General features: G+C 34.6%; 1 protein-coding gene across 1 annotated transcript; it reads left to right on the top strand.

The window, feature by feature from the left end:
• Positions 1-1,292: 1,292 nt before the first annotated feature.
• On the top strand, positions 1,293-36,986 carry LOC149775577 (uncharacterized). Its single transcript, XM_089943804.1, has 7 exons — positions 1,293-1,421; positions 4,211-4,724; positions 8,697-8,837; positions 16,147-16,386; positions 25,033-25,345; positions 29,140-29,196; positions 32,598-36,986. The coding sequence occupies exons 2-7, from the start codon at positions 4,224-4,226 to the stop codon at positions 36,356-36,358; spliced, it is 5,013 nt and encodes a 1,670-aa protein (XP_089799930.1). The 5' UTR covers positions 1,293-1,421; positions 4,211-4,223; the 3' UTR covers positions 36,359-36,986.
• The last annotated feature ends 23,962 nt before the right edge of the window (positions 36,987-60,948 follow it).

Below are 60,948 nucleotides of genomic sequence, written 5' to 3'. Positions count from 1 at the left end.
TAGGAATCAGTTTCAGTGACAAATATTGTGTCTTTCTTCAGGTTAAGCTTTTGATATTTTGATGTACTCTTAAACTTAGGGAATGGAGTCATCTGATGTGAAGATGATTTTGGACAGAAAAGTAATTATAATTTGCCATTCAAATATATACATAAAATATATTTATTTGGAAAGCAGCTGGCAGAAATCTGTCACTGATTGTAACAAACTAGTAATTACATTACAGCACCCTAGTAGTATAGAACTCATACACCCTCCGGTTTGTTTTTATCCCTTTACTGATTTTGTAAACAAATGGCTAGGATAAAACAAAAATGCACAAAATGAACTCATTTCATCGATCATTTCTAATTTTCTAACCAGATGTCTCCAGGGGGTCCCAAACACTGTCAACTTGTTGATGTTTCGAATCTAATGGGAGTTTGTTTTTTAATAACAGTAGTGTATCATGATTCAAACAGAAGCTGTCACTACAGGACAATAGTATATTAAGATTCAAACTGAAACTGTCAGTACAGTACAATAGTGTATCATGATTTAAACTGACACTGTCAGTACAGGACAATAGTGTATCATGATTCAAACTGAAACTGTCAGTACAGGACAATAGTAGAAATTCCACTGTCCAGCTCATTTCAGGTTAACCAGATATTCAAACCCATTAATGTTTTCATGAGTTACTTGATCACATTATATAATGTTTATTGCAGTACAATAAGTGTTCAAGGAAAATATTGTGAACTGCATATGACAATGTTAAGGTGGCAAAACTTGCTGCAAATAAGATTATCTAATGTGTTTTTATCGCTACTAGTGTATTGTACAGTTGCTTTAATATGTTACATGTTCCCCTAATTTGGAATGTAGACACAGTATGTCCTTTCCTTTGGGATCTTAGGTGCAGCAGTACATCAAATATGGCTACAGTTACAAAAAGTAAAAAATATCTAAGCTTTTTTTTTAAATCAATGTTTAACAAGATTTGATGATCTTGAACAGAAAGCTATGTTACTGATCAGATATGAATGAAGAAAAACCACAGGAATCTCAAAACAGCAATTTTCATAACCTATGCAATCACCTGCATTTTTTTCTGTCATTTTTCCATTAGTAGCTGCAAATGCATAGCAAGAAATTCTGCCCCCAACCCCTCTTACTTTATTCAGGAACCTTTCCAAATAAATTTGTTTGATGGGAATTTTGGGCCCCCAGCAGTTGCGGGGATTGCTTAGGTGGTTGGCATTGGTTGTTGCATTTACACTCTTACATTTAAGTTCTTAATTTTGAATCTTTTTGCAGGGTGGAAATGAAGCAAAATGATCAACATATTTGACCCATCCACACATCTTAGAAATCAATTGGAGCTCTGTGCATGCTGGCCTGTCGATGACAATTTAAGATTTTGACAGTAGCCACGTCAGGTAATAAATTGTAAGGGCAATTTGCATAAGTTGATTCAATGTTTACATGTACTGGTAATAAATAATATATATAGGCTGGTGGTAATATCAGGAAGGAGCCTCAAAATTACTCCAGAGGATAACTCTTGTTAGAAACAGTTACTTCCCTTTATTAAGTTTTATAGATAACTGATACACTACTGAATGTTAAAGAACCAAAATCAGAACTGTGTTAGCTTAGTATTAATGATGTTTTATTTTTTATCCTTTTAATTGTTTGCCAGATAGGATGTGTCAGTCTCCGGTAATTATCAGATAAACAATAGATGATAAATACCACTTTGGGGTACTGAAGTTTTGGTACATCAATTATGCTGTTTTTAATCATTAGAGAGGAGTGACTTTTATTGCCAAACACACCTGTCCAACAAATCTCACAAGTTATATCATTAATAATTGTCACTCAGTCACCTTAACATTAGCAACATGCATCAAAATAATCTTTCACAGGCAGATTTTTTCAAGTTGGCAAGTTTTGCATTTTTTTCGGAGGGCACAAACTGCCAATGGCTATGTTAGAACATAAACACCCGCAAACCATGCACACTTCCAGCTATTACTTTAAAATGTAATTGGTAAGATATCTTATCTTACGTGTTTAGGCTCGAATAAACAGTAACACAAGAAAGAGTGAAAACAACAAACTTTGAAAAATTTAACATAAATTATTTCCCTGCAAAAATACTGTTTAAAAAAATAATAAGAATGTACGGTTTTAAGAATCAAATAAAAAAAAATAACCCAAGAATAATTCATAAATACATTTTAGAAGTCCTAATATTGAAATGTTCTAATGAAATCAAGCTCTAGTCCCAACAAAGGATCCAAGATGGAAGGCGATGACATATGCTGTATCCTGTATTGTGTTGTGGTCATCAGTTCCTTGTAAAAACTCAAGAAGTAACACTCTGGTGTTGGAAATCTGAATAAAAATTTTAAGAAATGTCTTTGTTCAAGAATTCTATGAGCACAAAAATATTTCCAGAGAAACAAATTAATCTTTTAGAATCCAAATAATTTGAATAAACATTACAATTTTAATTCCCAAAATTACACAACAAAGAAATACCTTTATGTCCCAGTGTTTAGAAGCCCAACTGAGATTATTTCTCTAAACAATGGTTTAAAGCTTGAATATTGTGCAAAACAGATGCCCTGATAAGGGTCACATGATCATATTTACATTACGTACTCTCAGCATGGCCCTGACAAGAACAAATCATTTTGCTCAAAGAATAAAATAAAAAAAGTTGTTTACTTCAGTAAAGCTAGTTACAATCCTAGGGTCACTTATTCAATACAGCGTCAATCTCACTGTTGCTAATTTTGAATTTAGGTCAGGAACTAGGTCAGCTTTATGTGTTTACAAAAATGAATAGTTAAGGTCAAACTATTTTCTGGAAAAGTATCGAGTTCCTGGTAAATGAAACTACATTATTTTGACATATAATGAAATTAAAAAATAAAAAGATTTTTAAAACTTGTAAACAATTAAATCAGATATAAATTAAATCAAATATGCATAACAGATAAAACATAAATAATTATTACATATTTATAAAAGCTTGCTTTAAATAATAATTATAAAGAGTGGGGCTTTAGGGCAGCCTGACTTGACAATTTAACTTGCCCTTGGGAGACAGAAGCATATAACAAATTATGAAAATGCAATATCACAACTTAAGAAGACAAATAAGATAAAGTATGTGATGTTTTAAGAAAATCATCCTATTTCTTTTCTTTAAATAAATAAACTTTTATTTCTCTTTTATCTTTGTTTGCATCTTAAAGTCATATGCAGATAATTAAAGCTGTTAAAGGATATGTGTAAATAGTACATTTAGTTAGATATATAGACCTGAAAATGGAAGGGTTACAATGAAGATATAGCTAGAAGAGCACGAACAGACATGTAATGTATGGATAAATTGACAGAAATGGTTTTGGAATATGCTCAATTTTAAGAGAGAGAGAGAAATGTTCAGATAAAAGACCTTGAAGTGAACATTAAAGAACCAAGCACAGAACTGTGTTAACTTAGTTTTATCATATTTTAACATATAACATTTTTCAAAATCTATTTTTCAACTTAAAATGTTCCCTTGTAGGTGTAAGTATGCATCTAGTAAGAAGACAAGGTAAAACAGTCCCCAACTGAAATATTCCTATTATAGTGAAATCACTTTTTCTTTTTCTGGGGAGTGTAGTGTTTTTGCACACATCTGATTCTGCTTCCACATGTCACCCTGAAGTTAATGACATGCACCAAAATAATCTTTGACAAGATGTACATTAATTGATAAACATTCCTGTATTGTGGGGATATGCATATTTATGACTATATCAGTTTTATATATCCAATTTTTTCCTTTCACAGATTGTATTTAACATGAGTATGACCATATATTTGCTTAATAGTTTTTTGTCAGTTACTTCCGTTGAATTTATTACAATGAGTCTGATTGTAAACTGTTTGTAAAGATGTATTGTCCTAAGTCTGTCCCTCCTATATTCATTCTTCATCCTGACAGCATCTCCCTTATTACATGGTCTTTATACACATCTTAGAATGCACTAGTTACTCTGATACCTTAAACAAACGAGCGGGGCCATCATTAATATGTCAGGCTTAAATTAATGGGCTTGAGAGAGCATGCCCCATTAGAGCTGAATCCTTGGAAAAGTATTTCAGACAGAATGCAAGGTCCTTCTCAGACATAGCTTATATGATTTTCTTACTGTTTTTTCAGGAACTGTCAAACCATGAGTACCCTAAGCAGATTCAGTGATGGACAGTACAAGAACTGGCTCAAATGTAGCCACTCCTTGATTATCATGAAGGAAACCTTGCATGGCTACATAGATAATGAGATTCGGAATCTGCATGGTGACATCACATTAAAAGTCTCCAGCATCCCATGTGGTTCATTTACTGGAAAACAATGTGGCTCTTGCTCATCGAAAGATATAAAACTAAAGCATGGAAATTGGTGCATAAACTGCAAGAACAGTATATGTGACAAATGGCTTCATGAGATTCTTGCTGTCCATGACGATCCGCATAACCCCAGCATAAACTGGAAAAATGCTGACATAAGCATGTGGCCTACTGACTGCTATCAGGTTGCCAAAATATTCATGCCAAAAGGCCAAGACAAAACAGTAAAGATGCCTGATGACCTTGATGCTCCTGCCATTTTGTCACTTTTAAAATATTGCAGTTGGTTTAGAAAAGATCTCCCCAATGCACAGATACTGTCTGATGTAAGTAACGGTCAACTTTGAACTGTATTTTAATGATACACAAAGTCAACAAAATAGCCTCTGAATGGCGGGGTCATAGGTATAACTTTTCTATAAATTTTCTTGTAAACATTCTGTACTTGTGTAAAAATGAAGACTTTATATTTTTAGCTCACATGGCCCCAAGTCTTATAACTTTTATTTTCATTACGCTTTTTTGAGACCAGATTTGTTGCATTGGTCATCTTGGAACAAGGATGTATTGCACACCTAATCTGAGTTATTTACAGTCGTGCATCCATAATGTGTCATTGGTCATGCATCCTTCATGTATCATTTTTCATGCATCCATAATATATCATACACACCCATCATGTGTCTTATCATGCATCCATCATGTGTCATATGTCATGCATCCATCATGTGTCATATGTCATGCATCCATCATGTGTCATGTCATTCATCCATCATGTGTTATTTGTCATGCATCCATCATGTGTCATATGTCATGCATCCATCATGTGTCATGTCATGGATCAATGATGTGTTATATGTCATGCATCCATCATGTTTCATGTCATGGATCCATCATGTGTCATATGTCATGCATCCATCATGAGTCATTTGTCATGTAGCCAGCATGTGTCATTTGTCATGCAGCCATCATATGTCAATTGGCATGCATCCATCTGGTGTCATTTGTCATGCATCCATCATGTGTCATATGTCATGCATCCATCATGTATCATATGTCATGCATACTCCATGTATAATTTGTCATGCATCCATCATGTGTCATTTGTCATTCATCTGTTATAAGTTATTTGTCATGCATCCATCATGTCATTTGTCATGCATCCATTACAAGTCGTTTGTCATGCTCCATCAACATTTCACTTTTTTCTTCCAGTTATTACATAGTTGTCTGAAAGGCCTATTGTAATTTACACAAATGATGCAAATCCATCACAGAACTAGCTGCTTTTACTCAAAAAGATAAAGTTTTAAATAACTTCTTTTCAAACACTGCTTTTTAGAAATCGAGCAAATTTGACATAAAGCAATTTAATATCCATACCCACCAAGTTTATATGACAGATGGTGATCCGTCATCAGATATGGTGTTTGACTATTAAACATTGAAAAAATAAACTTTCAACAACATTTTCAAAAACCACACAACAGACTTTGACTAAATTTTGCAGAATGTATGCTGGCATTAAGCCCTTTCATTAAACATTTAATGCTTATCTGCCATTCTTTATAACAGAATAAAAACAACCTTAAAATAAACTTGTTATTAATATTTGACCAGATTTGACATTAAACATTATGGCATAAAAAGCCTTTAAGTTTTGTACAGATGGTGCTAATCAGTTGTCAGATGTGAATGGAGATACAAATGGGACAGAAAAATCCTGTAAGGAACTCATTTTTATAACAAATGAACAGAATTCTAAACATTTTGACAGCAGGTATTCTACCAACCAATAAGTCTTGGGCTACTGACTATTAGGTAGATAACAGCCAGGTAAGTGAGCTCATTTCCATTTGGACTTGGTTTGTTGGGTTTTTTTTAAAGCTCAACTGGTTGTATCATGAAATGAGCGTATGACATAACCTTATATTAGTGGAGGGTTTGAAGATGATGCAGGTGTCATTGGTGTCCATTTTGACCCTCATTAGAGACTGGCTGGTTTTGTTGTTCAGACTTCTCAGCTCTTGTTGAATTTTTCTCAGAATTGAAATTGATCTTTATACATCTGCACTGCAATGACAGAGTGTCAGACATGTATTGGCCACACTAGTTAGAATGTCTTGCTGTTTCCATGAAGGTAAATGACAGTTTCTCATGTAGATATAGTTTTAGAATATATGACAAGTATAAAATGCTCCCCCTTGCTTCACAGTCAAATTCCATCAACCAGTAGCATGCTTCCATGCTATTTTAGCTGTTTCTTCAACATGCATCTCTTTGATTAACCTAACTTAAGGTGAACTAGTTTGTTCCACTTCGTCCAATTAACCCACAGAAATGAGCCCAATGGGCTCTACCACAGCAGTGCAGAAAGAACTTGTAACACAAAATCACCCTGGCTATTGTCAGAGAATTTTTCCGTGGAGTACTTGTGTCTGTACCTTTTAATTATCTCATTGACAATTAACTGTATGTCTTCCTCATGGTGATGGTTTTCCATGAATATTATAAAGCATGACTGATCACTATTTATAATGGCTACAGGTGATGGACATATACTGTACACTTTCTCTCTCATTCATATAAAATGTAATGGAAATATGATTTTGTGAGGGGGTGGGTGGGGCCTAGTTTTTACAGGCATGATGCTGGCAGGTCATCATTTGTAACTTTATTCAAATTATTCCAGTCCTCAATCAAATATGGTGATTGGCTCCTAAATATTGAAAGAAGAAACTTTCAACAACTTTTTCAAAACCCAATCAACAAAATTTGACTAAATTTTGATGGAATAGTGCTCTTTCATTAAACAGTTGATGTTTATCTGCCTTTTTTTAACCATTGTTAGTAAACAAGCAAAATAAAAACAAGCTTGAAATAAACTTCTCAATAATATTTAACCAATTTTGACGTGAAAAATCATTCATAAAAGCCTCTCAGTTTTGTACATTGATGCTAATCTTTTGTCAGACGTGTAAAAAAAACACAAAAATGGAAAAAAATAAATCTGTGAAGAACTGTTTTTATAATCAATGAACAGAATTTTTTAAAATTTTGACAGCAGCTTTCCTACCAACCAATAATTCTTGGACTGCTGCTCTTGTATTTGGCTGTTAGGTAGATATCAACCCAACTGGACATTTTTCTTATAGCTCACCTGGCTGTAAAATAACCTTGAATTAGCGGACGGTTGAAGGTCATGCAGGTGTCATTGGTCTCCATTTTGACACTCATTAGAGACTTAATTGTTCTCTTGTTCAGACTTCCCCAGATCTTGTTGAATTTTTCTCAGCATTGAAAATGATCTATATACATCTGCATTGTGGTGATAGAGTGACAGACATATATTGGCCACACTAATTAGAATGTCTTGGTGTTTCCATTATAGTAAATGACAGTTTTTGTGATATGGTTTTAGTATATATGCCAAGAATAAAATGCTCCCCATTGCTGCTGAGCTTCACCTTGTCAAATCCCAGCAACCAGGAGCACACTTCCACACTATTTTAGTTACCAAACTAATAATGTTTTGCATTTTATATATTATGTATAAAATCCAACTTCAAAAATAGCATTGCTGCTAATCACAATCTAGCTAATACTCCTTAAACCAGATGACTTGAACATTCACATTCAAGGCATTGAAGCTGAACGTTTGTTTCTTCAGCACTTATCTCATTGATTTACCTAACTGCAAGTGAATTGGGTTGTTTTCCACTAGTACTACGCATGACTGATCAGTATTTATAATGGCTACAGGTAATGGGCATATACTGTAATGTCAGCAAAGGTTTTTCTCTCTTACTCTTCCTTGAGTCTAGGATTTGGCCAATGTGGGTATGTGAGAAAGCTTGCCAGTAGCTTCTCATGGGTCGTCGGTTCTTCCCGGGGGTTTTCCGGGTTCTTCTTCCACCATTAGTACTGGCCGCCATGCATAGCCTATCGTGTGCTGAAAAATGGTGTTAAACCCTACAACAACAAACAGCAACTCTTTCTCTCTTTTTCATAAGATGTAATGAACTTGATTTTTTATGAACATGGCAGTGTTAGGGGTACGGTTCTGTCATCAAATACAGTTGCAGTAACTAAAAAAGAAACTTCTAAACAATATTTACCTCAAAAAGCCGAGCCCTGAACACAGTTTGAGCAGATTTAATGGAAAACATTCAGGCATTTAACATAATCCAGATAGGAGCACCAGTTTACTAAAATATTGCCAGTTGTGTCAATAAAGTAACAATTACTGCACAGAAGCATCAGTATGATTTTAATTTTTATTTAATTTTTTGTTTCAGTTGATTGATATTAGAAATAAGATTTTGCATTCTGGTGACCTGAGAGTTGCAGACAGTGATAAAGACAGTTGGATTGATTTGATGATTCAGCTGCTGAGTGACCTGAACATACAGGGTGATGCCCAATCAAAAATACAGATGGTAATTTTAACATTTGTTTTACATTCATTAGAATAATCTGAACATGAACGCAAATCTTCCTAGAATACAGAATGGTGGTCATTTTATGACCCTGTATGTAGGATTCAGTTCCAGTCAAATTACCTCCCTTGAAAATGGGTGTCGTCTAGATGAGCCTGTCTTCAGATTATAATTGACAAGTGTAATATTTTTACCACATAATATAGCTTGCAGATATCACTGTTGTGCACATAGATAAATTTATTAAACAATTTATAGACCCTATGGTACAGGTCATCTAAATTTTTTAAGGAATGAATTTCTTCCATACATTTGTCCTGAGAAAATGGCATTGAAAGGGAGGGGCATACATTTCAAGACAAATAGCTTTGAAAACTTAATAATGTCTTATGAAACCATTTATTTATAGCATTAATACATAACCTGCTCTCCAGTCCAGACTAAATATTCCTTCTTCCAGTTATTTGGGTAGCCAGAATTGAAAGGAATATGGTCTCAGTCTGATTCCTTAGTAAGCCAACATGCAGAATTGCCTAGGACCTATGAAGAATGAATAGCTGCAGTGCAGCAAGTCTGTACATATGTTTATGCCTTTGTACGTGTCGATGCCGTGAGCTAAAAACCAGAAGGAAAGACAAGAGTAATACTATATTTTCTTACTGCATTTTTGGCTGGATCTAAAAAAATTATAAAAAATAGTACCAGAAATAATATCCCTTTCATACTTTATCGTCATGTTGGAAGTTTAATATTTTTTTTTTGTTTTTTTTTTGTTTTGTTGTCTTGAAAAATCTTTTTGTCATTTCTCCAGCCTTTTTCTATTTTGTGATTGTCTCCCTTGTCCTTGTTTGATTTCAGTACTATCTTTGTTCCTTTTCTTAATTTGATTTTTTTGTTGTATGCATTGTTTGGCAGTTGATGCATTACCTTCATTATTCGGTGCCAGGGTAAGTATTTTTGGTTCTGGGGTTTTGTCTTGCCTGAATTTGCATCTTCAAGAGCTTCCAATGTCAGAATGTTTTGTGGGTACAGTTGGACATGTATCCCACCTGCTTAGCATCCACAGGGTATGCATGCACAGACAACTTTCCAGTTTGGTATCCTTGGTTAGACTAGGTGTGGGATTTCACTGCACATACAGAGGGAGGAAGAAGGACCTTTCTTTCTCATCGTGACTGAATGACCCCTTCTTTCCCAGGAGGAGTCTGGATCTATTCCTTCATTGGACAAGACTACTGCCTCTGTGGGGCAAGATGTTCTGCAACCACTGTGGTTTGGAGATTGTTTAAAAACCAAGCCCTTATGCTCATTATGATGATATCAGTGCCAATGAGTGATTGATCCATTTCCCCTTTCTCAAGGTCATTGTCCCAGTGAACGAGATTAGCAAATAGCACCTTCCAGAGGGAAGGGCATTGATCTAGATTGGATAAATCTGTACAAGTCTTTGATTTGTGTCATGCGCTTTCCATGTCAGTGTCGCTTGCTGTGGAACTTGTTCACCTCATGAGAGAAACAAGTTTGGGAATGTCAAAAGTCTTACTGTGCCAGAACAAGAACCTTTTAAGATTGCACCACTTGAAGCATAGATACTTTTTTGAGGCCTCAACCCATCTGTTGCATAATAGAATTTGAGGACCAGCAACAAAGATAACTGTCAGCCGTTCTGGCCTCTTCAAAATAGGCCTAATAATGTACCTACTGCCTTATGGGACCTTCTCTGTTGTTAAAGCAGGCACAACCTTAATAGTTTCACAAGCAACCTCTGTTCAAAGCTCTCATCTGCCTGACATTCACTAGACAAGGCATTTCAAGAGACAAGGGAGAAAGTCTAAGGAATCCTCCCCCTTCCTCAAGGAAGTAGGGGTTTGGTCATAGGTAGTTGCACTCGCTCCTGCTGCATCTTCCTCTTCTCAACAATCAGATAAGAGCTCCTTGAGCCTTTTTTTTTAAGGTTTTGGTCAGGCATCACAGATGATGTGTGGGGCCATTAACATTAAAGGAGGCTGCTGGCAGATTCCCATGTTTTTTCGCCAGCTCAGATTGACTCGCTTAAGGGAAGAGGTAAACAAGCTTCCTTAGGAATCTTCCTGCTACTCTGCATCATTGAGAAGTAGTTGTGTGTGTGTGTGATTTGGATTTTTAACATAGCTTTAATAATTTTGTAGTCATATCGCTATGATGTGTGCAGTGTGGCAGTTTATAGTGATGTCTAGCACTGGTGCATCATGCTGCAGACATGTAGCATGATGTCCCACCCAGTCACATTATCCTGGCACCAGGCCAACCAGTCCTTACACTAACCTCTTAATGCTGAGCGCCAAGCGAGGCAGCTGTTAGTACCATTTTTATGTCTTTGGTATGACTCAGTCAGGGATCAAACCCACGACCTCCCGCATCCAAGATGGATGCTCTAACCACTAGGCCACCGGAGCTGTATCATTGAGAAGAAAGCTCTTGCTTTTTGTCCTGTGTGTGACATTTGTTTCCTGGTAATTCCAATTTATCTTAACATTTTTGCCAACCTGGTTTTCTGTCTAAAAATTAGCTGCCTTCAGTAGCCTCATTTCCTTTTGAGATCCTCAGTCTCAGTTGTATCTGTGCTGGAGATGATCAGGATAGGCTTCTTTGCCCAATTAGGGTTTTAAGGTATTATTTGTCTTCCTCAGAAGGGAGAAGGAAGGTCCCATGATTATTTTGCTACCACTTGAAGGTTCCTCTGATATTTCAGTGGCTACCATTTTCCAGGTGGATTGTCCTCACTATCAAGGGAGCTTATCCTACTGAGAGGGATCTTTCTGTGATAAGAAATGAAGCCCATAAAGTTAGGGCTTATGCTAAATCCTGGGTCTATTTGAATCACTCCCTTTTGGGTGATATTTTGGGAGTTGCCTCATACTATCTTCTCCTTTTACCTTCAATCTTTGTCACGTCAGAGTGAAGGCAGTTTGGCACATGAGAGTGAAGGCAGTTTGGCACATCTGAGTGAAGGCAGTTTGGCACATCCGGGTAAAGGCAGTTTGGCACATTCGAGTGAAGGCAGTTTGGCACATTCAAGTGAAGGCAGTTTGGCACATCAGAGTGAAGGCATTTTGGCACATCTGAGTAAAGGCAGTTTGGCACATGAGAGTGAAGGCAGTTTGGCACATCAGAGTGAAGGCAGTTTGGCACATCTGAGTGAAGGCATTTTGGCACATCAGAGTGAAGGCATTTTGTTTTGTTGGGTCATATAGAGACATCACAAAATGTATCCCAGCCTTATTCTAGCTTGCAGTAGTGAACACTCCTATAATGGTAAGTGTAAGTGTTTTCTATAACAGATTGGTTGAGGCTATTGGCCTCCCTCCTAACTTGTAAATTCAGCGTTGCAATAGTGTTAGGTAATATATTACTGCTGATAAAATGTAGTTTGGAAAAGCGAGGAGCAGTAAATTAATTTTAATCATGTAATACTTGCCAGCTATTGTTACATAGATTCACTTCACCCACCTCACTCTGGTGTCCTGTACTCTACGTCTGTGTGTTGTCTGTGACTAAGGAATTAGACTGGGATCATGTTATTTTCAATTCTGGCCCTCCAATCCTGTATGAAATAATTAGGCAGTTTCCACCTGGAACTTAAGCAGATTCCAGGTGGAATCTGCCTAAAATGTTAAAATCTGGTTAATACAAAGGTGGACATGGAAAATTTGAGAAGTCAAAGATGAATCCATCTAGAGTCCATCTAACTCTAAGATGGACTTTTGTCAAATTCCTGCTATAAATACATCTTTAGGCATAATTTTGGACTTGGTTGATTTTCCACCCACCATCTAGGTGGAATTAGGAATTTAGTCACTGGCATCTATTATATCAAAGGAGAAATCTGGACTTAGTTTATTTTCTACCAACATCTAGGCGGAATGAAGAACTTGGTCATTTACATCAGTTAAATAAGGCATAATTAGGACTTAGCTTTTGTGTTTCTGTAAAGTTAAATGACTTTCCGTAAAGTTAAATGACTGAACATATAGTGATATTTCGTGATTGTAATATCACTGACAGTTCAATAAAAATATCAATAAGATATAATAACATTTATTGTTTTTTATACAGTTTGAATGATTTTCAGCAGCATTTATATTTCCTGTTTCTGATAGCTGTAATTTTATTGTTTATTTTGGGCACAATTTAAAACTTCTTTCCACAGCTTTCCTTGTTAAATTTCTTTTTCAAATTTGTTGCTGTTGTTGTATTTTTCTTTAACTTCAATTGGATTTAACTGCCCTCAAACAAGTTTTCATCTTGTTTTCTGTTTTATAACATAGTTTCGCTTTTCTCGTGACCTGAATTTCCTCGATATGGACCCATTTTTTTAAATATCGTCTCCGAAACTTTTTTTAAATAATGCTCTGTCCGGTCCCATTCCGCAACAAGCTTTCAAATAAGTATTTGTTCCGTTTATTGTTTAACAGAGGATCGTTTTATAAAGCTTTCTGATTGGTCAAAATTTTGTAATTGCCCAATGAATCATCACATAACACAAACTGATGGGAAAGGGCATGTTTGCTAAACATAGCGATTCAAATTTTCGAGCGGGATGAGAGATTGAATAACTATTTGAAAAATGTGCGGCAATGAGAATACCCTGAATGCAAATTTGATGGGAACATAATCGGTCAGTCTGTATGAAAACTGAACACCAGGACAAGCGTTTTGCTTTTTGTGCCATAAAGAGCTTTACAGTAGTGGCTAACATGCTAAATAGGACAAGGAATTGAATCAGGAATCAGGATGATTTCGAAGTTATACAACTCCAAACTGATTAACTTCAGAATTTAAGGAGGGACAACGTGCAGATCACTGGTGGGAATTGTTGCCATATATCTATGTCTATCAAAGATGGTCATATCTTGGCGGAATTTTCTTGGCTGAAAAGTAGAATCTACTTTCAGTCTCATGAGGCATTATTGACAACTGAATATAGTTCAGCTAAATCAGTTATGTTGTTTAATACATATTTTTTTTGATTTTGTGGTTCTTTTGAACCTTCAATTTTAATACCAAGCAAATTTTCTATGCTGTTACTCAATAGACTATTAAACCTTAAGTATGGGATTGTGGGTTTTCTGGAATTTGTTGTGCTGTGTCACCTAAATCTTGATTTTATGTGCCCCCCGGGCACACATTTTCTTTTGGAACATACAAGAAATATATCCCTACAGTTTTTCGTTAGTGGATGTCCATCAATCTCTGTGTTGGCTTTAGCAATGACCAAAGTCATTAAAAGTGATAAAAACTAAGATGGCATTGGATACCCATTTTAAAAGAATGTATCTGGCAAAGAAGACATGCATAATTTTTTTGTAGTCGGCTGAGTTGCAATGTGAAGTCTTTGAGGGCTGCTAGTATTTTGAGGTGAAAGTCATATCCATGCCAAGGAAGTTTGATTTAGTTTAAGTTGAGCTAATGACAAGAGACTAAATTGATGCAATATACACAATTTCAATTTGTCATTTATTAATTTGAAAAGAAAAGTTATTAAGACAATATTGGTATTTTATTATAATAAATGCTGGTAGTAGTGACTGACTGATCATAAAAGTTAAATGAGAGCGTGATCTGGAACAGAAAATTCCTTAGTGCAGCTCACTATAGGTTAAGCATATGTTCCAACATTTACTTGAGCGCATCTGAAAATAATTATTGCAATAATATAAGCGTCCAAGGAAAACTGCATTTGAAAAAGTTAAGGAAGTAAAACTGAAGAAAAATTTTTTATATCATTTTTGGCACTACTAGTGCATTTTGTACTACAGTTTTCCCTTAAAAATGTTGGATGCCCCCCCCCCCCCATATTTTTGAGGGTGGAGTACATGGTGCACCCTACCATGAAATCCTAGGTGTAACTGCTTATCACAAATTTCAGTACCAATGAAAATTTTAATTTTTGTATTATCTTCAATTTATATTATTATTTTCTATAAATCACAACAAAATAATATATTAGAAGAAACTGGAACTTGCCTGATCATGTAAGATTATTTAAAAATACTTGTGCCACTCAATTATATAAACATGGCTGCTGTTACTAAAATAGTATAACCTATAAACATTATCTTGTGGAAACACTTAAATTGATATGACCAAATTTCACACAAAGCATTTAGGCATGCTGATTGACTCTCTTAGAACAGAACAGTAAATCCTTTTAATCCCTTTATTTCATCACCAGAATTTGGTCATATTTTACACTTTTCTTTAGATGAGGAAAAAAACATCTTGCTGTCAAAAGGTCAAAGGTCAAGTTCATGTGACTTACAGAATAAAACTTGATACAACACAGTAACTTTAAATCTAGACTGCAAACTCTTACAGAACTTTGGGAATGACTGGCATTTGGGAAAATAAACAAATCTATGGATAATGAAATATCCTGTTATGCAAATGAATATCCTGTTATGCAGATGAAATTCTTCCTCAGATTTGTTGTGGGAGGATGCTGCAAAATAGATTTTATGGAAAGAAATTTTCTGGGTTTATGATGTTATGAAGGAAACAAAGATCAAACACTAAATAGTGTGAATCTTGATATATTTGTAGGGTGCAATATTTTAGTGGATTTTCTGGTAACTGTGAACTGTGAATGTTAAATAAGTGACCACACTTAGATTTTTGGATTGCTTGCAAGATAGAAATGTATTGATTTGGGAGCAAAAAGGTTAAAGGTTAGGGTCAAGGTTATGAGGTATAAATGATTTGCATATGTTTTCTTAATTACTAAACATAATGGCACCACAAATGAGGATGGCTTGCTATCATTTAAAGGAAAAAAAAATTATGATGCTAGGCTTGACAACATATATGTTAAGGTCATAATTATGACAATATAGAAACATATTTTGTACATTGTAGCTTTTATTCTTCAACATTGTTTTTGATATGGATTTCCTTTGAGACAAGAAGACAACATGTTATGTTTTATGGTTAATGGTCAAGGTCAGTGTCACTGACCTTTCCTTAATTCTTAACATAGTTATACATGCCCTGCTAAGGGTACAGACGGAACTATCAAACACTGGGTTGGAATATAATGCACTGTTTATGTTGCTTATGTAATCTCCACCAATGCATTTTTTCAGATACAATTTTACTTTTCTGTTTATTTTTAGCATTTTTTCTCCAGTCTCCAGCCATTTTAAAACCAAGTTTTTGCATCTTGCTTATGGTATTACAACAGTAACAAAATATTGTATTATTACAAAGTCTAGATTTATTTATCATTTCATCCTAAATAATATTTTTCATAAGGATTTAAATTTATATTCAGCTCAAGAACGAGGATATTGACATTAATTTTCGAGAAACTGAAATTCGAGTCCTCCAAAAGATGGTATCTGGCCTGGTCAGTGATCTCACTTCAGTGAAGGGGGATATAACCACTCTGCAAAATTCCCAGTCAGACTTGGCTCACGACATGGAAAAAACAATGGACGGTACAATGGAAACTACTGGAAAAGTGGATACAGTAGAAGCTGAGATAGAAGGAATGGGAAAGTCTCTGGAAGAGGTTGGTATTGTATTAATAAATTGAATTGATAATTGGCATATTCTTCTTCAAAAATACTTCTACATTAATACATAATTATAGCGATATATAATGCTTAATCCACCTCCCAACACATGATGGAAACATTGTATTGGCTCAAGAAAGATTATTTTTTCCTTGTATTGCTAATACTTAACCCTTTACCTCATACAAACGCCTTTGGATGCCTCTACCCCATTCACATTAAAGCACATTTTGATGCCTGCTGTAAACGTCAGCCATTTTAAGCGGGTTTTTGTAGTGCTACCTTCGGGGAAAACCTCCTGTTAGATACTACATTCATTTCTGCGAATGACCATTATGTCAGATCATGTGGTCACTGTTCATGCTCTGGTCAAAATCTGCTTTTTAAAGTAACTGGTTCGTAATCTCCACTCTCCAAAATGGAGGTCGTGGATTTCATTCAGTAGTGACGAAGTTTTCCCGATTAGAATCACAACTATGAAAGATTCAATAACTTAAGTAAAGGCTATGATACTGATGTAGGCAGCAATTAGTTTTTTTAAATTATCAAATTCGGATGACTTAATGATGTAGATGCGGACAAAAAAAACGTAAATTTCAAGTATGAGAAATGACAGCTATGATTGGTCACACGGCTTCAATGACTTGACAGTGAACAAGTTCTCTCAAGAGTTTAATGCACATAAAAAATTCTTCCTTGAAAAAAAAGTACATAGCTATAATGATTGGACTTTACTCTTAAATTTTCCATATAAAATAGACGTGTACCAAAACTTTTAAATGGTTAAAATTGCTTTTAAGCATAACATACACTACATTACTTAACAGTTAACAGGCAGGCTTATGTGTATGGAGTTGAATAGGTAACAGGTGTTCTATTTATAGTACACTGCACTGCATAACTTTGCTCTATGAGGTTGTTGTTGTGGGGGTTTAACGCCATTTTTCAGCACACGATAGGCTATACATGGTGGCCAGTATTAATGGTGGAGGAAGAACCCAGGAAAACCCCGGGAAGAACCACTGACCCACGAGAAGCTACTGGCAGGCTTTCTCACATAACCACATTGGCAAATCGTAGACTCGAACCCACACAGACAGAGGTGAGATGGCAGTGATCCATAATGGAGAGCGCTTTAGACCAATTGGCCACTCGGGGCCCCACGCTCTATGAGTTAAACGGTTAACTGGTAAGATTTGTACAATATATTCTGACACAATTTGCATACTACATATCAGTTTAAGTACATGTATACACAAATTGACCCACCACCAGCACCCTCAAAAACATGGTAGAAAGGTTACAGATAGTATCAGCACAAGAAATGGTAGTCTGAAATGACCACAGTAATATTTGCAATCAACATGTACAAAAATATTTAATTGGGACGTGAACTTTTCACACACCTGCATTAGTGAGTCATAGACATCACCTTCACAGCATTGTCATCATCAACATTGTTATAATTTTGTATTAAAGATTTGTAAGTAAGATACAGTGATAATATATGGACACAGGTCAGACATGTTCTCCAGAATAATTGTTTGTTGCAAACTGTGCTTTGACAGTTAATAAAATAATCAAATTAGTTGAAGACTGGTTGTAAGAGTGAAACATCCAAGTGTTTTCTTACTTTTGAACCATTAGTTGATCAGTTATAATGAATCAATCTTTGGTCATTAACAATAGTGTCTTGAAATATTTGAAAACTGCTTGGAATGATACGAATACTGTGTCACTTCTCAGATGTTTTGGTTTGACTAGTCAAATGAGTTTATACATATGGAGTTAGTACATATACATAGTTATACATATGGAGTTAGTACATATACATAGTTTATACATATGGAGTGAGTACATATACATAGTTTATACATATGGAGTGAGTACATATACATAGTTTATACATATGGAGTTAGTACATATACATAGTTGTACATATGGAGTTAGTACATATACATAGTTTATACATATGGAGTTAGTACATATACATAGTTTATACATATGGAGTTAGTACATATACATAGTTTATACATATGGAGTTAGTACATATACATAGTTTATACATATGGAGTTAGTACATATACATAGTTTATACATATGGAGTTAGTACATATACATAGTTTATACATATGTTGTTGGTACATATACATAGTTTATACATATGGAGTTAGTACATATACATAGTTTATACATATGGAGTTAGTACATATACATAGTTTATACATATGGAGTTAGTACATATACATAGTTTATACATATGGAGTTAGTACATATACATAGTTTATACATATGGAGTTAGTACATATACATAGTTTATACATATGTTGTTGGTACATATACATAGTTTATACATATGGAGTTAGTACATATACATAGTTTATACATATGGAGTTAGTACATATACATAGTTTATACATATGGAGTTAGTACATATACATAATTTATACATATGGAGTTAGTACATATACATAGTTTATACATATGGAGTTAGTACATATACATAGTTTATACATATGGAGTTAGTACATGTACATAATTTATACATATGGAGTTAGTACATGTACATAATTTATACATATGGAGTTAGTACATATACATAATTTATACATAAGGAGTTAGTACATAAGATTCTCATCATCAGAAAATGCGCATTTTGACCCAGATAGTAATCGTACAAGTTTTGGAAGACTCTTGGACTTTTGTTTCAGTGAAGTTGCAATATATGACAGAAAATTTTAAACTTTACTAGTTCAACAATTATTGATGTATTTCACTGCTTCTTAATACATATCATTGTAACTAGTCCCACAATTATTGATAGTTTTCATAGATTCTTGTTACTTGTCATTGTAACTAGTCCCATAGTTATTGATGGTTTTCATAGATTCTTGTTAATTGTCATTGTAACTAGTCCCATAGTTATTGATGGTTTTCATAGATTCTTAATACATATCATTGTAACTAGTCCCACAATTATTGATGGTTTTCATAGATTCTTGTTACATGTCATTGTAACTAGTCCCATAGTTATTGATGGTTTTCATAGATTCTTAATACATATCATTGTAACTAGTCCCACAATTATTGATGGTTTTCATAGATTCTTGTTACATGTCATTGTAGCTAGTCCCATAGTTATTGATGGTTTTCATAGATTCTTAATACATATCATTGTAACTAGTCCCACAATTATTGATGGTTTTCATAGATTCTTGTTACATGTCATTGTAACTAGTCCCATAGTTATTGATGGTTTTCATAGATTCTTGTTACATGTCATTGTAGCTAGTCCCATAGTTATTGATGGTTTTCATAGATTCTTGTTACATATCATTGTAACTAGTCCCACAATTATTGATGGTTTTCATAGATTCTTGTTACATATCATTGTAACTAGTCCCACAATTATTGATGGTTTTCATAGATTCTTGTTACATGTTATTGTAGCTAGTCCCATAGTTATTGATGGTTTTCATAGATTCTTAATACATATCATTGTAACTAGTCCCACAATTATTGATGGTTTTCATAGATTCTTAATACATATCATTGTAACTAGTCCCACAATTATTGATGGTTTTCATTGATTCTTGTTACTTGTCATTGTAACTAGTCCCATAGTTATTGATGGTTTTCATAGATTCTTAATACATATCATTGTAACTAGTCCCACAATTATTGATGGTTTTCATTGATTCTTGTTACTTGTCATTTAACTAGTCCCATAGTTATTGATGGTTTTGATAGATTCTTGATACATGTCACTGTAACTAGTCCCATAGTTATTGATTTTTTTCATTGATTCTTGATACATGTGATTGTAACTAGTCCCAGAGTGGTTCATATGGACCAAACATTGTGCATTCAGAATTAGGAATTATTTCCCTTTTCTTGTCATGCAGATGGAGATAACTTGTCACATGGGTGTTATTGGTGTATTTTATTGGTTTATTTGATTTACAGTACTGTACATACAATGTTTAAGCATGTGAAGCATATGGACCGATCGTTGCGCTTCATAATTGTATAACAGTTATTGTCATGGCAGGAACTAGCCACAAAGTTTTCATTGGCGAGTGTACTGTAGGACTCTTTTCCATCATGGTGGTTGGGTAGAATACAGGAGAGGTGATTGTATATTTATGTGAACAATTTCCTTACCATACCTCAGGTTATTCACACCCATTAAAAGTGGGTCACATTATCTTATTTTCCTTGCTCTTTTTGAATTATTTGGCAATACAGCAGTGAAGTTGGTGAGATAACATTTTGCTGAATTCATTCAGGTAACACAGGTACAGCACTGATCAACTTAAGAATGGTCACTAAAGTCATAATTTCCTTTTATAATGGTGTCAGTCAACATTAGAGACACTAATGAACAAAGATGTTAGAATATTAATTATGATGAGAAAATATAAGGTGAGACATAATACAAAATTAATCTAATTCTGGAATAATCAATTCTAGAGGATGTTTACTCATTCAGCTAATAATATTTCTGACAAAATGGTGTCCTTCTTTGAGAAATACAAAGGAGGATAGATTTGTACTTGCATGTAAATTGTACGCTCTTGCTTAACTTTTTGGGTTTTGTGCAGGATTCATGCACATTGTTTACTTACTGTTTTACTGAGTATTACATCCTCATCACAAAGTAGGTTACTGTAAGTCGTATTTCATACCTCACTGTCTTTAGTTAAATATTGTCTCTTTGGTTTATTTTTTTAGGGTCTGTGAATGCAATAATTATCAAAATTTATGATTGCATGCATTTCTCTTAGTTCAACAACTTCCAAAAAAGGATCACTGTGAACTACATTTCACATTTAACTGGCTTCTAGCTCATGACCAGATAATCTTTGTATACATTACAATGTTAAACTTGCTGAGGGGGATGCATCCACTATGAGCAATACCTCTTTGTCACAAAAGCAGGTCACTGTAAACAATAGTTCATTTTTCATTTACATGCATTCAGCCTCCAACACTGTTGATGCCAGATTAACAAAATGATTTGATGCATAATTTTTTTTTTAGTACCATGTCATTACTGTATATACTTGCATATAAGCCGAATAATTTAGGAAACAAATATAGCCTGGAAGAAAGGGGGTCATCTTATGTGTGGGCCATGGTCTAAGCTTGAAAATTTTAAAGTTTTTTCCCCTCAGTTACCAATATTTGTTGTTATTTTAGATCGCCAAAGATGGCACTGTCTCGAAGTGAAACAAGTATTTTTTCTAACTTTAAGGTAGGATAATGAATGAAAAGCAATGCATTACCGTACTTGACTTCTACCAGAAAATGCAGAATGCATGTTATATGAGCCACGGTGGTATGTGTATTTTCCAAAAGAACCTCCACATTAGTAATCTCTCAATCAATTGTTTAAACCTCAACTGAACTGATCATTAAACTTTATGGTACCTTACAGATGCATGCTAGCTTATTTCAGTGTTAATAAGAAAAGAAACTAAATAAAAAGATTTAGGAATTATGATACTGAAGGTATTTACCACAGAACCATTTTGGTATTGAGAGTAGAAATACAGATATGATAGTCTCAAAGCAACCATAGTGAGAGGCTCCATAGGGGTTTGTTGCACACACGCCTAGGAATGGTACTTAACAGGCAAGTAGCAATGCAAGTCAGCGTGATTAATTGTTATAAATATAAGTGGGATTTCTTTGACACGTGTGTTTAGAAGTAAAAGGCAGCCACTGTTTATCTTCTACTGTTGTTTAGTTGTTTGTAAAGCAAAGTGGTTCCTTAGCTGTAGAGTATTGAACAATAATCTGTGGTAAATGCCTCAGGGATAATGGGTTTGTTTTGTTGCACAATGCCAATGACTTTACTAATACATACCGACTCTCAGATGTATTGTTTAATGAGATAAGGTGGTGGTCATGGTTTCTACTCAAAGTTATAACTGTGACAGTGCTTGAACAGTGTCCATGCTGACAACCAATCATATTTTTGTCCACAGAATCATGCTACCAGTAGTTTGAAAAAAAACAAAATAAAACAAAACAATGATAAATAATTATCCAATACAAATTGATAACCCCCCACCCATGGACAACTTACAGGATAAAGTATAAATAGGATACTACCACTATCAAAAGTTATTTGAGCTTAATCTTTCCAGAAATTGGTATTCAATCAGATATTAGAAGTAAAATAAAGTGTTCTGCTTATGATGCAGCATTCAGACTTAAAGTTATTGAATACGCAGAAGCAAAAAAACAACTGTGCTGCGGCAAGCGAATTTTGTGTGAATGAGAATCAAGTACGGGAATGGCAGAAAAACAAAGCAAAATTAGAGGAAATGACAAGGACAAAGAAGGCTCGTCGGATTAGGATAACCTCATTCCCAGAATTGACGAAAGAAATCAGTGATTGTATAAGTGAATGTCAACAAAATGGATACATTGTCACATGAACTGCAATTCATCTGTGTGCTATGCAGATGGAAAAAGATGACAAATACAAGATGGCAGATTCAAAATTTTTGTTGCATCAGCCCATTGGTGTTCTCATTTTATGAACAAGCATGGTTTCTGCCTCAGGCAGCGAATGTAGACAGCACAAATGCTACCAAAAGACTTTGTAGAAAAAATTGAATCACTTCAGAAGTTCATCATCCAACACAGAAAAGAGTGCTCATTCAAACTACCACAAATCGGAAATATGGATGCAATGCATATGACCTTTAACTTACAGAGAAATAAAACAGTCAATGCTGTTGGTGAGAAAACTATTCTGATAATAACAACTGGCCATGAAAAAACATGTTTCACTGTTTAGCTGATGGATCAAAGCTGCCTCCAGTCATCATTTTTAAAAGGAAGACCCTGCCGAAAAGCATGAAATTTCCTGCTGGTGTCATCATTCGTGCACATGAAAAGTGATGGATGAATGAAAGTGGAACATTTGAATGGTTGGAGAAAGTCTGGAACAAGAGACCAGGTGCACTTCTTCAGAATCGTTCAGTGCTTGTCCAAGACATGTTTCAAGCTGACAAGACAGACAAGGTCAAAAAGGCCGCAAAGAAAATGAAAACTATATTGGATGTGATGCCAGGAAGTTTAACATCAGGTTTACAACCTCTTGATGTCTGCCTAAACAAGCTATTTAAAGACAGGTGTTGAAAGATGTGGTTCAAATGGGTATGTTCAGGTGCAGTGAAGCTGGCAAAAGGTGGGAATTTCATGAGGCAGGACATAGACTTGGTTGCCAAGTGGGTCAAAGACACATGGGGCTCAATTCCATTGGAAATGATTGCCAAATCATTTAGAAAGTGCTGTATCAGCAATGCCATGGAGGGAACTGGATGATGCAATATTTGAATCAGACAATGATGAGGAAAATGATAAACAGAACAACACACTATCGTATCAACCTGATGACAGTGATGATGTCTATGATGACAGCACACCCATAACAGAAGCCAAGTTTCATGAATTGTTTGGCAATTCAAATACCAAGCCACATTTTGAAGGATTCTAAGTGATAAAGTTTTATAATTCAGGATTTTAGTATGAGGAAAAATATTATTTAAATGAAGACTTAACATTTAAGATAAATTGTTAGTTTTTTATTTCAACATATAAATTAATTTTCTTACTTTCTTTTTCATTAGGCTTGAAGATAATGTTTTATATTAGTAATGTGATATGCCTAAATAAATGCATTTAGAACCCACTTTGCGCATCTTGTGATGTAGTCTAGAACTAATGAGTCAGCTTATATGTGGGTCATGCACTTTTTAATGTTTTTACCTATTTTGTTTGGAGAGTCTGCTTATACACGAACTGACCTATATTTGAATATATACGGTAAAACAAAAGGATATGTTTGACTTTCATTTCACATTAGACTGGCTTGTTTTAAGTTTTTGTGTTTGGCTTATAATCACATAGGTTTTTTCTATACCTCCAGTATAATACTGTTATACCTGAATTCATGACACTTGGTGAGGGTATGCACCATCTTTATGTCAAAAGCAGGGAACTGTGACCAGTATTTCATGCTTCACCGACTATAGTTAAATTTTCTGTTCTCACTGTTCGTGCTTTAATCATCAAACTAGGTGATTGCATGCCTCTCTTTTACTACCACACCTATACAGGAAAGATTGCTTTAATCAAAATGGTACTAGCAGCTGCCTCACTTGGTGTTTAGCATTAAAAGGTCAGAGTTAAGACTGGTCAGCCTGGTGTCAGGATAATGTGACTGGATGGGACATTATGCTATATGTCTGCAGCATGATGCCACAGTGCTAGACATTGCTATAAACTGCCACACTGCAGATTCGTAGCAATATGACTAAAAAAATTTAAAGCTACATTAAAAATCCAAATCACATGAACAGTCTCAAGCATAATGCATGGAATAGTTACAAATGATTCAAAATATAAAATGTTAGATATTGAAATCAATATGTGCTATCAGCCTAAAGTTCATTTGGTGCAGCTAACTCATAAATGCTCACCAAAGTTCTGAATTCATTTTTTCATAGTGGCCTCTTAATTTAATTAAAAGATCAGTTATGATGGGAAAATATTAGGCAAGATACAGTACAGAATGAATATAATTCTTAAATAGTTTATACTGGAGATGTTTTCTCTTTCAGCTCAAAATTATTTATGACAAAATGGTGTCATTCTTTGATAAAAACCCAGGTATCACTGATAAAGAAATCACAGAATCCATCAGAATTATTGGTATGGATGTCAAGGACCTGCAAAGTATTTTGTTTAGAGTGGAAACAGAACTAAAAGCAAGAGTATCATCACTGGAAAAACACCTTGAGGAAACTAAAGAACAAATAGAGGACACCAAGAAAAACCAAGAAGAAACGAGGAAACACGTGGAGGGAATAGAAAGAAGAGTTGCTGCTGTTGAGGAACAAAAGAAAAATGATGGACGACATTCTTTGCAGACAGGTAAGATTGACATTTTTGTGTTGCATTTTAGTTCAAAAAGGTAGATGTACCAGACATGTCTGAGTGTTGGAATGAATGTCTTCAGCATTACACTATGCTGCCTTTAGGCTTTTACACACAACTTGGAGACTTATAATCAAAACTTAATTCAGTGACAGATAAAACATAATGTTAACAAATTAAACAAAAATATAGTAAAAGGTAAATCATTAAATGTAGAGGGTAAGAAAATAGTTTATAGTGGTTAGTTGTCATAGGGTGTATGATGCCCAGTCTGGTGGGTCTGTTTATAGTGGTTAGTTGTCAAAGGGTGTATGATGCCCAGTCTGGTGGGTCGGTTTATAGTGGTTAGTTGTCAAAGGGGTGTATGATGCCCAGTCTGGTGGGTCAGTTTATAGTCGTTAGTGTCAAAGGGTGTATGATCCCCAGTCTGGTGGGTCGGTTTGTAGTGGTTAATTGTCAAAGGGTGTATGATGCCCAGTCTGGTGGGTCGGTTTATAGTGGTTAGTTGTCAAAGGGTGTATGATGCCCAGTCAGGTGGGTCTGTATTCAAGAGTGGTTAGTTGTCAAAGGGTGTATGATGCCCAGTCTGGTGGGTCAGTTTATAGTGGTTAGTTGTCAAAGGGGTGTATGATGCCCAGTCTGGTGGGTTGGTTTATAGTGGTTAATTGTCAAAGGGTGTATGATGCCCAGTCTGGTGGGTTGGTTTATAGTGGTTAATTGTCAAAGGGTGTATGATGCCCAGTCTGGTGGGTCGGTTTATAGTGGTTAGTTGTCATAGGGTGTATGATGCCCAGTCTGGTGGGTTGGTTTATAGTGGTTAGTTGTCAAAGGGTGTATGATGCCCAGTCTGGTGGGTTGGTTTATAGTGGTTAGTTGTCAAAGGGTGTATGATGCCCAGTTTGGTGGGTCAGTTTATAGTGGTTAGTTGTCATAGGGTGTATGATGACCAGTCTGGTGGATCGGTTTATAGTGGTTAGTTGTCAAAGGGTGTATGATGCCCAGTCTGGTGGGTCGGTGTATAATGGTTAGTTGTCAAAGGGTGTATGATGCCCAGTCTGGTGAGTTGGTTTATAGTGGTTAATTGTCAAAGGGTGTATGATGCCCAGTCTGGTGGATCGGTTTATAGTAGTTAGTTGTCAAAGGGTGTATGATGCCCAGTCTGGTGGGTCGGTATTTAAGAGATGTTATTTGACTTGTTCTCAAATTCTTTGACACTCAAAAGGAGCCTATAGTTAGTGACAGCTAGGAAGTTACCGTATCATAGTCAGGACATGTTGCAAATATAAATATAATGAGCCACCATCCTCAACATTTTTCTCCAGCTACTTTGCACGTAGCACAAGAGACGTCAGCTTTGCCACCTTTTTGCAAAGATGACAAAAACTGGCTCTTAAGTCCCTTGTCATTTTTTGATTTTACAGTGTTGAATAAAGATTCACCCTTATGTGTATGGAATGAAGAAATTTTCTGCCCACTGCCATCAGAGTTCTGTCCTCCCTCTACATCAACTGTTTGGTCCACAGTTTCACTTGTTTATTGACTGAAGGAAGGATCTACTTTCAGTTACTTCCACAGCCTGGCAGTCCATGACTAACATTCTGGGCTGCTTATTACATCAACTACAAGTCTCATTTCTCCCAAACAAAAGTTGACAAGAGGCAGAGAAAGGGCAATCGTTTTTGCCAGCATTTCTCTCCACAAGAGCCTCCCTATCTCAAATGACATCATCTTCATGCCCTCCATATCAAAGATCCTAGTAAGGGAAGGCTCCAATTCTTTGCTGCCAAACGGGAAAAGATTTGCCATGATGACCTATTGACCCAACTGATGGTTCCAAAATAGGGACTCAGTATCACTTTCAGTGCAGCTCCTTTGTCCAGTGTTCCCTGGCTACAAATGCTGCACTCTTTGCCTGGTAATTGGCTCGAGTGCACTCAGTTCATTTGTACCCCTTGGTTCACAATGGAACACCACATTTTAGAATTGTGGGCTTCATTTTCATGGTAGTAGTAGTTCTCAAAAGGTATTATGATTGGGTAGGTATTATTGAAGAAACTTATTTTTCCAGAAAATATTGGTTTCTTGTTGGACCACAGAGTAGCTGACAGGTTTTCCCCCTAGAGTAAAATGTCTCAGGCTTTCACAGGATTTATTGTATTTGAAGAACACTGGGCATGTGCACAATGTGACAGACCTCTGTTGGCATGTGAACAGTGCGACACTCCTTTGTTGGGACAAGAAAGCAAACTATTAATTTTACAGTGATCAAAAATTAACCTTGCATGCTTTACAGACACTAATTCTAGTTCATATTTCATTAAGCTTTGACTTGGAACATTTACAGAAGAATGAGTATCCCTTGATTCATCATTTTCCTAGATCACCAAAAGAGCAATTATACCTTTTGTTGTAGTTTATATCAGGTGGAATATTAAATATGTGCCCATACAACTAATTATTTTATAACCTATGGAACCAGTCTGTATGTGGTGGAATATTAAATATGTTTCCATACAACTAATTATTTTGTAACCTATGGAACCAGTCTATACGTGGTGGAATATTAACTATCCAGTTTAAGAGAATCAAGGTGATTGATTAGTTAAAATTGCTGAAATTGGTATCTGGAGGTTCGAATGTGATCTTTTTCAGAAGAACATACATATGTAAAGATTGTATACAAAAAGTAGACTTTAAACTAATGTATATTCATTTTGTAACTCGAAGTGCACATCTAACTATACTGTTTTTTTTATCTCAATGGAATTAGGCATTTTAATTTTGTGTAAAAAAATTAAATATATAAAAGTTTAAATTTCAGGGAAAATATTCCCAATAAAATAGAAGCTGGATAAAAAAAATGAAACTGTTTTGAATTGTCAATAAAACAAGACAACATTTCTGTGAATTATTGATGAGGTTTATATAATCAATGAAAAACAAATAAATTCAATACATTTTGAACTTTGATTTTGCAAACTGGGATTTCAGTTAGAATTTTTGCACAAGGTAATAGAATTTTTTCCTTTCTTCCTCCCACAAACATGATTTCATTTTTCAAATGTTTTAAACTTTTTCAAATCATAATTTGAATTCTGTATGATATGGTAATAACAAAGGAAAAATATGCACAATCACAGCTTATTGTAAGTTAAAATATTAAATATGTATGTGCACCGAATGTTTTGCAGTTTTATTGAAGCAAATTCTAAGCAGAATATTAACTTGTACTGACCTTGAAACCTTTAATGCAATACTTTCCATGTTATCATCTAGTATTATGTCATATAATGGGATTATTATTATTATTATTATTATTATTATTCCTCACTTCCACAACCTTTCTGATTGTATTTCTGTAATGAATGTCAAATGCAGTCTTTTTGGGAAGAAGCCTAAATATGATTGAAGTGTGTGCAATAGGTGGACTAGAGTTAATGGTGAAGATTTCACAGGTCCAGATTCGATAAAGGGTCTCAAAAATATTTCTCTTCTTTAGATCATACATACAGAATAAGTATGTAAGCATTATACAATGAAAATATTGTAATTTTGAAAAATGTTAACAACAGTCTGTAGATGTTGAATTAGTGGCATGTGCCTATATGTTTTACTCTTGAGGTTACTTTCCTAAATTTTGAAATATGTAAGTAACTGCAGGAAACTGATCCTGTGAAAATAATTGACTATAAACTAGAATTAAAAAAATCAACAATATTTTGCCAATAAATATAACTTAAATGCTATTTACACAATGAAATTTTAATTGTGGAAAATTGTAATTTTTTTAGCTTCAGAAACTGCAAGAAGCAGAAGACCAGAGAGTGATGGCCTTAAACAGCTAAAAAGTAGGTGTAAATACACACGCACAACACACGAATGATTATCTTTTTAATACACAGACCGTAACAGCATTTAACTTATGTGATGCATTGTTTTCCATCATCAAGTACCACTAGGGGGATTAATTCTTGAGGCTGCTTTGGTAACCTTTAAAACATTAAGACATTATTATTATTATTATTATTATTATAATTTAACCCACCTGGCCATCAAACTGAGTGAATTATGTTATACCCATGTGTTAATCCTTTGGTGTGCGTACTTCATTATTTGCTCTGGTGGTTGTGTTTTTTATCAAATTGATTGACATAATTATCTGATCAAGATTTTGGAAAATTTGATACTGGTAAAAATCATTGCATATTGATGAGGTGATCTAGCATCTGATTGGCTGAGTTTGTTACGACCCTTAAGTTGATAATTTTTAATCTGGATTTGATCAAATTTGGAATATATGATTATATCACAAGTATGTAAGACAAGTTCAGTATTGAGTGAGATCCATGCATATTGATGTTGTGATCATGGTTTATATTTCTGATGTATTTTGGTCAAGCTAATGTATTTGCATCATGATCTTGGATGAATTCAAAAATTGAGTGAGATCTATGTACATTAACTTCTTCAGAATGGGTGTGTTCTATATATAAAATAACTGAAAGAAGTAAACTGACTTCTCATAAATGTTTACTTTGTCACAATATTAGTGTTATGTTCATGTTGTATTTTTGTCTGTCATATGCTATTATCAATTAGGTTTAGATCTGTAAGCAAAATGTTTGATATGTTGATTGGCATTATTAGTATGTTATATCAGTAAGCATCAGCTAATCTATATTTAATTTATTACATTTCTGTTTCTTTTTGGCTACCCCACCCACATCCTGCACAAATTATAGATAATGGGCAAGTTTTGTTACAAATCATCTTTTGAATTTTAATTAGCCAAAATTCAAGCGTGTGTCTTACTTCATTATTTGCACATTATTACCATTCCTGTTCGTGAATGTTTGGGCTTGAAGGGGGTGCTCTACAGATATTATGAACTTCTAAAAGAGTGGTGTGTATAAGGTAAAGTTGTTTACGTTTGCAACATGCACCATGGAGAGAATGTTAGAATACCTCTATGTTACTTTCATGTACTGTAGCTGAAATTTCTTTGTATATTATACTTATGGAAATTGTACATGATCTAAGCACACAGCTAACCAAAATGACTGCTTCCATGTGCTCAAGAAATCAGCTTGAATTAGTCTTAAGTACACTATCTTTAGCAGTTATTAAAATAGAGAAAATAAATTTTGCCAGACTAGACAATACCAGCTTCTGAAAGTGCAATGAATGAATTGCCAAATATAAAAAAGTAAAAAAAGTTATCAGGTCTTTTTCTACAATTTACCTCTACTGTCCAGGAGGTGAAAAAAACCAAGCAGAACTAGCAGTATTTTGAAAGGTGCACATCTTGAGTAAGGCCAAGCTGTATACTCTATAACCCATATCACACCCATCAATCATACACCAAAATAACGGAATTAAAGGTTCTTTGAATAATACCTAAGATATACAAGGTCTTTTTTAAATAGCTAGTATAACCAGTGAGGAAAGCCGGGAAAATTCTTCATCTTTAAAATTCTAACCCTATCCAAAATATGAAACTGTAGAGTGCCACCTTAAAGAAAATAGACATATCATTTATAGTTTAATTTGATAAGACTCGTGTGTCAACCAGATGCTTTCAGTGATGCCAAATGGATAAAGCAAGTGGCTTCTAACCTCAGACTGATCTGTGTTGAATGGAAGAAGATGCTAATCTTAATTGGATAAATGATCATTGACCAGTTGTGGCAGTGTATCATAAGAATAAGGTGGAATTTAACATTTTGAAATTCTTGAATTGTATGAGGTGATTCCTGTACAGATGTATAGTGAAAAATCAACATTTATCAGCTTCTTTTGAAACACCTGCGATCTGTGGGTCAATATTTTGGTTTGTCTAATTGTTGTGTGATGTGCATTCATAATATCCATGTTTATTATTCATGTTTCTGTTTTGGATGAGGTCTATTATGCTCATATGGGTAAGGCAGCTGTGGTCTGGGATCAAGTCTATTATATCATTGTGGGTAAAGCAGCAGTGGTCTGGGATCAAGTCTGTTATATCATTATGGGGAAAGCAGATTTTCTTTGTGATCAGGTCTGTTATACCCCTGTGGGTAAAGTGGGTTTGGTGCATTGCATAAAAAGTATGAAAATAATTTAAAACAGGTATGCATAACTCATTAAAATAGACTTTAATCCAACACACTACAGCCAACAATATGTTTTGTTTACATTTATCACCTCTGCATTGATATTGTGAAACCACCTTGAACATTTAAATAAGTTGTATTTACATTGAAACCTGGCTTGCGAGACCAGTCCTTCATTCAACCAAAAGTGACCTCTCAGAATGGGTGGTCTTTCATGAGAGGTTATAACACTATGTAATACTGGGTGATGTGCATATGAACAGTCTGGTCTATCATGATAAGTGATCTCCTAAAACATTGATCTTTCAAGACTGGTGTAACTGTAAATGGTTTAAAAATCAACACAAAGCATTTGCATATAATTTGAATAAATTCAACCCAGTGTAATTTGAATAAATGTTCATATTATACTTCAAACTTAAAAAGTCTATTCTGCGTTCTTCATTATTAATTTTTTTCTTCCTCAGTGCTTATTAAATCATAAACTAATTTTAGTCCTCTGTCTATCTATTTGTCTGACTGTTGTCAGGGTTAATAGTACTGATTAGCAATTACCTGATAGTAATATGCAGTCTTAACATATTTGGATTCTGTTTGATTATACAGTAGCTATTGCACATATATTTAATATTTTATCATACCAGTTAAGCCCCTGTCTCCTTCCTTCCATCTGTTCATCACCACCAAAGATCCTAAAGTGCAAGATAGTGATTATATAAACTTGAGACATTAGATGCCAATCTGGTGATAGTTGGCATGAGTGTTGGTAGTCAAAGAGCAAATAAGCAATATAATCATGGCACTGACATTTTTTAACCAACTTTGAACATGTATTTCTAGGAACAGGACACATAATACAGTGAACCTGCATGAGAGAGCCACCTTTGTATAAAACTGTAATGTCTCTGTTATATGAAGTTTAATTTTATATGGAATGTTGGTTCTTTGATTCTTAGGTGACAGGTTTGAATGTATATGGGATGGACTTTGAGTTACTTCCATTGTGTCAGTTTAAATAGAGGTTTGGGGGTGGGGTGTAGAACATGTATTAGAAAGCACAGCATTGCTTAGCAAGTACATCTAGTTTTTTGTTGTATGGAAATTTCTTTGTGATAGATTCCTTTCTGTGTTTTCAAAGAATCTTTTTTTTCTACTAGATCAAACGGAGGATAAGCTTGATACACTTAGAAGGCTAGGATGCATTCCAACAAAACAAGCAGAGGAAGCTAAGAAGGTGCTAGAGAGGGAAAGATCTGTTGTTATCAAAGGGAACCCAGGAGAAGGCAAGACAACAATGGCCCTTCACCTGATAGATAATGAAATGTTTAGAGATAAACGTGCAGTGCTTTATAATGCACATGATTGGAAGACAGTGGACACACATCATGTAGACATTGTCATGCTGGATGATGTGTTTGGAAAATATGACATTGTTCCTAGCCGTTTGCAGGAGTGGATGGTATATCTACCTACCATACAGGAATATGTTGATGCAGGAAAGTTACGGGTCATTGTTACCACCAGAGCTGACATACTTTCCAAGGCTTACTCCAGGTTAGGATCACTAAAACTCTTTTCTGAAGATTTGTCACTGACACTGTCTTCAGAACAACTAACAAATTCAGAGAAGGTGAATATTTTGAATCGAGAGCTTCATAGACATAAAAGAAAAATACATGAAGATGAAAAAGAAAAATGCATAGCTAATTTTACTGGGTTGATTGGTTTTCCCCAGTGCTGTTCACTATTTGCAGGGGATAGTAAGTCATTTGATAAAGGACCAGAGTTCTTCAGATCTCCAAAGAAATTCTTTGTTGCAAATATCACTGAGTTAGAGACTACAAGATTCCTAGCTCTGGCTTTTCTTTTTTGTAATGGTGAAATATTTGAGGAGTATTTATCTCCTGAAACCATGCCTGAGTCCAGCAAACATTTATTGATGGAACTGGCTTCCAGTCTGCATATTTCAGAAAAGGAGGCATCCATCACATTACTGAGAGATGCTTATGACAATTTTTTGGAGTTGTACGTTGTCAAGTCCGTGTTACATAAATTTATTTCTGAGTCTGAAGTTAAAATACCCTATATCCATTTCACTCATGCTACAGTCAGTGAGGCTGTAGGATTAGTCCTTGGGGATCGTTGTCTAGAGATGGTTGTAAAATATGGTGATACTGAATATTTATATCAGAGAATGTACACTGCAGATGCCAAGGATTGTAATTCTCAGAATGTGTTTATACCTGTGTCTGTGTATGGACTTTTGGCACAGCGGCTGGTTCGTGATGTTGTATACCAAGGACTTGTAGAGAGTGTTGCAAAACATTCAGCTCTCAAACAGCATAGCTTTTTGATGAAACTGAGATGTGTGTTGCACAAAGACAATGTGATGAAGTATTTTTTTACGGCTGGTTCATACTCTATTTCAGGATATGAGCGTTATTTATTAGAAGGAGAGTGCACGACATTTATGCAGTATACATTACAAAGTGATGAAGATGTAGTAAGATTAGTGTATAGTCAGCTCTTGGAATTATTGGCATGTGCACATAATAATAACAGTTCTGACTGCTGGCAGTGTGGAGAGAAGCAGAAGCTACTGGAATTAGCACTCTACTACCACCATTTTCAGATTGCAGACAAACTAATTACTATGAGAGCCTGTTATACACCTGTAAGTCTCTGTAATGCTGCCATACATGGTGACCTCAGGAGAGTTCAGACTATCCTAGAGACCTTAATGAGGAGTCAGATTTTCGATCCAGAATGTAAGGAGGCTAAATATGCATTATGTAGAGCCTATATATCAGGAAACCAGAACTTGATTGAGTTTTTATTAAAAGAAGGGATCATACTGGATAGCTGGCATGTAAAATCTGCTGTACAGCATGGAGATATGAATGTGTTAATGAAGGTGGTGGAACATTTAAAATGTCATAATAAGTGGAATCCACATGAGGAGCAAGATGGGACACATAAAATATCTTGGGATATTTTCTGGCTTGAGATGCATTTAGTTAACTCTGACCCAGAGGTTCAGTCAAAGATTCCATATACCAAAGCACTGTACATAGCCTATGTTAAGGAGGAGTTTGATGTGGCAGATTATCTTCTGAAAAATGAAGTAAAAGTATCACATGACATACTCGTTTATGTGTTGATTTCTGGTTCACAGAAAGCTGTTGCCAGAGTGATACAAGATTTGAAAGACAGTGGTACCTGGGATCCCCATTGTGATGGTGCATATGAAGCATTAGAAAAAGCTTATAGTCAGCAGAAGTATGATGTGTATGATCAGCTGGTTCAGGAGGGAGTCTCGTTAACAATGAAAAATCTTCCAGGTGTTATAATGAGATCTCAAATATCATTGGAGTCTGTTAAGAAAGCAATACAGTATTTGAAAAACATTGACAATTGGGATCCTAAGTGTAACTATGCATCTGAAGCATTAGGAAAAGCTTATGTGGTACAGAAATATGATGTGTGTGATCTGCTGGTTCAGGAAGGTGTCTCACTGAAAATGAAAAATCTCTCTGATATGGTGTTAAATGCATCATTAGGATTTCTAGTAACATCATCAATAACATTGGAGTCTGCCAAGAAAGCAATACAGCATTTGAAAGAAACTGATAGTTGGGATCCTAAGTGTGATCATGCATCTGAAGCATTAAAAAATGCATGTGAAAAACGTAAGTATGATGTGTCTGATCTACTGGTTCAGGAGGGAGTCCCACAAACAATGAAGAATCTTCCTCATTTGATACAGAGATCACTGGGATATGTGGAACTGGCAGTAAAACAGTTAAAAGGTGTTGGTAATTGGGATCCCAAGTGTGATGATGCAATGAAAGCATTAGAAAATGCTTTTGTTTATAAGAGGTATCATGTGTGTGATCTGCTGATAAAGGAAGGGGTCTTATTAACAGTGAAGAATCTACCTCAAGTGGTATTCTGCAGTGTATCATTGGAACAAGTTAAGAGAGCAATACAGCACTTAAAAGATATTGTCAATTGGGATCCCAAGTGTGATGATGCATCGAAAGCATTAGAAAATGCTTATGTTTATCAGAAGTATGATGCATATAATCTACTGGTACAGGAGGGGGTCTCACTAACAATGAAGAATCTTCCTAATGTGGTATTCAACAGTGTGTCATTGGAATCTGTTCAGACAATAATAAAAGACTTGAAGGACACGGTCAATTGGGATCCAAAGTGTGATGATGCATCGGAAGCATTAGCATGTGCTTATATGAAACTGAAGTATGATTTGTGTGATTTGCTGGTACAGGACGGGGTCTCACTAACAATGAAGAATCTCACTCATTTGGTTTGGAGTAATACGTTGGAATCTGTTAAGGAAGCAATAAAATATCTGAAAGACACAAACAGCTGGGATCCAAAGTGTGATGATGCATCTGAAGCATTGGCAATCGCTTATATATTAGGTAAGTACAATTTGTGTGAACTGCTAGTTAAGGTGGGAGTCTCCTTACAAATGAAGAATCTCCCAGGTGTGATATACAGTATATCATGGAGATTTCAGATATCATTGGCATCTGGTAAGAGAGCAATACAACATTTGAAAGACACTGACAAATGGGATCCTAAGTGTGACGATGCATCTGAAGCCTTAGCAAATGCTTATAATGTAAGTAAGTATGACGTGTGTGATCTGCTGATTCAGGAAGGAGTCTCACTAAAGATGAAGAATCTTCCTCATGTTGCAGTGGGAAATCAGGAGTTGGTTAAGAAAGCAATACAGCATCTAAAAGACACTGACAAATGGGATCCTAAGTGTGATGATGCATCTGAAGCCTTAGCAAATGCTTATAGTTGTCAGAAGTATGATGTATGTAATCTACTGGAGCAGGAGGGAGTCTCACTGAAAATGAAGAATCTTCCTGGTGTGGTATAGGGTGTATTATTATCTGTGCAGAAGACAAACATTTGAAATACACTGTTTACCATAATGTTGATGGTAGTTTGAGATGTGTACTGTGATGTTGATGGTAGTTTGAGATGTGTACTGTGATGTTGATGGTACTTTGAGATAGTTTCCCATGATGTAAATGATAGTTGATATGTTTATCATAATGTTGATGGTAGTTTGACACGTTTACCATGATGTTGATGGTAGTTTGAGATAGTTTCCGTGATGTAAATGATAGTTTGAGACATTTACCATGATTTTGATGGTAGTTTGAGTTTGAGACTTTTACCATGATGTATACCGTGATGTTGATGGAAATTTGAGATGTGTACCATGATGTTGATGGTAGTTTGAGATAATTCTCATGATGTAAATTATAGTTTATTTGTTTACTATCATGTTGATGGTAGTTTGAGATATTTCTCATGATGTAAAATCATGGTTACAAGCATGTGACCTGAATAGATTTTTGGGCCATTATAGAAACTTTTACATTTTGGGAATGAAGAAAATGGCTCTATAATTGGCCATAACATCGTTTCAGTTGCCATTTACATGTATACTTGCATCAAACAGAATTAATCACCTATATGTATTCAAGAATATTACTTTGATAAAATTTTATTCATATTTGAAGCTTATATCATTAAGATATTGGAAGAGTTCAGTAATGAATGAAATCTACACGTACTGATTATATCTTTATATAGCTCTGTAGACTAATGTTTGATCAGGTCCTAACCAAACTTGGAATATATGCTTATATCATTAATATTTCATATGAGTTCATTAATAAGTAATATCCACACACATTAATGAGGTGATCTTGCATCAGATTTGTTGAGCTTGTTACCGCTTTGGAAGTCATATTTCTGATTTGATTTTGCTCAAATTTGAAATAGAGGATTTATAACATCATTATCTTGGATGGATTTTATTTTGAGCAACATCCAGACATAATGATGTAAGCTTGCATATGACTGGCTAACCTTGTTAAACAAACAAATATATGTGTTTCCGGTTGGCCAACCATCCCTATGTTTTTGTTTCCAACCCTAGTCCTCACACCCTCCAGTTAAAACAAAGAATTTTTTATTTATTTTTAAATCCATGAAATTAATTTGTGCATTAAGTTAAGCCCAGTACTTAATGTGCTTAGTAAATTATTTATAGTAATCATTATAATACATATAATGTTTTTTAAAAAAAGATTTCAAAACATCCCTACCTACCCTAATTTTAAAACCAGTACAATAGGAAACACATTTTTATTTTTGGCATTATCACTCTGAAGACCAATATGTTTAACCTGATTTTGATCAGTCTTGGAATATATACTTATATTGTCATAATTTTAGACAATAATGAGAAATGTATGCATATTAATGATGTAATGTTTGCAGCTGATTGACTGAGGTTTGTTGCAGCTTTCAAAGCCACATTTCTGACCTAATTTTGATGAGACATTGACTACATGATTATATTATCAAGATATTGGACATTGTCAATAATGAGCAAGATCCATGCATATTAATTAGTTATCTTGGATCTGATTGGCTGAGGTTATTACCAATATAACAGTCGTAATTCTGATCTGGTTTTGCATATATCATTGAGATATATAATATCGTTTTATTTGAGTAAGATGTATGCATATTAGTCAGGTGATTGTGCATATTGTTGACCAAGCTTCTTCCCACTTTAGAAACTGACCCGTTACACATCTAGTTATCAACATTTGCTTGTCAACACGCTGGAGTCTAAATTTTGTTCTGATCCAGTTTCAATCAGATTTGGAATGTGAGCTTATACCATCAAAATCTCATGCAAGTTCACCATTGAGCAGTACCCATGCATGTTAGTGAGGTGATCTTGCACATAATTGGCCAGCCTTGTTACCACTCTGTATATCCCTATTTCTGATATACTTACATCTTTAACATATCAGAAGAGTTCCATAGTAAACAAGATCAACACATGCTAATGAGGTGATCTTGCATCTGATTGGTTGAGTTTTTTTTACATCCCTAGAAGCTATATTTTTCATCTGACTTTGACCAAACTTTGGAATATGTGCCTATGGCATCAAGATTTTGTGTAGGTCTGATATTGAGTGAGATACATGGGTAATATAGCAACAGACTGAGCTTGTCACCACTCTGGAGGGTGTTTTTTCTTTTCTGATTCAGTTTTGGTCAGACTGGAATATGTGCTTATATCATAAGGATCTTGAACAAGTTAAATAATGAATTAGATCCACACATAATAATTAGGTGATCTTGCATATGAATGGCTGAGCTTGTTATGTTTCAGAAAGCCATGATTCTCATCCAGTTTTGATCCAACTTAGATTATAAGCTTATATCATGAAAATTTTGGACAAGGTCAGTAATGAATAAGGTCCATACATATTAATTAGGTGATTTTGATCTGATTGACTGAACATGCTTATGGATTCCGTAAACCAGGAGAACTTTTGGTACTGTGTATTGTCTACCTGTCCATCAGAGCAGGTTTGTTGTTATCTCTATTTATCCTAAATTACTTGGACAATTGCCATTCTCCTGAATGGAATATAATATTGACATATAGTTGACCTAAATGAAAATGGTTCTTATCTGGCATCCAAGTTGGCCACCACAGCAGCCATTTTGACATTTTTTTTATTGCAATGACCCTGAAGGACTCATGGTACTAATTCAGTTCCCATAGAAAACCTATGCAAACACCATGATATTAAAAATTTAGTAACTTAAAATTTTTGAGTGCTCATGATCAAACCCAAAGTTATCAGTATAGATGAAACCTGGATGTCTGCTTCTGTGTTGAGGAAAGGATATGAGCCATGGCATTTTCTGGACCTGCATGTGTTTGAAACATGTGCTTTCCGCACCAAAGAGTCAGGTACTAATTTTAGTAATGAGTGTTCCAAACTAAAGACTGTTAAAGGACTGAAATTCCATCAATAAAACAATGTCTCTATTTTTTTCACTTACAACTAGGATAAGCTCTCAAAAGATTCTTTTACCTAAAACATAACTTACATTATTAACCAAAACCTGGTCAGCCAAACCCATATATACTCTATTTTATGTTCACCCTTTTCCATGTTAGTTCACAATTTTCCATATCATTAGTACCGTGTGTCCTATATTCACCCTTGATTTTCTTGACAGCCCTAGGAATAGTTGTTCGATACGCAAGTAAGCAATGTGCAGAGTTCTGCTTGTCAGAGATTACATTTGTGAATATTACATTATATTGCAAGTTCATCTTCACCTAAAGACCAATGGTGCATTTCAGGCAACATTTAAATATATAGCTTAATTTAAGAAAGTCAGAAGAAAAAAAATTAAAATAAAGCTGTCTAAAAAGAATTATCTTTTTTAATATCACCATTTATCGCTCTTCAATTTAATGCTGAAATATATTACCAGCCTTGTCATATTATGTAATTAATGAGTAAAAGGTCAAGGTGACCATCAGTATGTACATGTATTAATACAAACAAAAGATATTTAAATGACAAAAATTACCAAAATTCCCTCTAGAAGACATATAATTTAAAACTAAAGTAAGGTAGTTTAAGTCCATTAAAATGCAATATATGAACTTTCAAAACTTTCAGAAATTAGTGGGATGAAAAGTCATGAGAGGTCATCGCCATTAAGCCTGGTGGAAGAGACCTAAGTGATCATATCTGAAGCATTATGTTTCAAAACACAACTAGGAAATATCATATAGCTTACTGTAATTACTCTATAAATGGTAAATTATATAAATTTTATATATGTATTGCTTAGATATAAAGCAAAGTGCAAAATACTCCACCTAACATAGTCAAATCTACATACTGTTCCCCCTCTCCCCTTCCTGGGAACAGTTGACATATCTGAATATGTGTTTAATATCACACTGAAGGTCACTCTGTGGTTTGCAAAAGGTATTAATTTTGCTTGTTACCCACAGATAGAACCATATGATTGCATTTATAGTAAAGTTGATTGCATTTGCATATGTGGAGTCACTGTAGGACTCACGGTACTAATTCCACTCCAATGGTAAACATATGGAAACACTATCATATTCAAAATTCAATAACTTAAAATTTATGGGTGCTGATAATGACACCTATAATTCTTCATGCACATCTAACCTTGGTGCAAGCTTATGTGTGGAGGACACCATATGACCTGCGGCACTTTGTTGACATACATGTACATGAAACAGATGTTATTGATTCTGCACCAAATGAATTAGGTGCTACTTTCAGTATTGAGTACTCCTGAGTCAAGCCTGTAAAAGTGCTAAAATTACATCAGTAGAAATTTGTCAATATTTGTTTTACATTACATATAGGATAAGCTCTCAAAAGATATTTTTCCTAAAATTTTAATTTCCATTATTAACCAGTTATGGACCACCAAACCTGTAAATACTCTATTATTTCTTCACCCATTTCTAGACTGGTTCACAGTTCTTCCATATAATTAGTACCGTGTGTCCTGTATTGCTGTGGATGTCTATAGGACTCATGGTACTAATTCAGTTCCTATAGAAAACCTATGCAAACACCATGATATTAAAAATTCAATAACTTAAAATTTTTGAGTACTCATGATCAAACCTATATTTATTAGTATAGATGAAACCTGGATGTCAGATTCTGTGTAGAGGAAAGGATATGAGCCATGGCATTTTCTGGACCTGCATGTGTTTGAAACATGTGCTTTCAATTCCACACCAAAGAGTCAGGTACTAATTTTAGTAATGAGTGTTCCAAACTCAAGACTGTTAAAGGACTAAAATTTCATCAATAAAACAATGTCTCTATTTTTTCACTTACAGCTAGGATAAGCTCTCGAAAGATTCTTTTACCTAAAACATAACTTACATTATTAACCAATCCTGGTCAGCCAAACCCATATATACTCTATTTTATGTTCACCCATTTCCAGGATGGTTCCCATTTTTCCATATCATTAGTACCATGTGACCTGAATGAAAAGTCATATAGACTGTCAAGGGGAAATCACTCTATCCAACTGCCACCTAGGTGGGTAGATAGCTTTTAGCATTTTAGCTAAAACATTTTAATCTGGAAGGGCTGGATTTGCAAGGGTTTTCATCAAATACTTCTCATATCTGGTTGGTCCTACATGAAAATGCTACCACTTACACATTCAATATGGCCACCACATTGGCCATTTTGAAAATCTTGTTATGGTATGGCTACTTTTTCTTAGTGGATTCTCATATCAGCATGGATTTTTTTCCTAACAGACTTTTTATAATTTTGTCCTTGGTAAAACTGATGCATCTGAGACATCTAGCATGGTTGTCACAGTGTCCATCTTGAAAACATTGTTATGACTACTTCTGATGGCTTTTATTGAAAGACTACATATGATATAATAATAATAATAATGAGGACTTTGTATAGCGCCTAATCTTTAGAAGCTGTAAGCGCTTTACAACCTTGGACAACACCTATAACATAAAAAACATAATAATGATACAATTACAAAAAAACAAACACCATGAAATTAGAAAACTTAAAAAATAAACATGCTTAAAATATTTAAGGTAGGAAACATTAGGTCTTTAAGTTTGTTCTTGCAGTCGAAATAAGTGAGTTTTAAGAGCACTCTTGAATATCAAGTTGTTCCTAAATAACCATGGTACGAATCTGACCTCCAGTAAGACTGTCATAATGGCCATCTTTAAAATCTTATTATTTCTACTGCTCCTAGAGGGTTATTGACACTGTGCTTTCACCAAAAGACTTCTGATGATGTCTTGTTGGTCCTAAATGGAAATGGTGCTAATCTTATATCAGATATGGCCACCATGGCAGACATCTTGAAAATTTTGTTATTGTTGCTCCTCAAAAATGGAAAGTCATATCTGCATGGGATTTTCACCAAAAGACTTCTTCTTGTGTCTTGGTTTTCGTAAAATAGTGCTGGTCTGATGTCCAAGATGACCATTATGAGAATCTTGTTATTGTTATAACTCTTAAATTTAAAGTCATTATGACATGTGGTCATCAGAAGTGTTCTCTGGTGCATAGCTGGTCCTAAATGGAAATTATGCTTACTAACCCTCAATATGACCACCATGGTGGCCATCTTGAAAATGTTATCTCACATCAACATGGGGTTTTCACATAGAGTTCTTATGATATATGGTTGGTCCTAAAGGTAAAGAATGCCAATCTTGCAACCAGTATAAATATCACAACTGCCATCTTGTAAATCATTTTTTTTACTACTTCCTCTGAATAGATGGTCATAATGAAGTGGGACTTTTACCAAAAGACTTGTCATCATGTCTACTTGGTCCCAAACAAAAATGGTACCAATCTGATATATAGTATATGTCAACAATCAACCATCTATATTTTTAACCAGATTTTTATCATACTTGTTAAATATTCTCATATTGTGAAGATGTTGGATCAGTTTGATTTGGAGCAATATCTAAACATATCAGTAAAGTAATCTTGTATCTGATTGGCTGAACTTTAAAGACCAAATTATGATTGGTGTTTGCTACTAAGGCTTATCATTGTCATTGACATGTTACATAATAGGTGAGATCTGTGAATATTAATGAGAGACCTAGCAGGCTGTGCTTGTTGTCTATATAGATTTCTCATCCAGTTTCCATAATGCAAGAGACTGTGCATATTTATTATTCCATTATCTTTAGAACTGATTTATATTAGGATATATTAAAACAGGTAAATCAGCATTATAGTTTTGGAAGACAGTTTACTTACGTGGAGGGGGCATGCCTTATGTGTATATATGAATGGTTTTTTGTTGTTGTGTTTTGTTTTCTTGTTGTTTTTTGTGACTTTTTTGCATTTTTATCTCTCCTTATTAAAGGTCACATAATCTTATGCTATGACGTTTTGTCTGTCATATGTAGTCTACACTGTCATCTGTCTGTCAACAAATGCATGTGAACACTTGAGGCTTTATTTTGTATCAAAGTAAGCTTATATCACAAAGACAGCCCTAGGAATCCATGCTGACTGCTTATGTCACAAAGACAGGAATCCATGCTGACTACTTCGAGTGTAGGGCTAAGAAAAGACGTCTAATTTATGAATCGGGTCCTAATCCCTTGAGGCAGGGGGGATATTAAGGGGACAAATGCTGGTTGTGAAAATGATGAGAATAATGCTAGGAAAATGAACCAATGTATATGGTATATGAAGAAGATAAATGACACCAGTATGAATGGATGGTGTAGCAGCTATGTGCTCATTGTTTTATTTCTTATTGTCATCAATTTCAGTGTGATACTTGAGCGAATATGCAACCACTCAAGTGAGTTATTAGACATCTTGTTATAACTTTTTTAGCACCCCATATAGCCAGTATTGTGTTGATGTACCATTAAATTTTATATGAACATGCAAATAAATAGTCAAAATAAATAATTTGGAAACTGTGATGTCAGTCCATTAATCCATTTCCAAGTTTGTTTTCACGCAATAGCTCGTGTTGTCCACCCTTTACAGCAGGGATCTTAAAGTCAAATCACCACGAGGACTAGTACATTGGCCCGAGAATCGCATCACTAAAACCTGTTCATTTTCATTATTAATTCTTTTACAAACAGGGCTACAGGAAATAACATCCTCATACCACATGTTTGAGACTCCTGCTTTACAAATTTTTGTTGATAACTTGCACCAAAATAGCTAAGATTGCGTAAAATGATCTATTAGGTCACAGTCACTGTCTAAAAGAAGCAAAATTATTTCCTCACAATAGCATTGTATTTACATAATGCCAGTAAATCAGTCTTTGTGGATCGATTGCACTTGTTGTAAGAAAAAACGTAAGGTTCTTAGTCCAAAGGTGAAAGTCATTGGGAGTGAAAGATGAAAACTGGTCTGCACACAATAGCATTAGTCCTACATCACCAATGTAGACCAAATTTTGCTGATAGTTTGCACTTGGGGTATAATAAAGACCGTCACTTTGGGGGTCAAAAGCTCCCAGATTACAGTCCTTTTGACTTAAAGAAGAAATATAGTTTTTCTGGGCAATAAAATTCATTTTCCATAACTGATCTGGACCAGACTTGCAGATGGAGTGCACTTGAGGTAAGTAAGAAGACATGATGTTTAGGGGTCAGAGGTCAAGGTCACTATGGTTGAAAGAAAAAACATTGTCTCTGCACAATAAAAGTAGTTCCAAATCACAAATCTGGATAGAAACCGGTGGGGGGGGGTCACTTTGGGTAAGGAAAAACTGATTGATCTGGGGCTTACATTTCTAATAATGAACTCATGGCGACTGAAAAGAAAGAAGATATGGTTTCTGTACCATTATATTAGTGTTGCATCACAGGCCTGGGCCAAACTCTGTTGATGGGTTGCCTTTAGAATAATGGAGATGCCTGTTGGAGTCCAGAGGCTAATGGTTATGGTTACTAAGTGAAGAAAAGAGTTTCTGTAGAAAAATTAAGTTTACAGCCATGTACTTTCACCAAAGTTTTTGGATGACTTGTGTAGTGGGGGATGAAAAAAGCCTATTGATTTTGTGGTAAAAAGGTCTAAGGTCATGATCACTAGTTCATGCAAGAAAAATAGATTTTAGATAATCAGTTTAGTTTTAGACCAGGTATCTTAACCAAATATTGTGGATGGCTTGTCCTTAGGATAATAATGAAACCTATGGGTTCTGCTGACTACAGTTTGGAAGTAATGGTCATGATAAGTCGGTCAAGAATGTAATGGTGTCTGCACAGAAAGTTTAATTCAAGTACTGCATTATCAATGTCATGTAGACCCATTGGTCAGTAATCTCCATAGTTAACTTTTCCCAGCAAGTGTATAATATGATTCACCGCTCCGGTGGCCTAGTGGTTAGAGCATCCGCCTCGGATGCGGGAGGTCGTAGGTTCGATCCCCGGCCGAGTCATACCAAAGACTTACAAAAATGGTACTAACAGCTGCCTCGCTTGGCGTTCAGCATTAAGAGGTTAGTGTTAGGACTGGTCGGCCAGGTGTCAGGATAATGTAACTGGGTGGGACATCATGCGACATGTCTGTGGCATGATGCCCCAGTGCTAGACATCACTATAAACTGCCACATTGCAGACATCATAGCGATATGACTGAAAAATTGTTAAAGCTCTGTTAAAAATCAAAATCACATCACATCACATATAATATGATTCAACATATGATAGGTGTATAATATACTGTTCATTGTACTCTTCCTCCTTGTTACATATGTTTATCGGATTGCATTATCTTCAGTGTTAACGTATTATTTAAAGTCCATTTATATATTTACATATATTTATTGGATTGCATTATCTCCAATGTTAACGTATTATTTAATGTCCATGTATATATTTATCCGCTTTCTTTTTTTATTTCTTCATTATTTTAATTAGATCCCAAAAGGCCTTAATATTAGTGGATTACTTAATGTCAATATGCCATTTTTTCCATGCCACATTTTTCTTTTTGTTTCTTTCATGTTTCTCTCTTCATATATCTTATTGTACGATCACTTTCCCTCACATCCCTGGAGTTCACCAGAGTAGTGCAATTTTTAAAACATGGCTCAGTTTTAATTTCCTTACCAAAAATTGACAGAGAGTATCTTTAGATAAAGGTTGTTTATGCCTGTACACGAGGCCAACCACCTGTTTCTACAATCGGAACAAAAGATTTTACACTACTGCTCTGAAAAACACTGAGCAGAATTAGACCCAATTTGGCCGAAAGCATACTGGCATGAAAGGTTTTAAAATAAATACCAATTATGCTGATTTGCCATCCCAAGATAGCCACCATTGCTAAAAATGTAAAATCTTTTAAACTTGCTCTAGACTTTCAAAATAGTCACTCTGCTGTAGCTGAATATATTTTTAAAATAAACAAGAAACAAACTTCATAACATTCTTCTCAAAAACCACTGAGGAGAATTTGAACATATCCCAGCATTCTAGCCAGAAGGCTTTTCATATATTTTTACAAGTGATGCTGTTCTGTCATCAAATATGGCCACATTTGCTTAAAGTAGAAAAATGTTTGAACAACAGCTCATCAAATATTGCTGAACAGAATCTGACCAAATGTCATGGAAAACATTGAGGCATAAAGCAGTGTACAAATTTTAAACTGTTTATACAGATGATTCCAATTTTGCATCAAGTATGGTTGCCAAATACTAAAAATATATAAAAAATTTAATGATGTATCAAAAACTGCTTCAGACAATTTCAGCAACATTGAAAGATGGCGTCCTGACAAACTGTTTTCAATTTTTTTTTTAAAATGATGCTGGTCCACCATCAAATATGGGCACTGTTTAAAAAAAAATGGAAAATCTATACATAAAGAAGTTCCACAGGAATTAGTCAACAGCATTTGACCAAATCTAGAATCTTATAGTAACTAAGTTTAACAGAAAATCACCCTGACATGTAGAGCTTTCACATTTTTACAAAACGCTGATGAGATGCCTTGAAATATTGATGTTATTATTGAAGACTTTAATTAACCTCTGATAAAAAATCACTATAAAGCATTTTTGCTATGAAGGTCTTTAAAGTTTCTACAAATAATTAAAAATCAAATATGGCCACTGTTACTAAAAATAGATTAAATTATTTCTTTACCAAAACTACTTAACTGAATTTGACTTTTGAATTTTGTCAAAAACCATTCTGACATAGAGTGCTATTAAGTTTGCACAAATGTTGTTTAGTTACCATCAGGTATAGGTATTGTTTCAAAAAGTTGAAAATTGATTAAATATTTTCCCAAAACTGCTCAATAGATATTCACCAGATTTGACAGAAAACGTCTTAGCTTGAAGATTGAAATTAATGGTGCCAGTTTGCCATCAATATGTGCCATTTCTAGTGATTGGAAAACATCAGACAACTTTATCTTAAAAAACACTTAATATAATTTGAGAAATTCGATATAATGTACCCTAAACAAAAAGTTAATCTTCTGGTTTTTCTTGGTGGATTTATTTAGTCACACTGTCACCATAATAGTGACATATACAAATTATTACTTTTGTAATTGCTCTTTATGGGTTTATTTAGTTACACTGTCACCAGAATAGTGATACATACAAATGGTTGATACTGTAATTTTTCTTGGTATATATATTTAGTCACATTATCACCAGAATAGTGATACATACAAATGGTTGATACTGTAATTTTTCTTGGTATATATATTTAGTCACATTATCACCAGAATAGTGATACATACAAATGGTTGATACTGTAATTTTTCTTGGTATATATATTTAGTCACATTATCACCAGAATAGTGATACATACAAATGGTTGATACTGTAATTTTTCTTGGTATATATATTTAGTCACATTATCACCAGAATAGTGATACATACAAATGGTTGATACTGTAATTTTTCTTGGTATATATATTTAGTCACATTATCACCAGAATAGTGATACATACAAATGGTTGATACTGTAATTTTTCTTGGTATATATATTTAGTCACATTATCACCAGAATAGTGATACATACAAATGGTTGATACTGTAATTTTTCTTGGTATATATATTTAGTCACATTATCACCAGAATAGTGATACATACAAATGGTTGATACTGTAATTTTTCTTGGTATATATATTTAGTCACATTATCACCAGAATAGTGATATATGTATAACTTTAAGCATTAACTAATTCATCTTACAGAATCAGTTTTGATAATAATTTTGACCTAACAAATTGTTTGTTCAAAATTAATAAAATCATTTAAATTAAATATTTAAACAAAATGCATAATGAAACAACAGACTTGTATAAAATCCATGTCTCTGTGGGTAATACATGAAATAGAATAAATCATCAAATATTCAAAGTTTGAGTAAAATATGGTCTGCAGACTGAAAATATTTTATAATGGCCCACAGATTTTGTTAGTAAAGAAAGAATAGGTATAGAAGGGTCACAAGATTTTTTTTATCTTTTTGGAACCATTTGTTCATGACACTGTTTAGATTCAAGGAAAATAACTGAGCATGATCTCTCATTGAAGAGTTAAAAATGAATTGTAGATTGACTCCTTTTTCTTACAAATTACAAACTTGAATTTATTTTGTTTTATTTTGAATTCGTAATTAAGTGTTGTGACAATATGCAAAACACCAGTGCCTTTTGCAGCACAGCAGCAGTTGAGATTATTTCAAATTATAAGTCAATTTTATAAAAGAATTTGCCATTTTTACCATGAAGTATGACATGAAAAATAAGAATTCCATTCTCTGATTTTGGTTATCAAACTCTTTGTTTCATCATCAGATGACTAATAGTAATTTTCAATGTCAGTCTAGAAGCATCTTGTGACTTTGATTACTCCTCACACAGTAAATAAAATTCTAGACAAATGTATACCTGGCTCAAGTTTTACTAAATTACTGAACATTACTAATCAAACTGAGATTTTGTATTAACTTTCTTATGCTACTTATGACAGTAGGTGAAGTTTTGGTAGCTGTAGAGATTGTAGAAAGGAATACAAATATTTATAAAGTTTATAACCTGTACACCCAGTATATTCTTGTGGTATTTTTTAGAGTTCAGTTTTTTCTCTAATCTAGCCAGGTTATTATAAACGAGGCTAGACTTTCTTCAGGTTTAATCCAACAATAATCTATTCAGCTAAATCCAACCAAATTATTAAAACAAATAAATCAAAACTCTTACTTTGAAGACAAAAATGCATGATGCTAAGTAAAACTGGTTTCTTGTAGTTTACACCAATTCAAATCTGAAATTGTTTACAGTGCTGTGTTTGCGAATTAAAGTTAATTTAATTTAATACGGGAATGCATCATATTTGCAATTAATGCTGAATAAAATTGATATATATATACATGTAGTTTTGTACTTTGTTTATATTTTGCAGATTGTTTAAGATTCTCATCGTAATTGTTTTATATTGAATTCAGCTAAAGTATAATTTTAGCCAATGGGCATAGTCTTCATACCTACCTTTATGTCTTTTCCTGTAATAATTCTATACACAACTTCATTTAGCCAATGGGCATAGTCTTCATACCTACCTTTATGTCTTTTCCTGTAATAGTTCTATACACAACTACATTTAGCCAATGGACATAGTCTTCATACCTACCTTTATGTCTTTTCCTGTAATAATTGTATACACAACTTCATTTAGCCAATGGAAATAGTCTTCATACCTACCTTTATGTCTTTTCCTGTAATAATTCTATACACAACTACATTTAGCCAATGGGCATAGTCTTCATACCTACCTTTATGTCTTTTCCTGTAATAATTCTATACACAACTTCATTTAGCCAATGGGCATAGTCTTCATACCTACCTTTATGTCTTTTCCTGTAATAATTCTATACACAACTACATTTAGCCAATGGGCATAGTCTTCATACCTACCTTTATGTCTTTTCCTGTAATAATTTTTATTATATATTCACAACTTCATTTAGCCAATGGACATAGTCTTCATACCTACCTTTATGTCTTTTCCTGTAATAATTCTATACACAACTTCATTTAGCCAATGGACATAGTCTTCATACCTACCTTTATGTCTTTTCCTGTAATAATTCTAATTATATATTCACAACTTCATTTAGCCAATGGACATAGTCTTCATACCTACCTTTATGTCTTTTCCTGTAATAATTCTATACACAACTACATTTAGCCAATGGGCATAGTCTTTATACCTACCTTTATGTCTTTTCCTGTAATAATTCTATACACAACTACATTTAGCCAATGGGCATAGTCTTCATACTTACCTTTATGTCTTTTCCTGTAATAATTCTATACACAACTACATTTAGCCAATGGACATAGTCTTCATACCTACCTTTATGTCTTTTCCTGTAATAATTCTATACACAACTACATTTAGCCAATGGGCATAGTCTTTATACCTACCTTTATGTCTTTTCCTGTAATAATTCTATACACAACTACATTTAGCCAATGGGCATAGTCTTCATACTTACCTTTATGTCTTTTCCTGTAATAATTCTATACACAACTACATTTAGCCAATGGGCATAGTCTTCATACCTACCTTTATGTCTTTTCCTGTAATAATTCTATACACAACTTCATTTAGCCAATGGACATAGTCTTTATACCTACCTTTATGTCTATTCCTGTAATAATTCTATACACAACTAATTTAGCCAATGGGCATAGTCTTCATACCTTCCTTTGTGTCTTTTCCTGTAATAATTCTATACACAACTTCATTTAGCCAATGGACATAGTCTTTATACCTACCTTTATGTCTTTTCCTGTAATAATTCTATGCACAACTACATTTAGCCAATGGGCATAGTCTTCATACCTACCTTTATGTCTATTCCTGTAATAATTCTATGCACAACTACATTTAGCCAATGGGCATAGTCTTCATACCTACCTTTATGTCTTTTCCTGTAATAATTCTATACACAACTACATTTAGCCAATGGGCATAGTCTTCATACCTACCTTTATGTCTTTTCCTGTAATAATTCTAATTATATACTACACAACTTCATTTAGCCAATGGACATAGTCTTCATACCTACCTTTATGTCTTTTCCTGTAATAATTCTAATTATATATTCACAACTTCATTTAGCCAATGGACATAGTCTTCATACCTACCTTTATGTCTTTTCCCGTAATAATTCTATTCACAACTTCTGTCTTGAAAGAGTTCCTAAATGGTCGAGTAGTCTAACATCGCTGACACATTTCACCTCCGTCAGTGTACATTTGAGCCTCGGCTTGACAAATGTGGGTGAGTGAGAAAGCTTGCCGGTAGCTTTCCTTGGGTCATTGGATCTTCCCAGGTTCTTCCTCCACCAAATATAATGGCCATCATATAGGCTGAAAATGGCGTTATTTGCCCCTTCCCGCCCCACCCCACCCCAAAAACCGTAATGAAACCAGTATCTGTTGGACTATTGCATTTCTTTATTTTCATGATATTGGTAGCTAACATACACAAGCAAGCATTTTTAATCAAAGTGTACCCTGCTTTGCCTTCGCTTCAGTGATGAATACAGTGGTGTCTTCAACTTAAAGATGTTGTGTTGACATTTTCTTTCGTTTTGTGTTAAAGTTTTCGCTTAGGTAACAGACGCAAAGTGAATATAGAGGCCATAAGAATAAACGAAGAAGAAGGAAGTATAGCAATTGGATTCCATGTTATAAGAAGAACATGAGTAAACTAATTGCGAGCATTTATTTCAACATGTTGTCTAGGGACATTCTGATCTTTTTTTATATTAAACTAGAAGATGAGCTTTTTGTATCAATATCTCGGGTGAGTTCAAGAATGAGGGAGATCCATGCACAAAAATAAGGTGAACTTGCATCAGAATGGCTGTGCTTGTTACCGTTCTGCAAGCCTTAGTTTTAATCCAGTTTTGAAGCTGCGACAACTCGGAGGGTAGTGCATCAGACTCTTAATCCAAGGGTCATGGGTTTGTTATCCACCCAGGCCAACTTGGGTCAGCTGTTTCTGTGTATCCTTGAAAATAAGACATTTAGCACCCGATTCTTTGGCATGATATAGCCAGTATTATGCTGAATGTACTAATAAGCCAACCAGGAACAACTCCTTGTTATTAAACTTGGAATTTTGGCATATATTCTCAAGCTGTTAGATAAATTTGATAATTATGAGCGAAATAACTTTATATTATTGAGGTGAACTAACATCTGATTGCCTTTTCATGTTGTCATAATGAAGGGGAAAATTTTTAAGATGATCGAAGATTTTTATAAAGATTTTTGTTAATATAAATAGTTAATATAAATAATAGACGACCTCCGTGTATATTAATGATGTAATATTACACCTGACTGATTGAACTTGTTGCCACTCTAGCGACAATGTTCCTCGTCATTTTGATGAAGCCTGGAATATAGACTTATCAAGATTTCATGATATTGAGATAATTAGTGATATCCAATGCAGATTAATAAGGTGATTTTGCATCAGACTGACTAATCTTGTTTGACACAGGAGACTGTATTCCAGGTTCAGTTTTGATCAAACTTCGAATGTCAGCTTATATCAACAGTATCTCTGAGACGACTTTTACAATGAGCAAGACCAGTTAAAACCGACGGGGCGAGCATGCATCTGATCGGTTGAGATTGTTACCAGTGATAGAACTTTGATCACAATAACGTTGCTGTGATATAATTTTGATAAAACTTGATAAATGGACTTATATCAACAAAACTTCAAAATAGCATAATTTTGACGAAAATACGTTCTTACTAACGAGGTGAACTTGTATGTGACTTGTCATTATCCTACCAACCATATTTCTCATCACATTTTTACGGAACTTGTTTATTATTATAACATCAAGACACTGGATGAGTTTAATTATTATTAAGATGAATTAATCGTGTATCTTATTTACACAGCTTGTTGCCATTTCGGAGATCGGCATTCATTGTGATTTTACTCAGATCTGGTCAATAAGTTTATATCATCATGGTATATAATAAGTGAGCTACGTATATGTTAATAAAGTGGTTGGCAAAGGTTTTCACATATCTGGAGTTGATTTTTTTGCTTGTTTGATTTTGATAGAACGTGTTTCATAAGATTATGTAAAGATCTTGGGTGGAGTTCAATTATGCATATTAATTGTGTCAGGTTTGGAGGAACGATGGGTTTTAAAGACTGGTAAAAGAGGTAAACTTAATATAATGGTTTAGAGTTTGCTTTGATTTTTATTCTCATAACCCTACATTAGCCTGTATGTAGTCTCAACTACTGTCTTGTGTAAGGGAGGTGAGTGACATCATGCCCACTTTGTCCCCTTGTTACAGTGCAAGACAATGCTGAAAAGTTAAAACTGTTTGGTCTTCTTGCGGAGTGAAAAGATTTAATGAAATTGCAGAGGAAAACTGGCCAGTATTATGCTATAACATTTTCATTAGGTCGTTTTAATTGTATTATTCACTGATGTTTCCTTGCACATCTTTGACATGTTTTCAAATTCTGCATTTTACATTTTATTAAAAAAATCAGATACTTTAATGTTTATTAAAATATTTTTCACCTCATCGTTTACATTTTCTAATCATCTTTAAGTCAACTGTCAAAAAGGTAAGACTGATTCTTTAGTTTAATGTATATGTGGGGGAAGTTCATAATTTAAGCTCAAAACGCCTTTGAAAACCAAGTTAAAGACCAATGAACTTGTGCAGTCGTATGCATTGTGCATCATGTATTATGCATCTGACAGCAATTGCAATGTTAAATTTCAGATATAAAAAATACCAGACCAATTTTGACCAAATTATGGCACAAGGTAAACTGGTATGAAAAGATTTCAAATTGTTTTACAGCTAATCCTGATCCACCAACAATAGTTGTCATCATTACCAAAAACAAATACGATGAACAACTTCTAGTAAGCAAGCGTGGAACAGATTTTGAACATATTTGACAGAAAAAATCGTGACACAAAGAATCCTGGCAGGAAGACTTTGACAATTTATGCAAGTGACGTATAACTGCCTTCAGGTATTGTCACCATTACGAAAAACTAGAAAAGCCACTGTTACTACAATTCCAGAGATATAGATAGTGCATGCTTAACAAAACCAGGAATACTGATAATGCATGTATATGCTTACCTAGACCAGTATAATCTAACTGCATGCTGTTTGATTGTTCGATTTCAACTGAAGCACACTCCGCTTGCATGTTCAGTGATCCATGGCATTTGCAATGGATGGAGGCTCTATAGTTAAATCCAATCAATCACCCACCCACCCACTCATTTTGACACTGATGGACGACAGGCAGGTATGATGACACCTGTTCAATAAAATGTTAAATTGTACTGTATTCACAATTTTGTTGCATGTAAATCTGTCCGGAACACAGTCTCATAAAGTTTAGACACCACTTTTATTTGGTGATCACCGTATGAAGCCATGAAATTCAAAATGGCCACATGATATAGGGTTGTGTTATTCCACGTGGATTTACAAGTCATTAAACATAGGATTTGAGCCGGAAATAGTAGATATAACCAAAAGGACCCTTCAACCAACTGTAACTCAAGAGACGTAAGATATACCGATAAGTATCTGCAGTGATATGTTGCGAACAGATCTATCTGCAAAAATAATTTCCCGATTTTATGAACAGGTGATATCTTCCCCACAAATTGTCCATCAGCATCTACACAGATTTGGATAGCTGTTTAATTGGACTACTCTGTGCTATATTCGGTGATCCTAGGTTTTTGTATCGGAAAGACCCTATATGTGTGCTCAGTGATTCTAAGGTTTTCAATATGTATTGACTCATTACCTGCATGTTCGGTGATCCTAGGCTTTTGAAATGGACACGCGCTCTAACTGCACGCTCTGTGATCTTAGGCTTTTCGTAAAACTAAAATGCAAAAGAATAAAGCCCAAGAATTACTGAAAAATTATGAAGATCACCGAGAAATGAAAGATGAAGCAAATATCAGAATGTAAGATGTTTATCGATCTTTTCTTTTATAAACCAAACTATCTCTAGTAGGGACAAAAACTATAAATGAAGATTTTATAAACATCTTAATTAATGATGATGGTGACACTCTTAATTCAGCCATTACTCAGTTGGAAATTCTTACATGCATCAAGTACATAAAAAGTAACTACTCCATATCAAGACAATATTTTTAATGAATATATCAAATGTCATTGTATGTTTCACTTTTAGTGGAAGTTTTGACGCTGGTCTGATTCCGGATGCTTGGCTGGTGGGAATAATTAAACCAGTATATAAAGGGAGAAGCAATACAGGTTGATCATAAAATTATAGACCAGTAGCATAATTGCAATTTTTGGCAAACTTTTTACATCTAATCTTGATATACGTATATTTTCACTAGATACTTATGGAAATCAAGCTGAACTCAGACCAGATTATTCAACAATGGCTCACATTACACTCTTCACGCTCTTTGTGGAAATCGATAACTTAAGAAAATAACATTTCTTTGTGCCTTTATCGACTTTATTAAAGCCTTTGACTTAGTGTCGCAGGTAGGCTGTTTATGAAATTATCAGACATTGATGCTAATGGGAATATTTTTGCCGGTTTGTATACATTATATTTGAACGTATTAAGTCCTTTGTTAGTTTTGCAGTGGAACAGTCCAATACCTTTCAATAACAAAGAAAGAAAAATGTAATATTAGCCGTGCCCCCATTGATGCCATACCAAGATAAATCATTTATTTTAATAATAGTGTCATATATGTGAAATAAGTTTCAAATATTGAATAGTAAACAGTAAATAGAATTATTCTTGTAGTGCTATCTTTTCTTCAATAATGTAACTGTAGTCAGAATAAAATGTTGTGTGGTAAAAAGCTTTACAATCTTTTAACTTTGGTGATTCTGTTTGTAAGTAGTTTAAGCTGTTTTGTAATAACTCTTAAAGCTGTGTTATAAATAATGCAAATATGTCATCATCTTTTAGTCTCGAAAGAGGATTTCGTCGAGGGGATCCACTTGCGCCTTATTTGTTTATTATCGTTGTTGAGATTTTAGCTATAAATTTAAAGCAAAATGCGGATGCACGGGATCTCGTCTTTGATGTCAATGACTATAAATTAGGTCAGTATGCTGATGATGCTTTTATTTTTCTAGATTGATCTCAACATGCTCTTAAAGCAAGTATGAATATCTTATGTGTGTATGTGTGTGTGTGTTTTCCTTTTTGTGCATTGGTTATTGACCCTAGATTAATTTATAACCAGAAATGTTTTGATTATAAGGTGACCTTGGGATAGTGTTCCCCGACCCAGTCGTCAACATAATACGGAGATTAAAAAAAAATTAAAAATTTAAAATATTTTTTACAAATTTAAAAAAAAGGAGCCAAAAACAAATGTTGCATATACACACTTACAAAATAATAAAATTATATTCGTTTCCTTAGAATGAATTTAGTTGACATCTTCTTGGGTAAATTATGAAAATGTATGTTACGTTTTAAGTTTTCATATCTGACAGTTCTTAAAAGTGTTTTCTTACACGATGTATGTTTAGTTTGTACATCATCTATTGTCAAAAGACTTTTATCTGTCAGTCTTTGTCCACTTGTTAAAGAGTTGCATGTAAATCATTTAAAACTTTGTACCAGTTATAAGACTGTTTGCTGATTTAACGGCATAAAAATTGAAATGGAAGATTATATGGTCTTTCCACAGCAGGATTTGACAGGCAACAAAGTTTTAGGGTAAGATTTTCCGCCATCTTTATCATTAGCTTTTGTTATTTTCCAAAAGAGGTGTTATGTTCTTCAAAATTCATATGTGACTTATGAAATTGTTATAGTGGGGACTCTATTAAAGCCAGATATGAGTCTTGTATTACTGTCATTCATTTATACTTTGATTCGTAATGCTCGTATCAGGTTTGGATGAATGTAATGAAGTTTGTCAAAATGTTTCTATAACTTTTATTCCAGACACATTGCAAAATTTGCAGTAACAATAACATTATTCAAGCGCATAATTAAATGAAAGGAATTCTTGGGCAATATTGTAATTTGTAATTTTTGAAAAAGATGGAGAACAAGCATGTCTAGCGGAAAAATCGCGGCATTATTTCTATATTGTGCGAATACCGAAGAATAGAACAAACAAGAAAAAACAAAGAAAGCATCAATCACTTGGTTGTCTTCAAATCATTCATTATAGATGGTCAACATGACAAAAGAATGAAAGTGTTCCAAATGAATGCGTGACGGTTACATTTACAAAGTCTACAAGTAAAAATTGAAGTCAAAGCTTTGCATTTAGATACTATATACTCAAGTTTAAATGTATTTATACACATATTAAGATGTAGACATGGCATCAACGTTGAAATTAGTTTTATGGAATATGGTAAACTAATTGTTTGGAATATGGTAAGCTTCACGTCAACTTAGTAACGAGATTTGTCCGTTGTTTCTTTTTTTGTGTTTTTTTAAACGGTACTTGCAGCACTTTATGTGACTACAGCTTGCAAAGGAAATAAGGACCAAATATAATTCCTGAAGACACACAGAGGTAGCTGACCTGGGCTAGCCTGAGCGGTTATCGAACCCGCGATTCTGGCATTACAAGTCTGATGCTGTATGCATTGAGCTACCTTGGCTTACTTGCCCCACCCCAAATTATGTAAAATGTATACCTATCTCCAATTTTAGATATTGATAAGGTTTTGATTGCTAATGCTGCCAGTTTTTGAAGTTTTCACCGCTGGAAATTTAAATTTTTCTTCAGTCTTGGAAGTGGTCTGAGGCTTGGTACTGAGATATGGATTCCGCTAGAATTATTTAAAATTTCGTGCCGAGTCGTTGTTTGTGTTCAAAGAATGGTCTTTCCTTACGTAGACACATCGCCAGTCAGATAATTAAACAGGTTTTTCAGTTCATGTATTATACAAGGATCAATATGGAGTCATGTGACATTTTAGACTGGTGTGTGTGTGTGTGTGTGTGTGTGTGTTCAGTATAGTAATATTGCAAATGTATGTGTGTTTCAGTATAGTAACATTACATGTGTGTGCATGTGTGTGTGTGTGTGTTTCAGTATAGTAACAGTGCTTTCATGACTTGTCAAGATGTTGTCTCATTTATGAAAGCTTCCTGTAGAAGTGTGCAATAACTGTATACGCTCATCGTTTTTATTTGTCATGTATGTTTGACAATAGCATTTTACGTTCGATGGTTCTCAATTCTTCCTGAATTTCCATTTGTTCAGACAAGTCTCACATAACACGGTGAGGTCAGATTGAAAATAGTCTGTTTCAGGTTCTAGTCGTATTTTTATTTACACTGACAAATTGGGTTGAATTCAGTAAACTAAACATAGAAACGACGAGAAGAGTTCTGGCTTTATATGATCATGTTTGATTGTTCTTGTTGTAGCTGTGCGTGTAGGTCAGTTATCAATTAATTCCATACAGTTCTTCTTCACGTCGAACAGTCCCAAGGTTTAAACAAGTCCATTCGTACGCAACCATAACATACCAAAAACACGCAGCAGTTTCTGGCTTATGTATTACAGGTTTTAGTTGTGTACATTTCCAGCTGGTTTCTCGCATTACTGGTTGGAACCAGTGATGTTTGCAGTTGGACGACTTATTTTACCCAGGTCAACGTATGAGATAGGCCTAACAATGTGTCATGTACCGGCCTTTGTCCGCGCGAAAAGTGAGGTATCTTTATCTTACGCCATATTATGCGCAGTATCGTTATAACGACGTGGTATCATGTGGACATATGCAATTTTATATATTCATATCATCTTTGGGAAGATTACAATGCTATATATTTATATCTGTTTTTGTGAACAGCACACTTTTATATATTTATGACCGCTCCCGTGGCCTAGTGGTTATAGCGTCCGTCTCGGATGCGGGAGGTCGAGGAATCGAAACCCGGTCGAGTCATACCAAAGACTTATAAAAAATGGTATTAACAGATGCCTCGGTAGGCGCTCAGCATTAAGAGGTTACTGTTAGGACTGGTCGGCCTGGTGTCAGGATGATGTGACTGGGTGGGACATCATGTTACATGTCTGCGGCATGATGCCCCAGTGCCGTCTTAAGGCATGGGCACACTGGGTAGTTGCCTAGGGCCTCACGCTTCTAGCCTTTTATTCCCGTGGGTGGGTTGGGCCGGTAGGGGGCCCCAGTGCATTGCTTTACCCAGAGCTACCATGTTGTTAAGATGGCCCTGTGATTTCCCACAGCTCGACATCACTATTAACTGCCACACTGCACACATCGTAACGATAGGACAGAAAATTGTTAAAGCTACGTTAAAAATCCAAATCACACACACACATTATATATTTATAACGACATTGTGAACAGCACACTTGTATACATTTATATTGGCTTTGGGAACAGTACAATTCCATCAGTTCATGTTTCTTCAATAAATACTATATATTCGTAATTTCGTGGTGTCAGCTGAGTCTCACAATTTCATATCCATTACGTGAACAGAACATTTTAATATCTGTCAATTTTGTATTCGCGAAGATAGTATTAGTATCATCAATGTCTGCTATGCACACATGATAAATGTGTATTGTTGAATAGACGATATGTACAAAAAATTCTCCTCTTCATTCAGAGTTCAGCACGCCATTCAAGTAATAGTATTTATTCATTATGGGACTAAATAATCATGCTTGGGTTTTTATCGATGTGTAAATTTTACCTAATCTCTCACAAAGTAAAAATTGTTCGAAGAACTTTATGTTAACTTTGTGAGTGATTAGGTTACAATTTACACATCGAAGAACTTTTTTTTTTTGACTTTGTGAGCGATTAGATAAAATTAACAGATCGATAAATACCCAACCATGATCATTTAATCCTTATACTTCCAATTTACCTTCTGGCTATCATCATCTCAGCAGATTTCATTAACAAAGTGTTCACTTCTAGGTAGCTCGACGTTTTCTTTCATCGGCCTCTTCACGAGGATATAATACATAGCCCATCTCCGTTAGCTAGCGGTTGATTTATATGTAGTAATATATGGTAGATTTCCTGAGCGGGTCATGCCAGTTATCTAATCAGCTTATGATCATTTGTTTGATACATTTTGTTTTAAAAATGGTTGATGCAGTTGACATAATGTTATCCCTGTTTTTAACATTACGCTTGCATATGGCAGGTGTTGTTACAATGTTGTTTTTTCTTGCTGTCTGCGTATTTCGATCTTTCAAAAGCAAACTCATGTCCATTTTTGAGATCCTTTATTCGTCAAATGACCTTGACCTTTAATAACAGCTATCGACGCGACATGCAATAATTTCTGAAGATTGGCTTATAAAGCCTGACATATGCCTTGTTCTGCAAAAGGGGTGAGTGTTGGAACGCAGGAAGGTCTGTGTAATTTTATTGTTTTAATTTATAATGGACCTTTTTAAACTGGGGTTTTTAAACTTTGATCAGACATCACATGGGTAGGCGGGTGGGGGCTTGTTGTTATTGTTACGATCTAAGGCGTTGAGGTAGACAAAACTGAACATAAAATAACCTGGAAATAGGAAACCAAAAGTAGTCCGCACAATTTATCGATTGGAATTATATCCATACATTGTAAATAAAAGTTATATTGATAACTGGTCTTTGTCTTTGCATTGATCCAAAAAGTAACCCTCTGATCCATGCCAACAGTTCTAAGTCGTCTGTTAAATTTGAAATTTACTTTTTCTCGCCATGGCATCAACAAAGAAGCAAAGTCAAGGTCATTGAAATCGTCTGACTTTCTTGTACGTGGAACAATATTCTTGCATAATAATCATTATATTAACTCTTTTGAACATCAGAGTTGTAAACTGATCTGTATAAAGATGTTCTCTCTCTCTCTCTCTCTCTCTCTCTCTCTCTCTCTCTCTCCACACACACACACATTCTCATTCATTTAGGAAGCATCAATAACATCAGATATAGAAACATACAAAACTCAGACTGATCTCGCGAAAGGTGTCTG

Source organism: Sinohyriopsis cumingii, chromosome 19, assembly GCF_028554795.1.
Source record: "Sinohyriopsis cumingii isolate HCF-2022 chromosome 19, ASM2855479v2, whole genome shotgun sequence".
NCBI classification, from domain to species: Eukaryota; Metazoa; Mollusca; class Bivalvia; order Unionida; family Unionidae; genus Sinohyriopsis; species Sinohyriopsis cumingii.
The sequence above is the reverse complement of the archived record's forward strand: the minus strand, read 5'-3'. Positions and strand labels throughout refer to the sequence as shown.

Coding starts and splice junctions, on each gene's coding strand:
- LOC149775577 (XM_089943804.1), top strand. CDS start 4,224: ATGAGTACCCTAAGCAGATTCAGTGATGGACAGTACAAGAACTGGCTC. Junction 8,838..16,146: donor CCCAATCAAAAATACAGATG/GTAATTTTAACA, acceptor ATTTATATTCAG/CTCAAGAACGAGGATATTGA. Junction 29,197..32,597: donor TGGCCTTAAACAGCTAAAAA/GTAGGTGTAAAT, acceptor TTTTTCTACTAG/ATCAAACGGAGGATAAGCTT.